This window comes from Pinus tabuliformis, chromosome 2_1, assembly GCF_031772625.1.
Source record: "Pinus tabuliformis cultivar Carrire ecotype Pingquan chromosome 2_1, CPIR1, whole genome shotgun sequence".
In the NCBI taxonomy this organism is placed as follows: domain Eukaryota; kingdom Viridiplantae; phylum Streptophyta; class Pinopsida; order Pinales; family Pinaceae; genus Pinus; species Pinus tabuliformis.
The window spans coordinates 849,519,741-849,591,829 of NC_142299.1; the positions used below are offsets into that span (position 1 = coordinate 849,519,741).

At 40.1% G+C, this 72,089-nt stretch overlaps 2 pseudogenes; both read left to right on the plus strand.

Moving 5' to 3' along the window:
- Positions 1 to 16,636: 16,636 nt before the first annotated feature.
- On the plus strand, positions 16,637 to 17,604 carry LOC149203317 (uncharacterized; annotated as a pseudogene).
- A 4,538-nt stretch (positions 17,605 to 22,142) lies between these two features.
- On the plus strand, positions 22,143 to 26,872 carry LOC149203318 (magnesium-protoporphyrin IX monomethyl ester [oxidative] cyclase, chloroplastic-like; annotated as a pseudogene).
- Positions 26,873 to 72,089: the final 45,217 nt, after the last annotated feature.

Below are 72,089 nucleotides of genomic sequence, written 5' to 3' on the forward strand. Positions count from 1 at the left end.
AATCACCCCTAATTTCCAAGAATGCAGGTGGGTGGTTTGCTTCCAATCACCCCAGACTTCTAGGAATGATACCCCTACCATTCTTGGAATCAAAGGTAGGGTTGAATTCATGGGTTTGGTTTGATTCTCTTGTATAAGAAACAACTCTGTGATTAATTGAGTCTTCATATTGGCAGAGTGACGGAGTTAGACGTTGGCCTCTTGCTCCTGAAGTTATATTTTTCCCTATTGCTCAATCTGCCAACGTACTCTTGTATCGGAGAGGGGATTGATCATGTGCCCAGATTCAAATCCACTGTTAATTTCAATGGAAAAGTATTTGAGATCCCAAACTACTGCAACACATTGAGACATGTTGAACATGCCGTTGTAGAGGTGGAACTTAATACTCTTTCTCAGAGAGTCCCTTCTCGAGCTCTTGCTGCAAGAATCCTAGTATGGATTTTGTTTTGGTGGTGTTTTGAAACTTATTTTCTGGATGATCTATTGCCTTTGATGGTCACTGCATGTGGTTTAAATAAGATGAGATGGGGCATACAAAAATTTGTTTCAAGAGATAGCTTAGATAGGAGGAGCAACATTGCCTATGTCTACTACTATGCAGTCTGGTCTAGGCCATCTGCCCTATTTCACTTGCACTGTGTCTAGGTAAATCCTCTCTGTTGATAGAGATGATCCCTATAGCCCAACGAGTGGGACTAGAAACCTACGTGACAATCTACAAGACACTTTCCTAAATAACAATCGAAATGAGAGAAGAGGAAGATGACCTACCTCGTTCTGATGCTATAACACACTCCTTTGTCAAAGATCTCGAATCGCTTGCTCCTTAGGATCAACTCTATTGCTCACAACATTTGGATACCTACACAAGAGATTAAGGACACAACCAAGCATACAAGTGAAACAAGCATAATCGAAAGTAATCTACTTAACAGATCAAGGAGAATTAAGGTAAATGATGCATTAAGACAAACATTTATGGAAAGTGAACCAACAGTTGTATATATTAATGAAATAAAAAAGGAAACATACAACCAAGCCTTGATGTCAATAAGCTCTCCTTGAGTGAAACTCCAAGTCCAAGCTCAAGCTCTCCAAGCACTCCTTCTCCAAACCAAATGAGTAGCATGTAGGCACTATCTCAACATAAGGGTGCAAATAATCAGAGACCAACCATTTGGGAATGGGAGAGGATGAATATATAGGCAGGGAAAGGGATTTAGGATCTCTCCAAAGAGAGGAGAAGGCCCTCATCTTAAGGAGGTAGCTCATAGGGATAAGATCAAAGGGAAATATTGGGAGTATTCGACCACATCCACACCGAATAACCTCCAGCTCGTCATTCTGGAAGCCTCTAGATCACAAAGCTTCTTGTCCTCTTTGGGAAAGCTTGCATTTTAGAGATCAACATGAGTATCCAAGTAAAAAGCGTGCTAGAAGCACGAGGTTAGTATAGTGCGACCAGGGAAAATTTTAAGAACCCCCCCTAAATTTATAAATATAATAAATGGGCGAATCTCCATGGTATATAGGAAAAATGGAAGGCGATTTTATCAATAATATAATATGTATATATAATTTTTTGGCGAATCTCTCACCAGGCATGGCGAATATTTTACTCAATTATAAAATCTTGTAAGATCTTGGCGAGTCTTTCACTAAATAATAAAACTTTGTAAAGTCCTAGTGAATCTTAGCATAGGCTACATGCTGGTTTAATTCCCCCATTTAAATAGGCTACATTCCAGGTGAATACCATGGGTCAATACCAAGTGCCATTTTGGTGAATACCATGGGTCAATACCATGTGCCATTTTTATTTTTATTAATTCTAATATTAGGGTTAATAATTGTTTTTTGCATGGTATTAATAACAATCTAGTCCATGGTATTTGTCCCATAGTATTTTGGCCATAGGTTTCACCTAAATATAACCCATTTTTTGAGTGTTCGTAAATATAAGGTGACTTATGGAGTAAATATAAAAAAATGTTTTATTTGTTTACCATACCTCTCGTTTATTTATATTTTTATTAATTTACCATACCTCTTTTACAAATATGGTATTTGGCCCATAGGATTCACTTAAATAAAACCTCTTTCTTGAGTCTTCATAAATAGAACGAGGGTTATGGACTAAATATAAAAAGAGGTTTTATTTATTTACGATACGTCTAGTTTATTTATATTTTTATTTATTTACCATACCTTTTGAGTAAGTATAAAAAGACATTTTATTTATTTACCATACCTCCACTTTACTTATATTTTTATTTGTTTACACCCTTACATGTATATAAGGTGACTTATGGAGTAAATATAAAAAATGCTTTATTTATTTACCATACCTCTCATTTATTTATATTTTTATTAATTTACCATACCTCTTTTATAAATATGGTATTTGGCCCATAGGATTCACTTAAATAAAACCTATTCTTGAAAATGGGCGAATGGATTCACTTAAATAAAACGTATTCTTGAAAATGGGCGAATGGAAGGTTGTAAGTCATAATTTCAAGGGCTAAATTTACCTTTCTTACCCTCTCCCTTAAAATAAGGTGAGCTATTTGAGGTGATTTGTAAAAATGTACTATGATACAAAATATTCGCCCACTAAAAATTTAAAACCCCTTAATTTCGCCAAAGGGTGAACATTCGCCCCTAAAATTATCCTTGAGTGCGACTTGTCATTAGGACTAGTTGCTAGTGTCACAGTCGCGCTAGTCCTAAAATTAAGGTTTTAGAGCTTACATCTTTAGGGAAATCTCAAGGCATGTTTCCATCAGTGTTTTAGGGAGGATATGAACTACATATTAGGATGGGTACACTGCATGATTTCCATTTTTCGGGCACTTTGGGGTATGAAACAAGGAGGTGCAGGAGGCGTGATAAAATACGGTGTAATAGATGCCCCCTAAAGCATGAAGGCATAATAGGGAGTGATGGTTGAGATGATTTACAAGCTTTTGCGAGGACGAGAACAAACACTTTTAGGAGACTTGCAAATGAAGGATGCATACACATATACATATTTGATATCAAAACATGAATCCACAATATGGATGCAACCATCTAGATAGAAAGGACTATGTAAAGATCCATGACATGGGCACAACCATTCGAATGAAAAGGATCATATGGAAATATAAGATCCAAGGTATGAACGCAACCACCCGATATAGAGGGATCATCATCATCATAAATATAAAGTCCCATGGTATGGTCACAACCATCGATATAGAAGAAAAATGTATACAATAATGAAAGATACATAACTCCATGCAACCTGAGTCATATTAGACAAAACTCAGGGTCCTAGGCTCCATCCATTACCCGATCAAAGTACGAATTTTAACATGCGAATGGATGTGTCGAAGTTGAACATGATAGAAAACCACTTGATTAATGGCCAATAGTGTGGACCATTAATAGGCCTGAGAGGAACCACCGATAATGATAATGGCTCTCAAGGTAAGACAGTACAATCAGTGAATGTGAAAATGAATCTAAAGTTGAACACTCGTGGAATCATTGGATTGAAGGCCAATGATGAAAACCTGTCATTAGACACGAAGAACTTGCCACTAAGGCATGCAAGCTCTAAGGTACTGAAAGGGAGTCTTTAAGTCACCTTCCTGAATAATGAGTTGAAGTCGACAGGAAGTGACTCGTCGAAGGAGGGCCATAATGATTCCCCCAACAATGACACGAAATGAGGAATAAAGTGGAATAAATGAGTATGATCCAAGACAGTAGCAAAATGTCAGACAATGTATAGGTAATAAACTGTAGGTAGGAATTTTACTAAACATATCAACGACATGACTCCGGAGTTTGGAAACATTTGAATCAACATAAGACCAAGGGTCATGATGACGAAATGGAATAGTCAGATGAGAGGAAAAATGGATCATCCAAACCTGGAAAGACAAGTGACTGAGCAAGGATATCCCAAACCCGATACGAGAAACATATGAGTGTCATGTTCAAGAGGGACATGCTGCCTATACAAAAGATGTTTCACTTTCATTTTCCCCCACTATTTCTACCGAGTACCCCAATTATTTTTTATCACAAGCTTGAAGGGGATAGCAAATGCTTATCATATAAGTTCATTCTTAGAATGAATCCATCCTAGTAAGTTTTACAAGTCCTAGGAAGGAGAAACTTGATCTCGTCATGGTGACAAGTCTTTCACCGTTTAATTTTTTACGAGTCCAATGGAATAATAACTCGGTACCTTTTTCACATTTAGAGAGTTTGAAAAAGAGATGAAAAAGAAAACTCTACCATGTCCCTTTTTGTAATTTGTCTCTTGAACCCAAAAATGTAGAAAACAATATTCAAGAGAACCTCTTGACCATGTCGACCAAGGTGTACCTTTTTCGTAAATAGTCAATCTCAGCCCAAAAAAGGGATAAATGTATACTGAGACAACGTTAATTTATTTAATTTAACGATTTAAAAAAGACAAGTACTCGATGACATTTTCATATTTCGAGAGTCAGAAAAAAGCTTAAATATGACTCCAGGGGGTTCCTTTTTCATTTGTTTTTAACGAGTTTGAAAAAAATATTAAAAAAACTCGTTGAATCAATAAAAAATGATCGTTGTAACCACCAAAAGAACCTGCAACTGCACAAAGATAATCACATATCATTGATATCGAGGAAGATAATAAAATATGGGAAAAAATGTATTTAAAAACTTATAAATAGACCAAAAGTAAAAACATTTTTACCATTTCACTTGGAGTAAATTGGAGAGTGAATTTTACCCTATTTTCTTTGATTCTTCATACAAATAGTACAGGAGATCTAGGGCACCATTTCACGAACCGTCAGCTGCAGGTAAGGGCTCTTCCTTTTCTCTTTATTTTCATTCTAATTTCATGCCATTTCATAGTATTTTTGTAGGTTTAAAGGGAGGATTTCAATTTTTAAAATCGGGGGCGACCAATGCAAGTCTACTCATGGGATCTGCGCTGATTGCCCCTAAGCCCAAAAGGCTCTTGCGCTGCTAGTGAGAAAATAATTAAAATGGACGCGCTGACCATGGGGCAGAAAAAAGAAAGATAAATCCTCTCCCTTGATCATTTTTTTTTAGTTTTCGATCCGTGAAAAGGAATTTAATCAATGTAAATGGCTTGTTTGCAGGTGATCTCAACAACATGGTCATCGAATGGAAGGAAAGGGGCCATGAGGTAGAAAATCACTAGGCTGCACAAAGTGTTGAATGTGTCAATGATTTGAGGGACTGCGGGTTATTGAAATTCTTCTGAACCCCAGGACTTAGAGCTCAAAATGAGCTGCTACATTATCTGATCAGTCTATGGGATGTTGATCGACAGATCTTCATCATTGGAGACCAAGAATTAGAGCTAGAAGTAGCTGATATCTACTTCATTACTGGATTACCTAGAAGAGGGAAAATAGTCAAAATCTTTGGATCCTGTGCTGGAGGTGAGAGCACCAATACCTTAATTAGAAGGCATTTCCTGGGTGTAGAGACAATTGTGAGTGGGAAGGTGAAGATAGTAACCATCAAAAATCTTCCCTTGAGGACAATTCTACACACCATGGATTGCATAGCTGGGGTGCACGCTTTGCACGAGATCTAAAAATCACAATTCCAGTAGGCAGTGGATTACCTTGAACAATGTTCAACTAGTGCGAGGGACTACTGGTCAACATGAAGATGCAACTGACCAAAGGCAAGTTGGGAAACTTGAAGCAGTTCGACTTTGGTTCAATTTTGGTCACTTTCTTTTTGGAGTGTGCGCCCTTATTTCAGTACTAGTGGGTAGAGGTGGAGGATCCTACTCCACAAGATCCAAGGCTACTCAGATGGAGTGAGATCATGCCTCATGGAGGAGGGGGACAACGGATGCATTTCCCTCTACCGTTCTTTGGTTGGCTACGCCAACAACTGATCATTGTGGATGACTATGACTATGCAGGCACAAACTTTGGAGGAGATCCAGATCTTCCTCTACCACCGGGTGAACAATGGATCGATGCAGGTAAAAATTGTTTTTGGAAAATTTTCAAGTTTTATGAAATTTTTTGTTAAAGTGCATCTGAGAGTTTACTTGTGATAAATGTGCAGATGTGGGACCAGAAATGCCTCCTGGCATGTCGCCAATAGCATGACTAGTAGCACACTAGATAGAAGATGCTCCATAAGAGGAAGGAGCAGATCCTATGGTAGAGATGGAACGAAATCTGAAAGTGATTACCGAAGGAATTCCAGAATATGTGAATATAGATGACGTGCCATTGTAATACCAGAGGCACATAGTAGGAGTGTCTGTGAGACTGCGTCGATTGTTATTTTAACAAAGGAATTTCACACTCGATCAAGAGTGTCACCTCTAAACCATAAACTGGAATGGAGTGAAACTAGTGGCTGTCTTAACAGCAGTATGGTAAGCCCAAAGAGCCAAGAATAGCATGAGATACCAATCCTTCTTATGCTTCCCAATGGTTCATTGAAGCATAGTAATCAAGACTTTGTTAATTTCTTCAACTTGGCCATTGGCCCGTGGGTAGTAAGGAGTTGAGCTATCATGGCGAAGACCCAACTAAGCAGTCAGCTTTGCCATCATGTACTGATGAAAATGTGATCCGTGATTAGTGGCAGTGGTTTGAGGGATGTCAAAACAAGCTATGACATGGTTACAGAGGAACTGAGCAGTAGTGATACCGTCAACATTATATGTGGGCATCATCTTGACCCATTTAGTAAAATATTCGACAGCAACGATGATATAGCCATGCCCCCCGGTCGAGAGAGGGTTACATGTCATGAAATATATGCCCCATTTAGCAAATGGGACAATGATAATGACTGGGTGTAAGGGTGCTAGCAGGGCGCGCTATTTACAGTTATAAATCTGATATTTATGACACTTTTGAACTGCCAGAATACAATATTTGAAGATAGAAGGCCAGAAATAAATGGTGCAAAGGATCTTCTAAGCAGTGGCATAACTTGACATGTGACCACCACATGCCCTAGAGTGGTAGTCATTCAAGACTTGTTCAACCTCTTCAAGTGTTAGACATCTGCGAAGAACAAAATCAACACCGACTTGGTACAACATATCACCAATAATCTGATAAGGTTGAGACTAATGTTGGATGTGGCGTCGGATGGATCGAGACAACTCAGATCATAAATTTTTGGTCTAAAGATAAACAATAATATCTCCGTACCATGGGTCGAGAGTGTTGATGAGAAACAAAGTTTCATCAGGAATTGGCTCAGTAAAATCATTGGAGGTGTTTGTAGAAGGAAGGGCATAGATTAATTTGGAAAAAACGAGTGACTGCTTTAATTTGGAAGTGAACTCCAAATTAAACTCTTGCAGGATAACAATCCATTTAGATTATTTTCCCCCAAGTAATCGACGAGTCAGAATATAAGTCATGGGGTTACAATCAGAAATCATTGTGGTCTTTCGTAGAAGAATCTAATTGCAAAATTGTTGAACAACATGGACTGCTACCAAGGAAAGTTTCTCTTCATGAGCATATCGAGGTTCTGTGTCAATAATATTTTGACTCAAATAATAAACCACATGTTCATTGCCATCGTCATCATCCTGGACCAACACCATAGCAATGGTATTGTTAATCGCAGCCAAGTACAAGAACTAATTGTGGTGATAGTGAGGGGGATGCAATAAAGGAGCACTGATGAGTGTTAGCTTTAGAGCATCGAAATATTTTTGGGCAATTTCATCCCAAATGAATGGGATCACCTTTTTGAGAAAGTGAGTAAATCCCTTGGCAAGCTCAACATAATTAGGGACAAAGCGACGAAGAAAATTAGCCTTTCCTTGCAAACTCTGCAATTGGTGCAATGATGAAGGAGGGAGTAAATTTACAATAACCTCAACTTTTAGAGGATATATTCAGATACCTTCCTTGGACTCAAAAAAACCCAAGATCCAACCATATTCTATGTAAAAGACACATTTATGTGGATTGAGATGGATATTATAGTGTCGACAACGTAGAAAGATTGCTCGAAGGTGGCCCGGATGGTCACGACACTTAGCAGAATGAGCTAGCAAGTCATTTAGAGAAGGTTGAACAATGTGTTTAATATCATGAAAGGAATATGACATTGCTCTTTGAAAGGTAGCACCAACATTTTTAAGATCGAAAGGGAGCTTCTTATAAGAAAAATTCCCCCATGGATAAATGAAAGTCGTCTTGTGTTGATCAACGAGTAATATGTTAATCTGGTTGTAACCAGAAAAACCATCCATAAAAGATAAGATCTCACTCCCAACGCACTCATCAATGATCTGATCAATAAAGGGAGTGGGATAGTTATCTTTAGGGCATGCACAATTGATATCGTGGTAATCAACACAAACTTGGATTGTTCCCTACTTTTTAGTAACAGGTACAATATTAGAGACCCAATCTGTGAATGGGATAGGGTAAATAAAAATAGCCTTTAGAAGTTTTTCAACTTCTCCCTTAATAGTAGCGGCCTTCCTGGGATGCATGCAATTAAGTTGTTAATGAACAGGCTTCATGTTAGGATACGTGGGTATTTCATGCACCACAATAGCTGGATTAATACCAAGCATTTCCTCATATGACCAAGCAAAGACATCGTAAAATTATTTGAAAAGGTCAGTGTAAACACTAATCTCATCAGGAGAACAAAAAACCATAATGTGAATGTTATCGACAATTACAGGTTTAATGGAAATGTCGATTGGCATGGTTGCAGTAATATTTCCCATATTACCTTCAGACAAGACTTCACACACCAGAACAGGTGTTTGAAGTGGATGTATCAGGTTGTGAGAAACAAAAGCCTCGACACACGAGGGAATCTCATTTAGACTTGGAAGAAATGAGGAACGATGATGGGCATCATTCCAAGGAGTTTCGTCTGAGACATAACCTCAACAATACTCTCATCTGTAGGAAATATCTTGTTCAAGGGATCTAAAGAATCCTAAGAACCAAGCCAAGGAGACTGCGAATAGGTATCTAGGTGCATGTTGAGAACAACATGATTTTCTGAAGCGTTCGTTGAAGCCGAGACAATTTCTTGATAAGCTTGTTCTAAAGGACTTAACAACATAGCATCACAAAATGAATCAACTTGATCCAGAAAGGGAACAATCCACGGGTTAGGAGAGATAGAGATCATGTTGATCAAAGTGACATGCAGAGGTGGGAGAGAAAAATTTCCCATTAAGGAAGAATATTTGAAAAGAACTGCCCCCACACTCTCATATGGAATATAGGTATTTCCGACATATGGGACGTTGCCATTTGAAGCACTGGAAGAGAAAAATGACAATTGATCGACGATGACAATTTTTCCTTCATGGGGGAAAATAGAGCACCTGGAACAAAGGGAAACCACACAAAACATGGCATGGGTCCAACTTCGCCCAAGTAGAAGGTTGTAATTCAAATTTGCATCTACAACTTCTACTTCTAACTCGACAGTCTTCCCTTCCAAAGTGATGGGAAAACTTGTGAGAATACCATAAGGATGGGAGCCTCTGCCATCAAAGGCCTCCAAGGTGTTTGGGGATTGGTTGAGAGGTGGAGAGCCAATGGCTTTCCAACATGAAATAGACATGATGCAGGTGGAAGCACCTTCATCAATAAAAGTTTGATGGATCATCTTTTCTTTTATAATGACTTGAATCAAAAATTCAATTTGATGAGGAAGACGAGCAACATGGTTTTCAAGATCAAAAGTAATTAAGTTCGAATCAACAAGATCGATGCCTCCTATAGTAGACAATAATGATTTCCACTACGTTGGACAAGTTTGGAGAACTTCCAAAGAAGACATCGCCGAAGGTGCTTGAGCTAAATCTTCGACAATACTGTAATGTTGAGAAACTCTAACGTTCGTATTATAGGATGAATTTCGAAGCACACCTTTGGGAGGTGTTCGGATGATAGATTAATTGCTAGGTCTCTCGATATGGAGAGGACCAGAACTGGGTGGAGTGGAATTAGAAGGTATATTAGTGGCTTCCTTTTCCACCATCTTCTTTTGAGGGGTTTGATAATCTTTAATCAAGTGGCTACAAAGATAGGTAATGAACCCATCATCATGTAAACTTGAGAACCAGGAAAGGCAGAGGATTGTGGTTGGTCTACCAAATGAGTTTGATGAAATGGAAATGGCTCTTTCAATATAGTCAGGGTCCATTTTAATAAACGACTAACTTCTGCACGTCGGGGTCAATACTTAGTGTAATGATCTTCCTCACAAATGAGGCAAGGATATTTTAGCTTTTGTTTGGAGGCATCATTAGCAGATGAATTAGGAGTATTCTGTTTTAGGGTATCATATTTTTCTTTACCTTTACCCTTCTTATTATCTTTCGAGGTTTTATCTACGTGGTAGACTAGATGACATTAAACTCAGAGGTTTTACCAGGATTTGATGGGTATTTCGAAGGATGATTAGAACTAGTATTCGAAACATATTTTTTCTTCGAAGAAGCTTTAGTAGAATTTTGAGATACTGATCCAATTATAGCATCAACAGGTGGTACACCTGGAGACTTCAAAGATGTGGGATCTGAATATGCCCTTGGAGCATCAGGTAAAATTTCATATAATGTGCCAGATTGGGAATAAACCAAATCAAAATACTGGGCATGGGAAATAACTTGATCCTCGGTAACACAACCTCCCATTGCTATATCTTCAGTGATTTTGTTTACAAATGACTTGGTGAACCATTCGGTTAACAACTCATCAGGGATTTCAAATTTGATGAGGTGATGCCGACATCTCCATTCATGGATATGATCAGAGATATGGGTCACAGTATCCTGTTTCAGAGATGTGAGCAAGTGGGTACCAGTTTCAGAGCGAATAGGTAACTGGAAGTGGGTGAGGAAGGCCATGGCCAATGAATTGATGTCTGCATAGGTACCTCGAAGCAACTCGATGTACCACTTTACCACAACACATGTCAAGGTTCGCTAAAAGAGGCAGAGATGAATAGAATTGTCAACATAGGAATTGAAAGAGCACCATAAGTGATATGTCATCACATGGGCCTAAGGGTCCTCTTTAAATTTTCCTTCAAAGTTGGGGCAATCGCTCATAATTTTAGTGGGAACTGGAGGCCAGTAAGGCGAATGAAGAATTGGATCATTAGTAAGCCTCGAGACATTGGGAAATTCCAACGTTGCTAAAAATGGTAATTGCGGGGTAAAAGGCATATAAAGCCTTTGATATGGCCCAGTTTGTGGGCTCCAACCTTGTTGGTAAGGGTTCTTCCCCCAAAGTGGAGGATTTTGACCATAAGGTGAATTTTGTCTAGGGTGGGGTTGATATTGACTTGCCATAGGCTATTGATAACCATAAGGAGGATAAACATTATGTGTTGCATATGGATTGTAAGGTTGCTACTCCTGCTGACCTTGGTAATAAAGCTGCTGGCCCTACTGTTGGAGGGGTTGGCCTCGTGTTTGCAAGGTTTGAACTTGTTGCTGTAAGGATTGACTTTGTTGCTGTAATGGTTGACCTTGCAGATACAAAGGTTGGTTGGGTTGTTGGAAAAACTGCATTTGCTATTGCAAAGGCTGTTGAAACTGCTGTAAAGGTTTCCCTTGCTGCTGCAAAGGTTGTTGTTGTAAAGGTTTCCCTTGCTGTTGTAAAGGTTGCCCTTGCTGTTGCAAAGGTTGTTGCTGTAAAGGTTTCCCTTGCTACTATAAAGGTTGTTGAACAGTTCCTTGAGAGATTCCATGTTGGAACTGATAAGTTCCAATTGGGATTTGACCATTTGCACCAGGAACAAGATTTTGACCAGGTTTCACATGAGGACCAGCTTGTGGAATGTAAGGTGGATTTTGCAGTGCTTGTGAACCATATGGAACATAATACTATTGGAGAGGTGTTTGGGCCATGTAAAGCTATTGATACTAGATATTACCTGCCCCAAGTGGATTAACAAGATTAGGAATACCACTAGGATTATGTTGGCTCACTCCAACCATGTGAGGTTATGATCCACTCACATGGGTTCCACCTGACACAAGAGGAAAGTTGGGATTTCCCCCCCAGGCTATGAATGAGGAGGTGGTACATTCTGTCCACTTGATGGAGGGACTGAGGAACTTACAAACGTATAAATCAACACTATCATTTGCAATATAATTGAAGGTTGAAACGATGGCAATGGTTTTGAGGGAATCATCGGTTAATCAGAACTGAAGTAATGAAAATTTGCACAGGTATCTGAGAGGTCAAGTTAGGAATAAATGGGCCAGAAGTAGGCATAGCATCGATGACCAAATTGGATTTTGGTACAATGAAGAAGCATTATGAGTTCCTGAAACCAATTTAGCCAAGGTTGTATAACCATGTGGAAGCATAGGCCCACTATTTTTAGGAGGCAGTTGAGATGGAACTCTTCCTACATAAGGAAAGCTTTCCAGAGGAAAGTCATATTCAGATTCATTATCAACACTAGGAGTGTGAGTAGTGGAAACTTCCGGAGGACCTCGAGGAGAGGTTGGAATCTCACCTTCTAAAGCCATAGGTGGAAACAATTGGAGAGGAGGAATCCGAGATGGACAAGGAGATAACTCCAAAGGAACACCCGGTTGATCGTATGGACTATAGGATGTTGAGGATATATCACAAATGGATTAAATAACAGATTCAGAGGATATAAAACAAACCTTTGTGGACTCTCAAGGGTTTTAGATTTAGACTCCTAAGATGTCGATGAATCTCGAGGTGGAGGACGAGAAGCAAGGGGTTGGATGCTTGGGACAATTCCAAGTTCAAAGCTTTGAGCTTCAAGTGACTACAAAAGTTCAGGATGAACTCCTTGTGAAGGCCCTTCAATATCAGACGATGAAGGGGAACTATGAGGTGAACCCAATGGTTTAGCCACGATGAATTTCTCTCAAGAGAAGAAGGAGAAGAGATGATTCATTGAGGGATGATTAAAATTAAAATTTACAAGGAATTATTCAATGTGAGGCCAAGAAGAAATTGCATGGGTTCAACATGTTATCGTTGGCAATTAATTTTATGACACGAAACAAAAAATAAATCAAAACAGGTAATGTTGGGCAAGAGGGTTTACCAAGTATCTGTGAACTGTTATATACACCTTAGCTACAACTAAGGACTTGATGTACGATGACCGATATCCCCGAATTCTGTCTTCGGTGTATCACATTTACAAGCCGGCTGACTCGGTTACGTGTGGCTAAAAGATAACAACCTAGTGGGGTATCCCAATATATACTCGACGGTATGGGGAGCACAAGTCCATGTTAGCATTGTCTAATGCATAATCGTTTGATGAGAGCATCCCTATATACTTTCCATATTGAAGTGCCTCCTATATACTTGAAAGTATTGGAGAACCTTCGATATACTTCCTATTAGGACGAGATTTCACCCTCGGGATACAATGAAGGAAGTTAAATTTTATGTTTAGAGATGCCAGAACACGTCTCTAGCTTAGACCTCTAGATATTTGTGTTAGGTTACAAATGCTCCTTAGGTTGATTGAGGTAAATTTTAAGTTTATCTTCAGTTAAGTTTCAGTTTGATGGCTCAATGATGTCACCTAAATTCCTATGATGCAACTAAATGATAAAAAATGAAATCTTTTCATTCGATGAAGGCTAAACTAATGAAGGAAGAGAGACAACCAAATAATGCATCAATCAAGCAAAATGCATCAAAACAAAACTCTTTATCTTTCCTATGCAAAATGTAAAAAGGAGATCTAATCTTTCACTTTCACTAACAAATGCAATGCCAAGATGCAATCCTATGAGAAACAAAAATTACTTTTCTTTCACTAAGATGCACTAATCTTTTTTTCATTTTCTTTCACTTTGATTCAAAAATGCAAACTATTGCAATGAGAAAAGGAAAAAAGCAATCTAAAACAACTAAAATGAAATTATTCACTCATGGTTTCAAATGCAAATCATTTCAAAAATACTAAAATGAAGAAATCTTTCACTTTCCATTTTGAAATAAATAAATCAAAACAAGAATTCACTTTCAGTCCTACCAAAGAAAACAACTGTAATATATGTTTGACAATGGAACAAAATTGATTTTCAAAGCACTAATATGACTCAATACTAATGAAAATAACTTCACAATCATGAACCGAAAGCAACTTGAGAACGATGTCCTGACTACAACAAGACTCCTAAATGGAAGCAATCAAACTCAGAGTGACAGACCAAGTAAAGAGTGAAGGGTGACCTAGAAACCCTAGAAACCCTAGAAATAAATCAAGCTTCAAACACACATTAGCAAAGGCAAGAGACAAATTGCAATCACACAAGGATGACAATCAAGACAAACACATTGTAGTTACACTGGAAAATCACTGACAGAGGTCGAAAACCACTGAAAACAAGAAGAAACCTTAATTTTCTTCTATCCTCTGGGATCAACGCATATGTTAAAGGAAAAATGGTGATGAAAGGCAAAGAAATGTGACTGTAATTGGAAAATCAACGCTGTCAATGCTTCTATCAGAGCAGAAAATGCGTTGGGTGAGAAATGTAAGGAAAAAATAAAAAATCTTCAAGATCAGAGCAGGCTAAACATTCTCAGGAAATAACTAGTGACTGCAAATAGCTATAGTGATGCACACAAGCCAAGAAATCAATGGTTGGTCAAACTCATCAGAGAATTTGATTGAAGGAATGGATGGAAAGGGTTATAACTTCCCCAACGGAGTCACCATTTTGTTGTCTAGGTAAATCCTCTCTGCAGACATAGATGATCCCTCTAGCCCAATGAGTGGGACTAGCCACCTACGTGACAATCTACAAGACACTTTCCTAAATCACAATTGAAATGAGAGAAGAGGAAGACGATCTACCTCGCTTTGATGCTATAACACACTCCTTTGTGGAAGATCTTGAATCGCTTTCTCCTCAGGCTCAACTCTATTGCTCACAATGTTTGGATACCTACACAAGAGATCAAAGACACAACAAAGCATACACATGCAACAAGCATTATCGAAAGTAATCTACTTAACAGATCAAGGAGCATTAAGGTAAATGATGCATTAACACAAACATTTATGGAAAGTGAACTAGAAGTTGTATATATTAATGAAATAAAGGATTAAGCATACAACCAAGCCTTGATGCTAATAATCTCTCATTAAGTGAAAGTCCAAGTCCAAGCTCAAGCTCTCCAAGCACTCCTTCTCCAAACCAAATGAGTAGCATTTAGGCACTATCTCAGCATAAGGGTGTAAATAATCAGAGACCAACCATTTGGGAATGGGAGAGGATGAATATATAGGCATGGAAAGGGATTTAGGATCTCTCCAAAGATAGGAGAAGGTCCTCATCTCAAGGAGGTAGCTCATAGGGATAAGATCAAAGGGAAATGTTCAGAGAATTCAACCACATCCACACTAAACAACCTCCAGCTCGTCATTGTGGAAGCCTCTAGATCATGAAGCTTCTTATCCTCTTTGGGAAAACTTGCCTTTTAGGGATCAACGCGAGTATCCAAGTCAAAGGCGCACTGGTAGTGCAAGGTTAGTATAGTGAAACTTGTCATCAACACTAGTTTCTAGTGTCATAGTCGTGATGGTCTTGAAATTATGGTTTTAGAGCTTACTTCTTTAGGGAAGGCTAAAGGCATGTTTCCATGAGTGTTTCGGGTAGGATCCGAGCTACATATCAGGCTGGGTACACTGCATGATTGCCAAGTTTCAGCAACTTCGAGGTATGACATAGGGAGGTACACGAGGCATGATAAAATACTGTGTAACAGGGCCTGATCATGCGCCTAGATTCAAATCTACTGTTAATTTCAATGGAGAAGCATTTGAGAGCCAAAAATAATGAAACACATTAAGACATGATGAACATGCTGTTGTAGAGGTGGCACTTAATACTCTTTCCCAGAGAGGCCCTTCTCGAGCTCTTGTTGCAAGAATCTTGGTATGGATTTTGTTTTGGTGGTGTTTTGAAACTTATTTTTTGGATGATCTATTGCCTTTGATGGTCACTGCATGTGGTTTAAACAAGATTAGATGGGGCATACAAAAATTTGTTGTAATAGATAGCTCAGATAGCAGGAGCAACACTGCTTGTGTATACCACTATGCAGTCTGGTCTAGGCCATCTGCCTTATTTCACTTACACTGTGGAGTTAGTTGAGTTAAGCTATACGGGTGAACGGTCCAAGAACAAAACAGACTGAGAAGAATGCTGCCATGACTATCTGGTCAAGTTTAAAACAATGTAAGTTCTTCTTAAAATTTTACTATTTTATATATAGTTTCAAAATTAAGGTGCATTTTTCCTATAATAGGTATTATAGTTATGGGCTTGTGTTTTCATGTGAAGTTTGAGAAATGTTCTTCTTCCTTACTACTAAATAGTTTAGTATGCCTGATTTATATATGTTAATTTTATTGGTTTTGTGGGATGGTAATGGCACACCAACTTAGGTTTTACTCACAAACACCAACAAAGGGAGAATGTAATGATGATCAGGATCAAATCACTATTGCCAGATAATTTGCACGACATAGGTCCAAGGAGATAGCGTTGGCCCAACAACTGAAACAACAACACTCATCATCCAAGAGAAAGATGCTCACCCAGAGAGAGAGAGAGAGTAGAAGCCATTTTGTTGAACACCAACATTATGAACCCTGGGCTGGAGGAGCATCACAATGGGTTCCTAATGATTTTCCTGCACAAGGTTGTTCCGACTTTAGTTCTAGTCACAATCATCATTGTTAGCAGTAGTTGCATTGTCCTACTCTGTCATCGTCTCGGTCTAGGATTTTTCCCCCTAATTATGTCTATGTTTCTGCAGAGGAATATATCGGGCTCTCTTTGTGATTCACCTTCATCCTCCTGTCTCTCAATGGACACTATTGTAGCTAATATATTTCTTGTTGGTGACCATATTGGGAGTTCTCTGCAAGAGCCATTTCCATTAACACCATCTAAGGAAGTTATTGTAGCAAACAGAGCTAGTGAAAATTATAGAACTGTACATAGAAGAGCATCTCATCAAGTGCCCACCCCATTTGAAGAACATGAGAGAGATGAAGAGGAATGGATTAAAGGTGATATCCTAAGGGATAGCAACATCCCTACATTAGGCATTTCCAATGTATCAGAGTACAACATTTGATTTTACCAATTTGTCACCCTGGTCTAATTCATTGTAATCTTGGGGTTTCCATAGGCAACAACAACAATAGAGGCAACAACAATGGATGCCACAAACTATTCCTCAACTCTAGTCATCCTTTTTAGCACCTAGATACTATGGGTCCCCTTCATCAATGGTTGGACCTATGAAAATAAGGACATCAATACCAGTTTTCTTAGCCCCTCCTTGTCGAAGGTCTCATTCGAATTTCTTAAGAAATGAAACCAATTTGGTGCCTTCTCCACTCCAAACTACATTGGTAGTTCAAATTCGATCTGTTATCCCAGTTTTCTCTAGTCCACATGTTCAAAGAACTTTACCACAAAACCTAGACACAACTTCCTTATATAATGAAGACTCCACACTTCAATTGCTGAATCAACTTAGGCTTTGAAATTTGTCTAAAACACGTTGATCTATTGATATTCTTCACATTTCACTTTGAAATTTTCCTCTCTTCAGGGCTGCTATTGATATAAGAGGGCAATATATGTTACATATGCTAACTCTACTTTTCCATTTCATGTTTTATGAGGTTATAGTGCTGAATGCTTATGCCATATGCATTTTTGAGGGCATTCAAAGCTCTCAACCTATATGACTAGATGTTATTATCCATATAAATATCATTGTAGTAGATCTATCCTACCTATTTCTCTAATTCCATGAGTGCCTAACAGATTGCCATAAAGTAGTTGTGTATTTTGGAAGTTTTTCCCACTTCTGGTATCAACGGTCTCAGGATATCATCATTTTGGTGGTAAATTGTGAACAAGAGGTAGTATGATTTTGATGCTAGGTGCAATTGAAACAAGGTCAGAGAGACATCACTTGTAAAGGTGGATCCTATGTATTTTTGTTTTAATCTACAATTTTTGATATAGGGTATCAACCACAGATCTATTGTATTGCTTTATGTATTCAAATTTAATCACTTTCTCTGTATTATATGTGAATGGGCTACATTTCATGCTCTCTAAAATTTGGATCAACATTCCAATTTTTTCCCACTTTATTATATATTTCAATTTTCATATTTTTCTTTGCATCGTGTAATTGCCCGCTTTTCTACTCTTGATTTGGCCTTTCTTCTGTATTTCTTGATGTATGGATTGAACTTTCTGATCTGGATTGGAGCTTTCAAAATATTGGGTGCTGGTGGAGAACAATTTGTTTATGTTAATCTGTCATGGACCTCTGGTATGGTGGATGTTGTTGGATAAATGAATGTATATATTCTGATATATTGCACTGGAATATAGGGGATGTTATGTTTGTGCTATGGGTGTGGCAATTGTTATCTTAATGTTCTAGATAGAGAGTAGGGTCTGAAGGAGTTTGTTGAGAGTAGGAAAAATGACCATCTGATTAGTTAGATGACATAATTCACAAAAAAAACCAAGAGATAAATGCATTAAAACCCAACAAAACCTAACATATTTTCACTCGAATATTTATAATGTGTTTATTGATAAAATTGGAAACTTGGAAAATACCAAAGAATTGCTTGAATATAATCCAAGTACTCGAAATATGTAAATGATTGCCACATGCTTAAGCTGACCAAGACATTTCCATCACAAAGCATTCCCCTCTCCATGAAGTTGGCCCAACATGGAACATATATTGCAAAAGCTTATAGGATTGGGTATGTTATGTATGTTGGATGGTTGCTCAAAATACAACTAGGTGTTCGTGAAAGTGGAAGACCAATATTGCTTTGTTGGAAGAGTGTTGGAGCTTGTTCTTTTAATGCATATATTTTGTTGGAAACAATCATATTCATTTTGTCCTAATATTACCACTCTTTTATGAAATTTTGTAGATAGGAGCAACAGTTTTTTTTGCTAAGGTATTTTATTTTTTGTGAAGACAACTACACAAGGAGACCCTGGTAAGTACTTGCATGCTCCAAATCCATATAAGTTATTTTAATGGATGGAAAGATCATTCTATTTGATTAATTATTATTTTCGAAGGTTGAAAAAGTGGCCCTAATTTTTTTTTATAAAGAAAATACTCAATAGGGGGTTTTTTCCACTCAAATAAGGATTTTTTGTTATTGAACCTCATAATACTCTGGTTTTGATCACTGGAATAATACTATTGTGTGCTCATCATTGGTGGAGACACATTCTGGGCAACATACTACCTCTAGGAACAATTCTGCTTGGAACCACAAAGCTGATATCAAAGGTGAACTTATACATGCATTTTCTTGGGAACGTATATCATGCACTAGAGCTAGAGGGCTATTCCAATGAGTTGATATTTTGTATATGCATCCAATAGTGCTATTTATCTTCATCATCATGTTATGTCCTCCTAAATTATTCACTATAAATTCAAGTTTTGAATGTGAAAATGTCTATTTGTCTATTGCATTGGATTTCTGAAGTTGTCATCGGAAATGAAAATTTATTAAATTGGTGAATGTTAAGAATAAATGTAAAAGAATTGAATATATGGAGACTTCCAAAAGGTAGGGAGAATAAAACCCCAAGAAACCCAAAAGATAAAACTAGGAAAGGGTCTAGAGGGCACTAAGGAGGAAGCCCTAGGCCAAAAATGTCATTAACTCTAATCTCTCTTATCGTCCAATGTTGAAAAGAAGTATGTGATGAGATTTCTAATGTCCACTTGCCTAATAAATCTAGTAGATCTGCTCATAATGATTCTTGTGATCAAAATCATTTCGAAGGTAAAAATAATAGGTATTGAACCTAGAATTAGAAATGTGGAAAGATCCATGTCTTAGAGCCTTTGGTCAAAGATGAAGCATCTCATGAAGAAGTAGGGAAATACATATATCGCCTTGTATTGTAAACAAATATTTGAGCCATAAGAAATTCGATATCAATGTTCAAGTGTTGGAGCAAAGAATAAGATTTAGCATGCCAGCTATTTATGATACTTTGTCTAGAAAGCTGTATAGATAATTGAATAGCCGTAAGGATACCTATTTTGGCTTGAGTGGGAGTCTTCCATGCAACAAATCCTATGAAGCATGGTCATAACATGGAAAATCATGGAAGTGCATAGGGGCTAAAAGTGCGAGATAGTGTTCCTTGCATGAATATACTCTGAGAGCATTGTAATGAGTACTCTCTCAAGTAGTTCCATCTTGTTTCACTTAGGAATAGGTTCCAAGCTTCACAATTATAAAAGAGAGAAGGTGTTACTAAGGTATGGAATATGAATATCTAAGCCCAAATATCTTGGAAGTCGATTTGGAAACATTTTTTCTATAGTGTTTATAATCCTTCGTATCCTCAACTCCACCTTGATTTTGTAGTTGGGATTACATTGAAGGATAGACCAGAGGATACTACTCTAGTGTAAGTGTAGGATGTCACCATTTCTACCCCCTCTTCTTTATAGGTGAGAGTAGTTTTAGATGCCTAATTCTCATACATGTTGAAAACCAGAATATTTGATTTTGCAAGGTTTACCTAAAGGACATAGCTATCACAGAATAAGCTAAAAGTGTCTAGATTCTTTTGGAGTCCTATGATTATGTGGGATAAAATGAAAATGTCATCCACACAACAGACTTCCGATGGAAATCTCATAGAGAAGGAAACCACCTGGATCACTTTGAAATGAGATCTTCTAGTTTGTCAATATAAAGTTGAAAGAGTATGGGTGACGATGGACATATTTTCTTTGACTCGTATGGTGTTGTGTATTCCATTTGGTTTTACCATCTTGGTATGGGCCTTGCCATTCATCTTATAGAGAGTCATAAATATGAAATCCTAAGTTCAATGGAAGTACATATTTTCCTTATTCAAGTTTTCATGAAAATATCAAAACTTCAATTTTTGTTTTTGTAATTATCCTTTTACTACTTCAAATGTTGGAGCCATTTGTGGAATTAGTGTCTTCTAGACTGATAAGGTGAATCAGGAAGGTTTTTCTCATTGGAGAGATATTAATTCAAGACGTTAATAAGTATACATTGTTCAGACTAGCGGTATCTTCTAGTAAGATGAAATATATTCTCATAAAAATAAATCAGAGTGAACTCTGGGAAATATTGATAAAGCAATCATAATGGAAAATTCCAGATTTTTTTTGTAATTAGTTGTTATGTTTAATTCTAACAGAACCCAAGGGATTAGCCCAATTGTTTTTTGCCAAGGTTTTTGGTCATTAGCTAGTTCCATGTCGACATACACTTGGTTTGAGTCCCATTGCGTTAGGAGCACTAGTGTATGTGGATGGTTTTACTGGGATTTCCATCCATGAATGCGGGGAAGCATCCCTTCAGTTTCCTTGCAAGGTTTTCCTTGAAAAAAGGATTTAGTCCTAATACTACAAAACTGCAAGAAAAGTATTCAAATTTGATTTCTAGTGAACATAAAAAATATATTAGTCCAAAAAACAAAGTACAAGGCCTTATAATACCAACACTTATTTCCAATCACAAAGAGAGGAAGAAGACATTTAACAGATCCCTCAGTTACTTTAGGAACTCAAAAGATCATTTCTGGAAATGACAGATTAATATTTAGATATCCTCCTCCACATTTTTTATACAAAAACAAGGGTAACATGTAGCCCTAAACAAAATATATCTTCCTTATACAATTTAAGTTTCAAACTTCCATATACAAAAATCAAGAGCTGACTTTAGACACCATAGTATACCTAAAGGTAGTTGTTATGGACCCAACCTGATGGCCACTGATAAACAAGGAAATAGTAAGCAAATAGCCAAGTTGTGTGCTCCCAAAAGAGTTCCAAAGAGTTGCTTAACGATTAAGAGGTGGAGTTAAGAATAACTTTTATCAGGATGTTCACAATCGAATAGGACATGATTCTTTGGAAACGATTTCTTTCATTTGGGGAAGTTAATGGCCCCTTCAACACATTAGAATGTGGATGCAAGGGAGAACTACTTAACATAGCACAAGTGAACCTAATAGGATGGATGGGGATGGGGCTTTGGAGCTTTATCAACTTGTTTTTTGGGTACTTTTCCAGATTGTTTTTTCTTTTGCAACTGATAGGAACTGGTCCACTTGCAGCCTTATTCACTGTATTAGGAGGAATGAAATTTCATTTGGATAACATAAAAGATATTTATAGTTCATGGTGCCTTACATCTTGATTCTTCCATACAATAAGACATCTAAGTTTCTAAAGGGACCAACGGTACAATGTAATGTTTATTCCTAGGAAGTCTACCCAATAGATTAGGAAGGTGGAGAGTTGCAACAAGGATTAGTTGGGGTGTTGTTGAGTGTATTTGAGGTGATAAAGGAGTCAGTGAGTGAAAATGATGGTGTGCCTAATGATGTTGAAGAGTTGTTGCAGTACAAGGAAGAAAAATACCAAGCATTGACTATGTAATACATGGAGCAATTAGATCTTCCCAAAAAGCACATATTTTGTTGAAACAAAATAAAAACTCCATAATTTCAAGAGATAATAAGGATAATTCCACAATTATGACCTCAAAACCAGAACAAAGGATCTAAAACTCTTCAAATACTCAACATAACTACCTCAATATTTGAATAAAAAAGGAGTTAACCACATAAACACTCTAATACCATAATGAGAAATCATAGGTGGTCTACTGACATGAAGAACGCCACAAAGGAATAACTCAAACTAACAAAAACTAAGACACCAATATTTATGTTGTAAAACCTTCAAAGAGGGAAACACCCACGGAGCAACATAAAACTTGTATCATTTCTCAAGAAATGAAATATGGACACACATATATGTTATGTTTTGCATCTATTTATCTAGATTATATTCCAAAACTAGACCAAAGCCTCACATTTATATATACTAGCTTGTGTAGCTAAGGTGGACCCAACCCTTAAGCAAACCTTGGGTCCATTTGTGACTATCTAAAAATATAGTGTTGTGCCCATATGAAGTGGCATGATTCTAAAGAACCTAAAATGAAAGTGACCATTGAGGACCCCAACATAAGAAAAAGACCAAGCATTGAAATTTGACTGCAATAGATGGGGTGGTTGTATCTCCCAAAAATACATAGGTTTTTTTGAAATAGAACAACCAACCCAGTTGTTTAATACCTAATAATATGAGCTCCATAGGTCTGACCTTAAAACCAAAAGAAGGGATTTGAAGCTCTTCAAATACCCAACATAACTAGCTCGATCTTTGAATGAGGATGAGTGAAACTCAAAATCACTTTGATACAATATTATGAAATCACAAGTGGGTTACTCACAAGGATGGATAACACTTAGGAATAACTCATGTTGACCATAAACTAAGACACCAATATTTACATGGTAAAACCCTTAAAATGAGACATCCATGAAGCAATAGAAAATTTGTAGAAGTGAAGGGTTATATCCAGTACAATACTCTACTCTTAATCATGCAATACAAGTGACCATCCATGATCTTTAAATAGATATCATGGACCAATTAGGTGATAAAACATAGATCAATTGTCATAAATAACTAGAACATGAGCACCATCGAAGCATCTATGCATGAGATAGAACAATGACCATTGGATAACCAAAGCACACATGACTATAGTACATTATACCAAGTTTGTCTTAAGCAAGTCCTAAGGTCTAATATCCTAATATCCCCCCTTAAAAACAACTTGGGATATGACAAAGGATTTACAAAATGACATGGGACAAGAGGGAGGCATTATGCCTAAACCCACTTGAGAGAGGGAAGGAGGCATTACACATTTACAACTAATCCCAAATAAAAGAAAAGAACATTCTTTTTCTCCTTAAGGATTTATGAAAAAGAAAAGCACCAATAAAGCTTCAAAAAAAAAATCCAAAATTTGCATAAGCCAAAAACTACTTCCAATCTTTGTGAAAACCTTTTATGGTTAAGGCTTCTGGCCTAGAACAAAAGTTCGGGCACACCTTCAATGCATATTTTTAGAAATGTTGCCGCACAATCCTTTCAAAATTCCCAAAATATTTTTTCCAACAATTATCCCCTTCACATGGATTGAAAATCCACAAAACAAAATTGAATTGTGATGCGTTTTTATGGAGAATCCTCTCTGTAAATTTTTTTGCTTGAAAGAAAAAATAAGTCTAAAACCCTTGAAGAAATGTTATATTTTTTTTAAATAGGTTTTTCAATCTATAGGCTGTTGATTGACTACAATGAGTTCAACTTGGTTGAACCTTGAAATTCCCAACAATTCTTCCAAGGATAAGTCAAACCCTACACAAACTCACTTAATAATAAATAGTTTGAAATTTTGACGAGATTAACCATGTCCTCCACTTGTTTTTCTACCGATCTGAGTAACTTACAAGTAACTAGGAGACTTGATGAGTATTTTTCCAGTGGTTACCTTGAAACTCTAGAAAATTAACCCCCATCCAACGTTTATGAAGATCCAACTCAATCTATATTCCTGATGGACTTCTCTATTGCTTCTAAAACATTTTCTAGCTAAAGGTGCACAAGCAGGTTTGGAAGCCTTGATCATAGTGCGATGGAAGAGGGATAAAAGATGCTAGAAAAATATTAGGGAACCAAATTTGAAAAAATATCTTTACTTCCCTAAAGCCAAGGGCCTTCCTCAATAACTTTTATCATATTTGCAAAAAATACAAATTTTAATGGAAAAAAAAATCTTAAAATGAGGTATTAAGTGAAAGAACTGTTTAACAAACCCATTTATTCTTTCTCTAGTTAGAAGAAAAAGGCTTCATGATTTAGCAAACAAACCTGCAAATAAAAAATTTCTTATTTAGCAAGATAGTCTTCCAAGGCTTTCTCTCCAGATGCTTTGAATGAAGGAGAATCCTAAGTTTCTTAACACATATTTTGAGCCTCTCTAATGGAGTCAACAGTTCTCCACCGTTTACACCCTGAAATGGACCCCATCATAGTAGCATCAGGTTAAGCCTGTCACTTCCCCCCCACTAGTTGTTGTTTATGGGAACCCTGTAATGCTTCCTTTAAAGGATTACAAACACCTACCCACAACCTGCAAACTTATCAAATTGGATGTGTCAAGTTGCAACTAAAAACACAAACAACTGCTTTCAACAATTTGACAATGACTTCTCTCTTGTACACCTTACATGCAGGGGCATAGTCTATCCTCTTGCCAATGATATGTCAAGTTACCATTAATTTAGTAAACTTTATTAAATTCTAATATCTATACATCTTGAAGAATAAGATATAATGTAGAGGTTAATACAAACACTTTTTCTCTCAAGTCAGCATGGTTTGATGGATTTTGTTACATACTTGGTTTGAGATTTTGATGCCTTTGTGCGATATAGATATGGAATTGCAAGAAACAATTGATTTAAAATTTTGGATTTGATGAATATCTATTTGTGTCCTATTATGAGATGACTTGGTGAATGGGCATGCATGAAATTGACCTAACTCGAATGTTCATTTGCAGAAAAGCAACCTAGTTGTGGCTAATATATTTTCCCTCATGTCCAGAGATGAAGCTTGCCATGAAGGGTATGATATCTTACTTTGTAGACATGGTTTATCAAATCAAAGTCATAGTTTTTTTCTGCAAAAATTCCCCCCTTTCACAACTCCCTACGTCTGTTGGATATATTTCCATTTGAAACTTACATTGGATAAATTATTTTTCAGGGATATAGTTTTTTTCCACTGTAATTGCATTTTATGTTGTAATATGTCTATTGAATTTCTCAACTCAATCTTTGACACATTGGGTTACAGGTCTCTGAACAAGGGTTTATCAGATTTCAATCTTGCATTGGAGCTCGATTTCCTAGATAATACACACAATTATACTTTCTTCAAGCCTAGGTTCATATTATATGCCACTTACTTATTTGAGAAGATCGATTACTGGAGATATATTACCATCTATAGGCACCTAAGAGAAAACCCCGAGTATCAAGTGTATCCTATATTCACGTACTTTGAGAACTGGTGCCAGGATGAAAATAGGCATGATGATTTTTTCTTAGCTTTATTGAAATCACAACCACATTTTCTGAATGAATGGAAGGCCAAGCTTTGGTCAAGGTTTTTCTGTCTCTCAGTGAGTTAGTATTGAATTACATCTAATATATCCTAAATATATAGGAAATATGATGTCCGTTATTTTCATTCAATATTTATTGGATGATTTTTTGTTTCTTATTCCATGTGAATAATTTTTTCTGGGTACACTTGCTTTCCTTTTGCAGGTATATATGATAATGTACTTGAATGATTTCCAAAGGACAAAATTTTATGAAGGCATTGGACTGAACACAAAGAGTTCGATATGCATGTTATCACTGAGGTGGGTTAGAAGTTTCATATAGATCACAATACTTAGAAGCCATTTTGTGTGTCTAAAATTGAGTTGTAGTGATGTTTTGTGTGGGAGGGATTTTAGCAATGTATTTTTTTGACTGATGCAGACAAACCAAACTACAACAAGGATTTTTCCTGTTGTCTTGGATGTTGAGAATCTAGAATTCAAAAAGAAACTTGATAGGATGGTAGACATCAACCAACAGATAATAGCAATTGGAGAAATCCAAGCTCCTGGCTTTGTGAAGAATCTCCAAAGAATTCCTCTTATAGTTGTTTTGGTGTCAGAATTAATAACAACTTATTTTATGCCACCTGTGGATTCCGGTTCTTTGGATTACACTGATTTTGAGCCACATGTTGTGTACTAGATGCATTTCATACATGCATAATTGCATGATTGCACTATATCATCGAGAATGGAGCTCTATGACTCTATGCCTTTCTTTGTATTTGTTTGAATATTTAGATGTCCTACCATTTTCTAGAAAAACATTCATATTATGGCATAAGATTTTATTTACATATGCACATTGGTGGGCTCCAGTATTGCAGCAATAATGTTGCAACTCCTGGGACTCCCCATTCTTTTTGGCGCCATTGCTGGGGAAGCGTCAAAGTATTTGTGATTGCTGCTTTTCTTCTATTTTCTACTACAACCTTCTGCTAAGTAGTTTATTGCATTTGCATTCTGCAATTTCATTTCTGCAAAAGTAGATTAGACCTTTCCTGCTTTCATAGATTAGCATTTCAATTCTGCAAGCGTAGATTAGCATTTCAATTCCGCAATTTCAATTCTACAAGCGTAGCCTAGCATTTCATTCCTGCAATTTCATTTAAGCAAAATAGATTAGTCCTTTCCTGCTTTCATTTCAATTCTGCATTTTCATTTCAGCAAGATAGCTTTTAGTTAGTTGCAATTCAATTCATTTTAGTTTTGCAGATACAAGCAGAAAAAGAAAAAAACAAAAGCAAACAAAAATATTTCATTTCATGCCTCTTAGGAACAGATACAATACCGGAAAATTCCTACCCAACACCCCCACCACATCACTGAGTCACCCTTCTCTCTTTGGTGGCAGTGATCCAGAAGAACATATAGGTGAACCTCCTGAGATATATGAAGATCCTATAACAGAAGAAGAGCAAGAAAACATTCCTTTTGAGACCATGGCTGAAAACAGAAACGGTAGAGAAGATGAGGAGAGAATAGAAGGTGTCTTTCCCATCCGAGAGAGAAACGGGGACATGAAGGTGAAAAACATAAGTCCCTCAGCCTTACCTCATTTCCATGGATTGACCACTGAAGACCCTGATACCTTCCTGTTTGAGTTTGTTGTCCTTTGTTGAACTTATGACTATGCAAAAGACGAGCAAAAGTTGAAACTCTTTCCCTCTACCCTCAAGGATGCAGAACTACGCTGGTTCATGGGGTTACCTGGAAACAATATCACAACTTGGGCTCAGATGCAACAAGCCTTCAACAACAAATACCGGGACTATTGTAGGTCAAAGGAAACAAAGGGAGAGATCTTTCGGATGACCATGGGAAGTGATGAGTCTTTAGAAGACTACGAGGAAAGGTTCCAACTTAGCTATAAATGGGCCAGGTGCACACTTGACCCCGAATCTCTGAAGCTGGTTCTGCTCCGAGGAGTCCCTGAAGACCTTCTAGATACCCTCCATCTGCTAGCTGGGGGAGACATCTACCAACTACCTTATGAGGACATAAAGACTATGTTTAGAAACCACTCTAGGGCAGCCCAGAAATGAGGTAAGGGGAATCCACTCTCAGCTAGTACCACCTTCTCCAAGCATGAGTTTGCTAATCAGATGGAAGACCTCAAAAGTGAGATGAGACAGACCATTGCCATGCAACTAGATACTTTCCGAATCCAACAGAAGAAAGAGGAAGCTGAGAGGGCTTTGGCCATTTTTTGTCCCAGATGTACAAGGAAGCATCCTAAGAACGAGTGTCCATTGCACTCAGTGGAGGTATGTTTCATTTGTGAGGAAGACCACCCCACGAACCAGTGCCCAACCTTACCTGGACTTAAAGCCATGTACCAAGGGGCTGAAGGGGCCACTGAGCCACTCTACTTCCTTAACCAAAGGAGGCCGCATGGGTCTAGACCTTACCAGCAGGGGATGCAAGGAACATCCCAAACTTATTACAACCCCAACCAGTCCACTCACGTGCCTTCTTGGGGGGTCCCCTACTCATCCTTCCTGGTCCACACCTCCTCCTTGGTCTTATCCGTCTCAATACCATACTCAACCTGCTGCTCATTCGTTTCACTCTCATGTCCAGCCACAACCTCAGTGGAATGCACCTCAACTGGGGTGGAGGCCCCAATAAAACTCTCCTCCCGCTATTTTGCCTCCACCTCCTACTCAACCACAACCATTACCTCCTGCTCCTTCAAGGCAACCCCAGATGCCTACTCAACCGAACCCGAACCCCAACAATAGACAGGCCCAGTAGGTATACATTGGAGAGACAACATGCCCTACCTATGCTGTGGAGATTCAGGAGATCAACCTACGATCTGGAAAGGTCCTTCCAGATCACTAGCCTCCTCCCCTGGAGGAAGAGGAAGAGAAACAGGAAAATGAACCCAAAGCCATTCCACCCTTTCCTGAGTGAGTAACAGTAGCCACGCAACCAAACCTAGAGGAGACTGAACTTCTGGGAGAAATTAAATAGTTGTGTGTGAAAATTCCACTTCTCCATGCCATAAAAGATGTACCAATCTACAACAAATTGATCAGGGAGAAGTGTTTCAGGCACCTAGGGAAGCGCAAGAGAGATGACCCGACTATCAATGTCATAGGACAACTGTCCGATCTGATGTTGGGACAAGTAATCTGTCCAAAATATTTGGACCCTGGGAGTCCTGTAGTTGATGTCCACATCAATGGCACCATAATCCCCCACACCCTGATTGATCTAGGGGCTGCCATTAATGTGATGACCAGGGACACTATGCTTAAACTTAACCTTCAGAGTTCCTTAAGAAAGACCTCAAAAGTACTGTAGTTGGCAGACCGCTCCACCGTGACTCTCGAAGGGATTGTGGAGGATGTCCTGGTCTCTGTTGATTCCTGGGAGTACCCTATGGACTTCTTGGTCCTTCAACCAAAGGTAAAACTCACTGGATACCCCCTCATTTTGGGAAGGCCTTGGTTAGCTACTATGGATGCTTACATCAGTTGTCGAGCTGGAAGCATGACCATCAAGAATGGGCTTATGTCCAAATAGCTAGTCCTATACCCTCCTACCCAACCTCTGTTAGAACATGACTTACCACTCTGGTTGGAGGAGGGAGATGAGGGTGAAGTCTACTCTGCACCATTATGCACAGTAGAAGCCGCCAGGGGAGGTCCTCTGACCGAGGATGACTTGATCGAGAATTTGATTCAAAATCCACCTCCCAGTGCACTGTCGTTAGAGGAGTTAGTGGAAGGTACCCAAGCCAACGCTTTAGTGGACCTCTATGTGGCCGATCCGACCTCACCCAGAGTTAAAAATGTGGAATTTGGCCCTGAAAGAACCTTAAAGATCAGCTCATCCCTATCTCCCTCCCAGGAGAAGGAGCTGTGTAGCTTATTAAGCCACCATTTGGATGCTTTTGCCTAGAGCTATAAGGAAATGAAAGGAGTCCATCCTTTGGTCTGTACCCATCACATTTACATTAAAGAGGATTTTAAACCAGTTAGGTAGCCTCAGAGGAGAATGAACCCAGCCCTTAAGGACATCATTAAAGAAGAATTGCAAAAGTTGTTGGATGCAGGATTCATCTACCCCATCTCGGACAGTGAATGGGTTTCTCCCCTGGTGCTTGTACCCAAGAAAAATGGGAAGTGGAGAATCTGTGTAGATTATCGAGAACTTAACAAAGCCACCAAGAAGGACCATTTCCCTTTTGCTGTTCATAGATCAAGTGCTAGATGGGCTGGCAGGGAAGAAGTTCTTTTCTTTCCTAGATGGGTTCAGCGGGTATAATCAAATCCAAATCAGCCTGGAAGACTAAGATAAGACCACCTTCACTTGTCCTTGGGGAACCTTTGCCTACCGGGTCCTTCCCTTTGGGCTATGCAATGCTCCTGCCACTTTCCAGAGAGCAGTATTGAGCATATTTGCTGAGCTGGTTCACGATTCGGTGGAAATCTATATGGATGAATTTACTCCTTATGGGTCTAACTTCCAAGAAGCATTTTCTAACATGGGAAAAGTTCTAACCAAGTGCATTGAAATGAACCTGTCCCTCAGTCCTGAAAAATGTGAATTCCTGATGACTGAAGGGACCGTGTTAGGTCATACCATTTCTTAGCAAGGATTACAGGTGGATCCTAACAAAATTTCCATCATCCAAAAGGTTCCACCTCCTCAAAAGGTGAGAGATGTTTGGAGTTTTCTAGGCTTAGCAGGATATTATAGAAGATTCATTAAAGATATCAATAAGCTAGCCTCGCCATTGTTTGGCCTCTTAGGGAAAGATGTTGAGTTTAAATGGACTAACCACTGTCAAGGGGCTTTGGATGAGTTGAAAGATAAGCTGGTGTCCACCCCGATGTTGAGAGGTCCAAACTGGGCCCTACCTTTCCACATCCACACCAATGCCTTGAACAGAGCCATAGGGGCAACCTTAGGACAAGTTGAGGAGAAACTACCATATGCCATATACTTTGTCAGCAAAAACTATCCAAGGCAGAGATGAACTATACTGTAACCGAAAAAGAGTTCCTGGCTATAGTCCATTCCCTAAACAAGTTCAGACACTACATCACTGGTTATCAAACATTCATACACACTGATCATGCTGTGATTAGATATTTAATGAATAAGCCTGATGTAAATGCTCGTATCATTAGATGGTTACTCTTGTTGCAGCAGTTTGATTTGACCATTGTGGACAAGCCAGGTAAGGAAAATGTTGTTGTTGAATTTCTGTCTAGATTGGATTTGCCTGCAGATGAAGAAGGGACAGTGGATGACCAGATGCTAGACGAACACCTGTTTTCTATTTTAGTACTCTCTCCATGGTTTGCTGATATAGCAAATTACTTGGTCTCAGCACAATTCCCTCCCCACCTATCCTCAATAGAGAAGAGAAAAATTGTGAGGAAAAGTGCCCCATTCACTTGGATCGGGGGTAACCTGTTTAAACTTGGCCCAGATCAGATCTTGAGGCATTGTGTTAGGGAGGAGGAAGTTTTTGACATCCTCCTGACCTGTCACGATGGGCCCTGTGGAGGTCACTTTGCAATGAAAAGGACTGCCTTCAAAATTCTACAAGCAGGCTACTATTGGCCCACTCTTCATCAAGATGTCAGAAGATACATCAGCCAATGTGACCGATGTCAAATGATGGGGAAACTGACTCCAAGGGATGAAATGCCCCTCCAACCTCAAGTGACCTTTGAGCCATTGAGAAGTGGGCATGGATTTTGTGGGTCCTATCAACCCTCCTTCAAAGAAAAGGTCTTACATCATTGTGTGCACAGACTACCTGACAAAGTGGGCAGAAACCAAGGAAATCAAGGTAGCGACAGAAAGAAAAGTGGCTGAGTTTTTAAGGGAAAATATCTTCTACAAATTTGGCTACCCAAGAGAACTAGTCACCGATCAAGGAAGTCAGTTCACCTCTAACCTGATTGAAGACCTGCTCGCTCATCACAAGATCAAGCATAGAAATTACACCCCTTATCATCCACAAGCTAATGGGCAGGTGGAAGTTACTAATAGATCGTTGGAAGAGATTTTGTCTAAAGTGGTGAGCAACAGTAGGAAGGATTGGGCAAATGGCTTGGTTGAGGCCACCTGGGCCTACAACACCACTTGGAAAACTACAACAGGTTTCACACCTTATGATCTGGTCTACGGGAAGAAGGCTCTGCTGTCCATAGAATTCGAGTACAACACATTGAGGTTGGCAGCTCAGCTGGACCTAAATCTCATCCATGCACAACGAGAAAGATTACTGCAGCTGAATGGATTAGATGAAAAGAGAATGCAGGCCCTCCTCCACTTAGAAGTAGTTCAACTCTAGAGGAAGATATTGCATGACCGGCACCTTAATGAAAAGCAATTCCAGCCAGGAGATTGGGCGCTGCTGTATGACTCAATATACAAGGATTTCAAAGGGAAACTGAGGACAAGGTGGTTAGAACCATATACAGTGGAGAAATGCAATGACAATAGTTCAGTAATTATCAGGACCATTGATGAAGAAGCCATCCCCATGCTCGTCAATGGGCATCGATTGAAAATCTATAGGAAACCCCTTTCGAGGCAGGAGTTCATTGAAACTTTGGACAAATCAGTGCTGGTAGTGGAGCAGGGCCCTGTCTCTACTCCACCCACACCTTGAACATCAAAAAAAATAGAGAAGTGAAATAAAAATATCCCTGAGTGAAAACTTCTTAGAGGTGCCCGGGGTAGACAGTGAGGGTGAAAACCTCATGGAGGCGCCCCAGCTATCTCTCTCTCTCTCTCAAAAAAAAAAAAAAAAACAGGCCTAATCTCTGTGGAATAATTGCAGGTTGCAAGGAATATATTACAGGTTAGGAAGGTCGCATAAAACAAGGACAAGGGTCCACACCAGGCTATAGGACACCCTCACAGACACTTCCTCCAGGACCACTCACCTCTCCTAGGATTTGATCATATTCGGGGGTAGATTTCACCTTCTACAGGAAGTTCTGCCTATTCTACAGGCAGTTTATGTCTTCTATAGGAAACATCCTGTAGAACTTTCGGGCAAGCCAAAATCTATCTTGGAGGGGAATATAAAGGTTGGAATCTATTTGTTAGGCTTGCAGCCACCCCTGTTTCCACCCATCACCATATGGCACCCTGTTCCATCTCTTTATAGCTCCCTCACCCACCTGGTTATGTGTTCCTGCATAGTCATACAAGAAACCCTATTTTCCTCAGATTGACAGCAAAATTTTTTAGTGACAAGTCAAGTAACAAAGTCTCCCTCACCCTACTTGTCCAAACTCCATCTATACTCTTCATCAATGAATCCCTTGTCCGCAATATAGCCCTGCTCATTTAGCCTGCATCCCAGGAGGAGAAGCAGCTACAGGACATCCTACGGGAATCCTGTAGCAGCTGATCCCTCTGGAAGACATACTTTGGAGGCAGGGACAACCAATATCAACAAAGGGAACATGCAAAAGGCTCCTCTTGGACGTGAAAACATCCCCGGCAGTCGAAACCCAACAGAACCTGTGCATGCAGCATTGATAACCGAAGGATCGGGTTCCAAAACCCGTGCATACAACATCAACAAATGAAGGAATGGGTTCTAACACCTGTGCACGAGGCAATAGCAAGCGAAGCAGTGGTTCCAAGACCCAAAGTCTGCATAACGCGTCCACGGCCACGCGGGTAAGTGTCTAAAATCATTCATCAATTGCATAAACTATATTTCAAAAACTGCATGACTGTGAAAATGGTTCGGATTGAATGGGATTGGTGGCCAGTCAACTGGCCATCCTCAGCCAGTTACATAGCTTCGTGGGATCCGAACAAGCTCAGTTACGTTCAAATTTGCTGCCGAGATGTGTGGTTGACACGTGTGGAGTGTCCAGTTGGGGAAAATCGTCGGGACTGGCAGTGGTGGCAGCGGTTAATGGCAGAGGGGAGGTGATGGCGGTCAGAGACATGCAGAAACATGATGGCCATGACGTTAGCTCAACGGTTCGGTCCGGCCACCTCATTCCCTCACCACGAATTGCACCGCAGTTAAAAGATACTCGGCTGAAGACTCTCACCACCCGCTGTTCATTGCACTTGCAACGTCCTCAGCTGAAGTACGTGTTCTCTGCGTCCAAAATCTATTAACCCGTCATCCTCCATTGAGTTTTTCAGCCTGTTCAAAAAAATCTCCCGCGTATCGGGCTCGTTTAGAGGCACAATGACATCCTATAGAAGCCGGCAAGAGTTCTACAGGAAGAAGCTTTATAGGAAATATGGCACAGCTTTCTGGAGCAGGGAAGCCTGGACTTTTCTTCGTCAAATTTGGAGTTCCAAGAGAGTTAGGCTCGAAAACACTCTTCCATGCATGGTATGTTTCAAAAAGGTGGTGAATTGAACTATTTCAAATTGGGGAGTCCGAGAAAAATCCGCCTGTGAGTTGGAAATAGCAGTTTGCCTGTGTGTTGCACGATATTCCTCAGTCATTTTTACGTCAAAATTCTCCTCCACAGTTCCTGTTAAAAAAAGAAAAAAATTCTCCTGTAGGAAAGATACGCAACTGTGAGGGCTAGCCTGTGTATGAAGAATTTGAATTTGCATGTTTGTATGTATGCTGAGAATAAACATTGAGCTCTGTACTTTGTCTGTGGAAACCCAATTTCTTCCTTCATAAACGGACAACCAAGTTCTGGGTAGCAATAGCCTTAAAGCCAGGGAATTGGTGCTAATTGATAGTTGAAATCCCTTCTCAAAGTTCAGGGGAGAAATCCATAAACAACATTCCCTTGTCTGATTAGAGCATAAAACATGGCACTCTCACCATGCCAGGAGGGTTTATCAGGAAAGAACCTTCGGATCCCTGCAAGTTGCGTGAGCATCCAAAGGTGGTGGACCTCTTCACCCACGCCAACTGGATGTCCTTTTGTGACAAAATTCAGGGTCATGACGATGAGATAACGGAGGAATTCTTAATGTCCCTAAAACCTAAATCAAAGACACAGGCCACAGTGAATTTTAGGGGTTTGACTCTAGAAGTTACCCCTGAGCTCATCAGTCGTGTTACTGGTCTCCCATTAGGGCTCCCTTGGAGCAAAGAAGAAAGTTCATTGGGCCAAGCAGCCAAGAAAGCATTCTTCTTGCCTGAGGAACATCCTGTAGAAGACAAGAACGGGGTCCGGAGAACCAGATTACCTCCTCTTTGGAGTGAAGTCAGTTTCCAAATCATGAAATACATTACCTGTGAAGGGAGGTTTAGCATTGTCTATGGCTATCATTTTAGGTTGCTGAATGAACTAAGACATGGAATGGATTTACCTCTGGAAGAGAAGTTGAGCATCCCCTATTTTCTTCTACAGTCATTAAGTGAATGTGGCACAAAATTGAAGGAAGGGACACCGGATCAGTTAGCCCATCATGGGCTCATCAAAATTTTAGTGGAAGATTCCCTCCACACCTACACTGTCCCCCTCTCTTGGGAAATTTTCCGAAACATGACCAAAGATGACGATATTAGAATTCTAGCCAAGGAGATCACCTCATCCAGCAGTGAAGAAGGGGAACACACTGAAGCAGGAGAGAAAACCAGTGGTAAAGAAACACAGGAAAAACAAGCACAAGAAGGACAAAAAGAGAAAGAGGGAAAGGGCCAAATTGCTGAGCCTAAAACAGAGCAAGGAACAACAGCACAAACACCAAGGGAAAAGAGACTGCAAAGGAGAGAAGAGAAGGCAGAAACATCCCAAGTAAAGGCTGGCATAGCCACAACAGTCACACCAAAACAAAAGGCAAAGACAGATCCTGAAATGGCCACAATACAGGCAGAAACAGTTGACACAGAGGCTTCTACAGGAAGCATGGAAACAGAACAGCAAAGAGGGAAATCACCGGAAATATTGGCAAGAGAGGCAGCAACTGTGCTGGCCACCTTAAAAAAACCTCCAAAACAAAAAGGGAAGCGAAAGAGGCAAACCTCCATCTACTTTAGAGCAAGACGGAGCACACGGATCAAAGTAGGCAAACCCCAGCTGCAGTCAAAGGAGCCAATTATCATTGAGGACACAACCTCTAAACCAAAGGAAGGGTCTCCTTCAAAGATTTCCATCGCCTTTGAGCGAGGAAGCCCAAAAACTTCCACCTGGAGAGAAAGACTGGAGACAATGGACTCAAAGACAGTTCTACAGGAAGCTAAGAAATCTCTACAAGAAATTCGGGCTAAGCTATAAGAGACTGAGAAAATGGAGGAAAAGGCAACCAAACAACCACAGGAAGAAGAAAGGACAGAGGAAATATTGGAACCAAGCCCTCAGCCCAGTTTGGGCACATACTATAACCTGTTAGAAGCTGGGAAAATAATTCCCTAGAAATCTGCGGTGCCACTATTCTTTGCACTGGAGGAAGAAAGAATTAGGAATCATACTTGGATGAGGATTGCCAAGTCCAAGGGTGTGGCAGACATAGGCCCCGTAGAAGAACAACTCAGGGAGTCAAGGAAAGAATTGGCCATGGTGAAGCATGTGGAAAGAATTTAGAGGGCCAAACTATAGGAAGAGAACGAGCTGCTGAAACAGCAGCTACAGCTACACGGAATCCATAAGGAAGACAGGCCCTCCATTCTAGGAGAAAAACAACAACGGGAAAAGTCTCCAACAGACAAAGAAACCTTGGAAGAACAGCAAAGAAAGGATGGGCTGCAGGCTGGGATCGAGGCACTAACAAAACAACTACAGGAGAAGGAGTTGCAGGCAGCAGAAGAGATACAGTCTCTAAGGCAACAGGTATATGAGAAGGAAGCTCAACTGGCCTACATGGCCAGCTGGGCAATAGAGGCCATACAGTGTAGGCATCCTGCCAAGTCATACGCTTTGTACCTTAAAGATCAATGGTTGCAGTTCCAGATTAACAACTTGGCCCAAAGGGGCACTACTCCATTTCAAAACTATCATCAATTTATGGCTTTATGTGACAGTGGCTCATTAGAAGACAAGGCTAAATTATCAGAGTTTTATTTTCACAACTTGGCCCTTCCAAATATGAATTTGTGGGATCCCAACACTATGGTAGGAGATGTGCAACTTATGGCCATGGCCTCTTGGTTGAATCATGAGGAAAAAAGGGTAGTAGAGGTCCGAGACATTATGAACAGGGAACTCAGTGAACCATTAATGATCAGTGCCGGACGATCCCTCAGCATTGATAAGCGCCCACCAGCACTTGGCCAACAACCCTTAGGAGTTACCAGATTATATTGAACGAAAAGCTCAAGCTATTGCCCACTTTGAGGACATGGAGAGACTGTTGGGGGATAACTGCCTTCATGCTTGCACAAGGAGGTGGAACACACTACCCCACAGTTTGAAGATAAGAGAATACCACTCTCCAACCAGGATGAGGGAGGCCTTGGCAATGGTACCCCTCTATAAACAGTCAATGCAAAATCTGCAGGGCAATTGGATCGGCCTAAAGTTCAGTCCTCCCTTGCTTTTGGGACTGCTAGAAGGAGTTAAGGAAGAAGAGGAAAACAGGCAGTGGGAGAAAGTGGAAAGAAAAGCAGGGTTTCATGACCGGGAAGAAGACATCACCTCAGAAGCCTGGGACGTGAGAGGGTAGTCAAAGCTATCAAGGATGATGAGCTAGATTAGTTGCTCAGAGGATGAGCAACCCATTTAGCAGGGGGGTGATGATGAGCCCCAAAAATGGGTATCTTATTGGGCTCATTTTGCCTATTGTTCTTCATCAATCCACCATTTTTCATAGTTTATGCATGTTTTTTGAGTATATTTATGTTAGTTGAGCAAATGAGAATAGTCACTTAACCAAGAAGGCTAACACGTGGTTATTGTAGATTTTTGGACAAATTTTGGACCAAGGCCAAGCATTTATGAGCCAGATGACAGCCAAGCATGAAAGAACAAGGGTGAGGATTCATAGAAAGGGTGTCTCCTACACTAAATGGCCCCTTCCTCGAATTCTCCACCCTCAGCTCGGAGTTCAGCAGGCCACTGAAAAAGGATTCCCAAGTGCAACCGAGCAGTTTTGTGTAAAGTGACTGATCACTGGCAGTTCGAGCAGCCGAGCCCCTCGAGTTAAGGAGGGATGTTGGAGACCCTCATAGTGCATAAATATGAAGGCTTCCAGCCTTCGTAGGTTACTTTTTGAGCAGTTTTTTTTTGCACTATAGTGCTGTTAGTTTTTCAGCTCATTTTGTAGCTTATGCTGTACAACTTTCTTTGTGACATGGTTATTTTTGAATAATGGAAATCAGTTTCATTTGGCATCAGTTCTGAGCTTTTTCTTAGGAGCTTGTAGCTCTTGGGGTTGGGACCAACCCAAGTGCCAAGGCCTCCTTCGTGTACTATTATATGTTTTTAATGTCTTTGCAAAATAATTTCTGTTAAGTAGATTACAGTCTTGCTTGGTTACCTAGGTCATTGTTGATGATTAAAAAGGATTTTCATGTTCAGATTGATTTGATAGGTTAATAATAGAGAAGATCTTCAGAAAAAGGCCATCAAGCACCCCTGATCTCACCTCTCCCTCTGTGGGACCATGAGCTGAGACTAAGGTGTCCTTGCCGCCACCAAAAACACTGTATTTGCTTCATCATGCAATTGTTAGTGTTAAATTCTCATCTGCAGAAGTTGATACCAGTTGTGGTTACATGCTCAGGTTCATGATTTCTTAGTTTTCATAGCTATTTCACATGATTTCATTGCAAATAAACTTCTGTTCATTTTCTTTGCTGATATTCAGGTAAGATTAGGTTAAAGTAGCCAGGTCTTTGGTTTTACGAGTCTTTGATTGAATAGTTTGGGAAATAACTTGCAGAGCACCTGTGATACCTTTTTGCCTACCCCTACTCTATCAATACCATGTGCTCTGTCATCCAACTTTGATTCTTGCCTCACATTTTCCACGTTCCCTCACTTTGACCTAACTTCCATATTTTTGTGCAACATTGCTCTACCCCTCCTTGAACAAATCCAACCATCCTTATCACTCACCCGCTTCATTTGCCAAGTCCTAGACCTCCTCACACCCTTATCTCACCTCCATACCCACTTCTTCACCTTTTTTCCACCATCAGCCCTGTCACACGGAATCAGTCAAGAGTGCGGACACAACCGACCTTCCTAGAAGTCTAAGACATTCTAATGACAAACAAAACAAACTGGAGCTATCCTTCTCTAAACATGCATTATGATATGAGAAATCAAGTGTTTCGTTCTTACCTTTGTCCAAACGCTGTTGTAGAAGTCCAAGCTTTGTTGATCTGGATGAGCTCCTCCTTTTCTTCAAAACCTGTAATCACCAACAGTCAAACAATTAAATAGCACCTGATTATAACATAAAACAAAGCATATTCAACATATAGACCAAGGAGTACATGAAATAACCCATAAACAACAAGTTATTGAGAAGAATGGACCAATTTGCATTAAAGGTAATCAAAAGGAACCATTACAACCTGAGCCTTGGTGTTGTGCAAGCTCCTTCCAGGGTCCACAAGAGTCTTCCTCTACTTTGACAAAGCTCACCCACTTCCAAATAGAACAAGCAAAGATGGCAATCTCTCCTCACAAGCTTCTAAATGGGAGTCCTAATTCCTGCAGCATTTACCCTTAGAAAATGTATAGCTTCAACCTCTCCTCCTTCTGGCCCAATGCCTGTATTTATAGTACTCAAGAGGAGGTTAATCAGGTCCACCATCAATGGGATAGTCCCCTCTTTGGATGGGATAGCTCCCTTATTGATGGGATAAGTTCCTCTTTGATAGGAGTGCATGAACCATCTGGAGGCGCCCAATACACGTCGAACAACCTTCTAGAATGCTCTAGAAATGACCACAAGTAACTTTTTAAAGATGAAACTTGCGCATTCTAACTTTTACAGGGGGACGCACCTGTCCCTTTACATACAGAGCGTCTTTGGACGCAGCTTTTGTGAACATTGGGAGCGTCCCCGCAGGTAAGTTTGAGAGAACCTGCGTCCCCAGAGATAAATACATTTATACAAGACTTTCTCTCTTTTTGGAGTTTGACATGGAGAGCAGAGGCATAAGACTTGCCTAAGAGGGTAGCATGACTGTTGATTGAGCCATACTAACTGTAAATAGTCATGGTGACATTTTTTAGTGTAACAGATTGCCCCCTAAAGTGCGAAGCCTGGAATAGATTAGGGTTTGTAATATCTAGGAAGGGTGAAGCGCTTTATCATTTCAAGGATTATCCCGTGGAGAGCCTGGTCAGAACCTGCAATTTTCAACACAAAATACTTGTTTAAGATTATACCATTACTGAGGTAGGCATTCCCATACTCAGATCAAAACTTTAACTAACAGACTAACTACTCTGATACAGGAATGATCTTGCAGTACATCACAATCATAGACTTTTGTAGACACAGTATGGACGCAGCCATTTGTTTATGATTAGTCTACTTAGATAATGAATACAAAACTCCTCGCAGCCTGGATGGTGGAAACTAGATCCAGGGTCTTCATCTCTACTTCCCGAATTGGTACGATTCTAGCCATGCGAATAAATGAGTTGATGTCGAACATGGTAGAAACCACTTGATTACCAGTCAATGATGTAAACTGTTAACAAGCGTGAGAGAGACCACCAGTAATGTCAATGGTTCTCAAAGTACCCAGTACAATCCATGAGATGTGAATGAATGAGTTGATGTCGAACATTTCACGGAATCCTTCGATCGAAAGTCAATGATGTAAACTGACGTCAAAGGCAAGAAACCTGCCATTGATGCATGCAGACTTCAAGGTACTGACGATTTCTAAGTCATCTCTCTAGATAATGTGCTGATGTCGATAGAAAGCGACCCGTTGCAGGCAAGCCCGCAACACGAAATCATTGTTCAAGTTGAAGAAATGTTGCTGTAAGGACTGACTCAGGGATGGTCAAATGGATGACAAGTATTTTGCAGATGAAAGTTTTGCTTGCAGACCTCTTGAACACATAACAACACGACAGATGGCTTGGTGACGAATAACTCAAAGTTAATCCCCGAAACCCGGTTAAAGACTTTCAAAGGTGGTTTGATCAACTGTGAGGTAAAAGATTTCCCAACCCAGGTGAATGAAAAATGTCGTGTTCAAGAGTGGTAATAAAGTTTCTTTTGAGACAAAAGGTAACAAATAGGCTCATTCTTCTCTCTTTTCCCCCACCATTTCTGGCAAGTACCTCTTTTTTTTAACAAGCTTGAGGAGGATAACATGTGCTTGATTATAAGCTCATCCTTCGGATGAGTCCAACCTAGTTTTGATTCGAACCCTAGGAAGGAGTGGTTTGTTCCTGTTTGTAATTGAACAGGTCCTTTACTGTGAAATTTTTAACGAGCCCAGTATAGGAGAAACTCGGTGTTTTTCAATTTTAGAGAGTCTGAAAAACTTAAGAAGACTCCAAGTTGAACTTTTTCGTAGATTTGTGTCCCTCAAGCCCGAAAAAGTATAAAATAATACCTGGGGGAACCGCTTGATCTTGCGACCAAGGAGTACTTTCATAATTAGTGCCACTGACCTGAAAAGTAAAAAGCGATCAAGGACACGTCGTTTTACTTCCGTATCGAGTTTGAAACGACAAAAACCCGGCAATCTTTTCCTGATTTTACAGTCAGAAAAGAGCTATAAGGGGACCGTCTTTTAATTCCGTTTTAACGAGTGTAAAAGAAACGCTCGGCAATCTTTTCATATTTTAGGAGTCAGAAAAGGGCTTAAAAGATGACTCTGATATTTTGGTTCGTGAAAAATGACAATTTTCCCTCTAAGTCCCTTTGTCCTGCACAAAAGCGACACATTACTCATACCTGTTTAAGATAGGCAAAAATACATCGAAAAATATCTTTCCATGGTGAAAAATGAACAAATTCATCCAAAAAACCTATAAAAAGACTTTTTACCATGTCATTTTTACCGTTTGACTGTTGAGGTTGAAAAAGGAGCTTTTGACAAGAAACTTCCCGTGGTCGCTGCGGAAAATCCGACCGTCAGAATCGAACACCGTCTCTTCCAGGTATTTTACAACATCTTACTCTTCATTTCTATCCGATTAAAATTGTTTTTTAGGTTTTAGTTTTGTTTTTTGGGAGGGTTTAGGTTTCAAAATGCGCTCCTCGGTGGACGCAGGTGCCCTTCGGGTGACCTGCGTCCCCCGACTTTTTCCTATACAGGAAAATGGTCGGGGGACGCAGCCCACCTTCAGGCCAGCTGCGTCCCGACGCCCTGTGTTCCAAACGCGGGGTGCGTCCTCCGTGGAACGCGGAAATTGAAACCCCAATCCTCACAAATGACCATTCAAATTTCCCCAAATTAATTCTAATCATCATTTCTTGGTGTGTAGGGCACTCACCATGTTGGATTGGAGAGAAAGAGAGCACGAAGAGGTTGATGAAGCTGCAATAGAACACCAACCTTCCCTGGATGCCCTAAAAGCATGCGGGTTATACAAATACTGGGCCATACCGGGCATGAGGGCTCAGGTAAGATTCTTAGAATGGCTGGTTGAGAGATGGAACGTTCAAGAGCAATGCTTTTACATAGGAGGGCACCAGCTCGAGATAGAGCCCTCGGATGTATACTTTCTCACTGGCTTGCCAAACAGAGGCGAGCAACTCAATCTAGCCGGGACTAGGCCGGGTGGCCAATCCCTTGTTAGTCTCCGGGAAGATTGGTGCACACCATTTGAAAGGCGTGGAGATCAAACACATCTCTCTACGTGAACTCAAAGTTATTGCTTTCACGGTTACCAGAATTTGCGGCGCGGCCGCTTTGCACATTGCTTCTGGGTCTCAAATGCGGATGGCAATTGACTGTTACCAAGGCACCATTTTCAACTGGTGTGATGCTGTGTCGGCTAATATGAAGAGCCAACTGACTAAGGCAAAGAACGGACGACTGAAAACTTTTGGATATGGGCCTTTAGTCGTGAGTTTTGCCTTAGAGAGAGTTCCGATGCTGATCCCTCAGCAACTCACTGTTGATATCTTGGGTCCTTGGGAGCCAAAGCTGGTACGATGGGTTGCGGTGATGGCCCGGCATCCTGACGAGGGCGCGGCAGTTGTTCGATTTTCTGATAGTTACTTTCACTGGTTGGAGGACCAGGTTTTCTCGATCCAGGACTTTTCGTACGCCGGAGTAGATTTTCGACATGATCCGGACATGGTTCTTCCACAGGGAGAACAATGGGATGACAGAGGTACTTTATTTTTCACGAGTTTTCAAATTATGTATTTTTTTTTTTTTTTTTTTTATATATATCGTCTCAAAACTGACAGTAAAATTTTCAAAATGCAGATGTTGGTCCACAGCGTCCAGCCAACCTCCGGCCTTTTGAGAGGAGACATCCAGTTGCACCGGTACCAGCCCTACAGGACACGGCGGCTGCAGAGGTACTAGCTGAGTTGGAGCATGATCTACAGCGTCTGACGGCGGATATACCTGAGACTACTATGGATGACATTCCTATCAGACTTCAGCGCTATGTAGTCGCGGTCCCTGGACCGTTTAGGAGATTTTTGCGCAAGGTAGCCCATGCAGTGGTGTCGTACAGGGAGCACCACCAGTGATTGGCTAGTCACTTTGTAGACACATGTGACATTTTTGACTTTTTGTACTCTATCATTTTTGCCGATCATAAGGTGTTTTTCAACCTATGATCGAAGACGATGTATATTTTTTGACACACTCCTATCTATATATATATCACTATTATCGGCTTGTCTTGTTTAACATGTATGATGAAATGTTTTTAAATTTACTTGCATGATTATCGTAAATGTCTGTCCAACACTCGAGAAGCAATTGCATCTGCTAATGTATTTAAGGACCTTGGAATATGCTGATATTCAATGTAATCAAATTCACGTTCCAAGAGACGCACTCTCAAAAACAACCTTAATAACACAGGATTTCTAATGGCATAAACTCTATTAAGCTGTAATACAACAAGTTCAGAATCTAACCTCACTATCAAACGTCGAATTCCAAATGAAATAGATTCGGATAATAATTCAACCACTGCACTGTATTCTGCAATGTTATTCGTTGTTTGACCGAGGCTTACCCCATGCATAGAAACTAACTCGTCAGAGGGTGAATAGATAACCCAAGCTGCGGAAGAGATATTCCGTGTACTACGACAAGCACCATCAGCAAATCCAATGTATGTTTGGAGAGGCGTCGACATCTGTAATATCAAGAGTAAAACCAAGATAAGCCAGAATAACGACGAAAAACACACTCACTAAGCTAAGCACACTGACTAACTAACAATCATACTAGCTAGAAAGAAAACCTAACCTAACTAAAAATTCTCCATACCCACCTTTTAAGCATAATACCTCTTTAGGTAAAGTCCATTTCTGGGTTTACCCAAAGAGTCCCCATCAAAATCTACCAGCTCATAAGCCCCTTTTGCTAGCTTTCGCTTTACAATATAGGGTCCATGCCACATAGGAACGAATTTTCCAGCACCTAGCTTATCGTTAGCTTGATCATATAAAAGCACTAGGTCTCCCTCCGGAAAACTTCGAGGGGTCACATTTCTATCATACTGAGCTTTCATTCGCTTCGCGTGAGTCTCGATTGCCAATGTAGCGTCACGTCGAGTCTTATCTAATTTAGCTAAGTACAATAAATGTTTCTCCTCTTCGGAAGTAGCTGGGAGTAATTCGACAGCCATTTGAAGTGATGGGATTTCACATTCAATGGGTAACACTGCTTCCAAGCCATAAACTAGCTGGAAAGGAGTGAACCCTGTTGAGGTTTTCACTGAGGTTCGGTATGCCCATAGCGCCGAAAATAACATGTTGTGCCAATTCGACCGATGAATACCAATGGTTCGTCGGATCATGATAACCAGAACTTTGTTGATAGACTCAACCAAACCGTTGGCTTGCGGATAATAAGGAGTAGAGCTGTCGTGGCGCAAACCAAGCTGGCTTGTAAGTTCAGTCATCATGGTGTTTCGAAAATGGCTCCCATGGTCAGTAATGATTGCTTGTGGGACACCAAACCTAGTTATTATATGATTGAATATGAAAACTGCAGCTGTTTTGCCGCTTGCGTCGAATGTAGGCATCGCCTCGGCCCATTTAGTGAAATAATCAACTGCGAGGATGATATACGCATGCCCCCCGGCCGAGTGAGGGTTACAAGTAATAAAGTCGATACCCCATTTGGCGAATGGACCAACGGCAATTATAGGGTGGAGAGGAGCAGGCGGTGCGCACATCTTTCGATCAAACACTTGGCAGTTGTGGCACTTCCGGACTGCAATGATACAATCTTTAAACATGGATGGCCAGAAGTAACCAGTGCGCAACACCTTCTGAGCTGTGGCATACCCAGACATATGACCGCCACATGCTCCAGAGTGACAATCATTCAAAACTCTCTCAGCCTCTTCGTGAGTTAGACAACGTCGAAAAACTAAGTCTGCCCCCCGGCGATAAAGTGTATCTCCAATAATTTTGTATGGCTGGGATTGAAACCGAATTTTTCGACGTTCCGCCTTTGAAGCTTCAGGACGAAAGGTTTGGGTTTGGAGATAGATGATTATATCCCCGTACCACGGATCTACAGTACTGATAAGAAACAAAGATTCGTCCGCAATGGACTCTTCTGCCACAGTCTCTGTATCAGTACGCGGGAAATCACACATCAATTCCGCAAAAACTAAGGATTTCTTAGACTTGGACTTCTCGAACTCCAAGTCGAACTCTTGCAGGATAACGATCCATTTAGAGTACTTGCCCCCTAGCAGTTGTTTTGTCAAAATATAAATCATAGGGTTGCAATCCGAAATAACTGTAGTTTTACGGAGAAGAATGTAGTGACGGAAACGCTGGACAGCTTGAACGGCTGCCAGGGCCAATTTCTCCACATGCGAATATTTTAGCTCAGTGGGATTTAAGGTCCTACTGAGATAATATATCACATGTTCCGCTCCGAATTCATCTTCTTGAACTAACACCATTCCAATGGTGGAATGTGAAGCTGCGAGGTATAAGAAGTAGTCCTGGTTGTAGTTGGGAGGATGCAACAACGGTGCATGGGTCAACGCGTGTTTAAGTGCATCAAAAGATTGTTGGGCAATCTCGTCCCAAAAGAATTGAACGTTCTGTTTCAACAACCGTGTAAAAACTTTAGTGACCTCGGCGTAGTTTGGGATGAATCGGCGTAAAAAGTTCGCTTTCCCTTGCAAACTTTGGAGTTGGCGCAAACTCGAAGGAGGAGGCAATTTGATGATAGCCTCGACTTTCGAGGGATCGACGCGAATGCCGGCTTTTGAAACAACAAATCCCAGCAATCGACCTGTTTCTATACAGAAAACACACTTGTGGGGATTCAACCGAATTCGATAATGCCTACACCTCATAAAGATTGCTCGTAGGTGGACAAGGTGATCAGCTCGACGTAAAGAATGAGCAGGCAAATCATCGAGATACGGTTGCACAATGTGCTTGATGTCGTGAAATGCGTAAGACATCGCCCGTTGAAAAGTGGCCCCGGCATTCTTAAGCCCAAAAGGTAATTTGCAATAAGCAAATGTTCCCCATGGACAAATGAATGCCGTTTTTGGTTGATCGGCAGGTAGAATATTGATTTGATTATAGCCCGAAAAACCATCCATAAAGGAAAACATTTCACTTCCGGCACAATCATCAATAATTTGATCGATATAAGGCGTAGGATAGTTGTCTTTTGGGCAAGCTCGATTGATATCCCTATAGTCGATACAGATTCTTATTGTTCCTTGTTTCTTGTTGACGGGAACAATATTCGATACCCAATCCGTTAACGGGATCGGATAAATGAAACCTGCTTTCAACAGCTTTTCGACTTCTGCTTTAATCGCAGCCGCTTTTCGAGGGTGAATCTGACGCAACCGTTGCCGGACGGGTTTAGCATCCGGGTAGGTCTTTATTTCATGAACAACAATGGCATTTTCCTCGTAAGACCAGGCAAACACATCGCGGAATTCTTGGAATAGGGCCTTGTAAGTTTGGATTTCTTCTTCTGTACATGCGGCACCTATATGAATGTTCTCCTCAATTCCGGGCTTCACTGAAATATCAACGGGAATAGTACGAGAAATATTCCCTAAATTCAACTCTGAATCAGAATGTTTCGTTGGATCCTGAGCGTCTTTGACATATTCAGCGGTAAAGATAGATGAAAAATCATTTTCAAATGCATCATCCTTAGGTAAAAACGAAGATCTGTGATGGAGATCCTCCCATGGTAGATCGTCTACACTTAGGATTTCGCGAAGTTGTTCGTCAGATGACACGACTTCGGGAAACGCTATCCGTTCTAAGGGTGAGGTGAAAAGTGACTCTTCACTGACCACATTCATTTGGTCGACCTCGGTTGAATGAAAGTCGGTAAAAGACATGAGAGCTTCATAAGCAATTTCATATGGACTCAAGGGCATAGCATTACCGAATGAGTCTATCTCAGAGTCAGATGGGACAAACCAAGGATCATCATAAATAATGTTTTCTGATGTAATCATATGAATTGTTGCAAACGAAGGTTCTACGCTGAGTGGAGGGAGAGGAAAAGTTCCCAGTAAACCGGAATCCTTAACTAAACCTACACCAACGTCCCTATAAGGGATTGTCGTCTTACCGACATGCTGGATACTCTCTGAAGAGGCTGGGTCGGATGAAAAGTATGTCAGCTGATCAATAGTTACGATCTTACCGTTATGTGGAAACTTAATTACTCTGAAGACCGATGAAACGACCGCTGTCATAGCATATGACCAACTTCGACCCAAAAGAAGGTTGTAGTCTAGAGGGGCATCAACCACTTCCACATCCAGACTAACGGTTTTACCTTCTACCCCTATAGGCAATTCTTGTAGAATACCAAACGGAAGGAACCCACGGCCATCAAAGGCCTTAAGGATGGTGGGGGATTGGTTCAACGAAGGAGAACCAAGGGATCTCCAACATTGAATCGACATAATACACGTAGAAGCTCCCTCATCAATCACAGTCCTATGAATAGGCCTGTTTTTGACTATTACTGGAATTTGGAAAGCCATTTGATGGGGGAGACGCGGTGTACTATTTTCTAGATCGAAGATCATTAGATTCAGATCCTGAACATCAACAGCTCCTATAGCCGACAAAAGCAATTTTCGTTGTGCTGGACATGATTGCAGCACTTCTAACGCCGACATTGCTGAGGGTGAAACAGCTAAGTCCTCAACAATGTTGTAATTCTGGGCCGCTCTCGCATGTGGATTGAAAGCAGACCTTCGAAGTACACCCTTGGCGGGCGGTTTAATTACTAAGTCTGGGTTAGGTTTCTCGATCTGTAGTGGATCGGAACCAGGAGCTGAGGTTGATGGATTAGAATGAGAAGATTCTGCTTCCTTACCATCAACAGGATTCTTACTACCATAATCTTGCGATCGAGTCGCAATCCTCACATGAGACATCATCAAAATGGGTTCTTCACTGGCATTCGAGGAAGAACCTATCATCTTATTCTCCTGCTCCGGAAATGGATTTTTTAACACAGCAGGAGTGGGAGAACCTTTGACTATTTTCACTACCTCGGCCCGATGAGGGCAATCGCTCGTAAAATGATCCTCTTCACAAATAAGACAAGGATATCGAGGTTTGTGCTTTTCGTCATTAGTTTCCGACTTTTCTGTTTTCTCCTTCGGAGCCTTGTCTGCTTTAGCCTTCTTCTTTCCTTTCTTCTTTCCACCGTTTTTTGATTTGGCCGTAGATGACTCTACAGCGTGAATATCGGCGGTAAGTTCAGGAGAAGACTCTCCTGTCGGAGAATCAGGCAAAGTGATAATTGGAGTAGTTGAAGCCTTGGAAGACTTCTTCTTGCTCTTTGTATTCACGATACCAATCATACCATCAGCGGCATGAGATCCCGAGGGAGCAGCAGCGATTTGATTCGACTTTGGAAGATCCGGAATCTTCTCGTGTAATGTACCTGACTGAGTGTAAACTAAGTCAAGGTATTGCGCCTGAGCAATGACTTGCTCCTCAGTAACTACTCCGGCCTTAGCTACATCTTCAGTAATCCTTGGTAATAATGATTTAACAAACCATTCAGCTAAGATTTGGTCCGGGATAAAAACTTTCACTAGCCTTCTTCGACGTCTCCACTCATGAATGTGATCAGAAATATACGTGGAGGTTGATTGTTTTAGTGAAGTTAATAACTCCGTACCGTTATCGTATCTGACCGGTAACTGAAATTGAGTTAAGAACGAGGTAGCTAACTGGCTAAAGTTGTAAAAAGAGGCCCGTGGTAACTCAATGTACCACTTGGCCGCGAGACCAATGAGTGTACGCTGGAAAAGACGTAGGCGGATCGAATCATCCGAGATAGAATTTGAAGCACACCAGAGGTGGTAAGTCATCACGTGATTGGACGGATCCTCTCCAGACTTACCTTCGAACTTGGGTATATCGCTGGGCAACTTATTTGGCATTGGCGGCCAGAACGGAAGATATTGAATTGGATCGTTCGTTAGGCGCGTCAAGTCTGGTAAATCCAAAGTTGCGATAAACGGTAACTGCCGGTTAGGATCTCTAAAACTCTGGGTCACAATACCAGCCCCAGGAGGAGGATATCCAGGATAACTAGGAACAGGAGTCGCATTTGGGATATTATATCCTCCTGGAAAACCAGGATTAACCAGACCGTACTGGGGTTGTTGAGGTTGTTGATAAGTGTACCCAGGATACGGTTGATACTGGTAAACCGGTTGTTGGACAGCTTGCCCAGGTTGGTACTGTCCCTGGTACGGAGGTTGAACAAATTGAGGTTGAGTAGTGACAACCGTACTTATACCAGGCTGACCTACAGGCATCTGGACCGTGGTTTGAATCGTAGATCCAGACAACGGTAAAGATGTCTGAGGTGTGGTAACAGGGACAGTAGAAACTGGAGCCGTCGATACTCCAGAAGTAAGTATGGTAGATGTAGCGGTAGTTGCAGCAGCCGTTTGAGATGGAGTACTAGGTGCAATTGGCGGCTGAGTAACTACCGAAGTTACAGAGGTTTGAACACTTGGCTGGACAGGTTGCGGTTGTTGGGGTGGACCAGAAACTACAGGTTGTCCAGCTTGAGGTACCGACTGCATACTTGGCTGCAACATCTGTTGACCCTGTGAAGGATCCCACACTAACATTCCAGGGTATTGACCCATAACAGGTTGAGGATACTGAGATCCATAGCCGGATTGAGGATAGGATTGATAATTGTAAGGTGTAGTTCCCATACCTTGACCATATGATTGACCTTGAGGTGGTTGATAACCTTGACCTGAGTATTGACCTTGAGGTTGATAACCTTGAGGTAAATACGGGTACTGGGGTTGACCTTGACCTTGAGGTTGGTACCCTTGAGGTTGATACCCTTGGGGTTGATACCCTTGGGGTTGCCATCCTTGAGGTTGATATTGATACTGAGGTTGACCTTGGGGTACATATTGAGGCTGGGGTTGACCTTGAGGTATGTATTGCCCCATAGGAGCGTACTGACCTTGAGGTTGCCCCCCAGACACGAATGAAGTACCTTGAGGTTGCCCCCCAGGCATTAACGAAGGCTGCCCCCCAGGCGGTAATTGGCCACCTTGAGGTTGGGAAACGGGAACTGAACCTGACATCATGTAAATGTCTCCTACACCCAATGGTACATTACCACTGTTTCCAACTAATAACCCATGATCAACGGGTTGAGGAGATGCTCCCGCAAAGGTACCAGAAAGAGATTGATACCCAGTAGGAACAGAAGGACCGCCATGTAAAAAAGATTCAGGACTTTGTGTAAACACGGACGACTGACCAGACATATTTACAGGAGTATGAAAACCTCCAGGTGGAAAAGGAGTACGAGGTGTAGAAAAACCTAGCCCAAAGTTGTCTAGATAATTTGTTAACGAAAGGTACCAAGTAGTACTTCTAGGAGGACTGTAAAAGATAGATTCACGCTCCCTTAGATCAAGGGTAATTTGATCTTCAGGATCAGAGACGCCTATTTCTTCCTCTGGAACAAGTTCTTCAATAGCAATCAAACCAACAGGAATATTTTCGGTGATAATTCTTTCTATTCTCGGTGAATCAGGAACACTAGGAGTCGGAGTAACAGGTTCGGATATTTCTGGTTCTTCGCCTGTATCACTAGCAGACGAAAAACTACCAACAAGCTCAGAAACTGTAACAGCTTCGGGATTATAACCTGTCTTTAAACTTTGGTAATCTGGATGGACCACCAAGGAAGATTCTCCTTCTTCAGGTGAACCTACTCTACTGCCACTAGGAGGAGTTACAAGGACCTTCAAACCTTCTAAATGACTGGACTCGTCTTGAGGAGGTTCACCCCTAAGTCTACGGGATCTTCTCAACAATTCGGCCACAGAAACAACTTCAGGAGATTGGCCCCGCAGTCTACGGGACTGTCTCGGTAATTCCGCCACAGCTAAAAACTTTTAACTACTACACACGAAAACAAAATAAAATTTCAAATCAAACCACCTAAAGTCTCTAAAGAACCAAACAAATTTGAATCACACGCCTAAAGAATCTAGGGCGTCAAACCAAACACAAACAGTAGTCTTCCGGACCAAAAGCGCTAGTTGGTGATGAAGCCCAACCTCGCTGGATTCAGTACAGAAATGGCGGGTGGAACAGTTACCCCGGCAACCTGCTTAATGAATAGACTGGACCAAGTTCCTCCACTTTAACCGTCTCGAGTGAAGTGAACCCCCCAGAAAATCCAAGTGAGTATAACCGACGTCTACTCCAGGTACAGTGGGACCTTCCCTCCACCGTCACCTCGGTAGAATCCTAAAGATAATGGCCACTAAGGTTACCAACCGCAACAAATGCACCTGGGGGAACAGTCTAAACTCCGACAGCACGCAAGGGCAGAGTAGCAAGCTCAATCCCCTTACCGGCTCCTTGACAATAATCCAAGGTTTACCGACAAGTGACCCCTGGCTCCTCGACAATGGTTAATCCGAGGTTTACCGTTTGTAATACGTGCGTGTCTGGCGTCGTTCCCAACGAGGGGGGAATGATCCCCTCACTGGTTCGGACACGAGCTCGTGCTTCTCCTTTAAGAGGAGCTTTCCCAGAGTACAAGTGAGACAATTGGATTTATTCTATCACAAGATAAGCTACTTGTTTGGTTTTGTTGTCTTGGAGAGTTAATTACTCACCTACTCCAAGACACTAGCCTGATCTAAATTGGTGCTTCAGAGCCCTAGTAAATAAAAGTTACTATTTCAATTTTACTTTAAGCATTACTTTTATGGTTGTTCTTTAAAGTCACAAGGTAGTGGAAGTGAAACCAATGGTGTGTAGACTCGACTCCAACCACTACAAAGATGCACCTAAGATGATTTACACTACTTTCCTTTTTCAATGAAATTCTTAACTAAGAGAGTTGAGAGAATGCAAATTTTTAGAGAAAACAACTTCCTTAGAAAAGACAATCAAAGAAACAATTCTCTTTTTCTTTTCAAGCACACAAACATGACCACTCTTTACTTGCACGAAAAACTCTTTTTCTTTCAAAACTTTCAAAGCTACTTGAAACAAGACTTTTAAAGAAGATGTTTTTGTATTTTTCTTTTAATAAAGCAAATAAATCTAATTTAACAAAAATCAATCTTAACAACTATTAGAATCTACGAAAATTCACTCACAAGCAAACTAAAAGGTAAATTTACTCTAAGCAAGCTTAACGAGGCCAAAACTTACAAGGATGTTTCTAGGTTGTTTTACTTGACCAAAATCAAATCAAGGACCAGCTATTGCAGAATCAAGAGCTGATCAAAACAAAACTCAAATGTTTTTGTTCTTTTTGTAAAATGGAATTCAAGACTTAATCAACAAGCACTTTGAAATTTGACCAAAGAGACAACTCAACAGGTTGGTTGCTCACACGGGTAGACTTATGACAGATCCGACTCTTAAGAAGGTTGACCAAACCAGAGAGATCTAAGGCTTGACAACTTCCACCATTAAAGTCACTACAGGATCTACTCAAAAATCAAACCCTAGGCTTAAATTTCAATGAAATCCACTAAAACACTTAATGCTATAAAAACAAGTTCAGGTGAAGATTCTTGGCAAGGGACTAATGAATCTGGGCAGAAAAAACTAAGAAACAACAAAATCTAAGAGTAAAAAAGCAAAAAATAGAGTTTTCTCAAATTTTAGCAGGGGGACGCAGGCAACCCGTTAGCACAGGTGCGGGCCCGCTCTGTGCACACAGCAAAAGTGCGTCCAGGGACGCACTGTGCAGCACTCAGAGGGTGCGTCCTACTGAAAATATCAAGAAAATGCAAAATAAAACTAATCCTAAGCTAACCCACCCAGAGACAGAATCACAGAGCCAAAACCAGAAAAATAAACCAATTTTCTCAAAGCAAAGTTCACACAAAAGAAAAGACTCTTCTCATCAATGGTTTCCCCAGCGGAGTCGCCAATTTGTCACACGGAATCAGTCAAGAGTGCGGACACAACCGACCTTCCTAGAAGTCTAAGACATTCTAATGACAAACAAAACAAACTGGAGCTATCCTTCTCTAAACATGCATTATGATATGAGAAATCAAGTGTTTCGTTCTTACCTTTGTCCAAACGCTGTTGTAGAAGTCCAAGCTTTGTTGATCTGGATGAGCTCCTCCTTTTCTTCAAAACCTGAAATCACCAACAGTCAAACAATTAAATTGCACCTGATTATAACATAAAACAAAGCATATTCAACATATAGACCAAGGAGTACATGAAATAACCCATAAACAACAAGTTATTGAGAAGAATGGACCAATTTGCATTAAAGGTAATCAAAAGGAACCATTACAACCTGAGCCTTGGTGTTGTGCAAGCTCCTTCCAGGGTCCACAAGAGTCTTCCTCTACTTTGACAAAGCTCACCCACTTCCAAATAGAACAAGCAAAGATGGCAATCTCTCCTCACAAGCTTCTAAATGGGAGTCCTAATTCCTGCAGCATTTACCCTTAGAAAATGTATAGCTTCAACCTCTCCTCCTTCTGGCCCAATGCCTGTATTTATAGTACTCAAGAGGAGGTTAATCAGGTCCACCATCAATGGGATAGTCCCCTCTTTGGATGGGATAGCTCCCTTATTGATGGGATAAGTTCCTCTTTGATAGGAGTGCATGAACCATCTGGAGGTGCCCAATACACGTCGAACAACCTTCTAGAATGCTCTAGAAATGACCACAAGTAACTTTTTAAAGATGAAACTTGCGCATTCTAACTTTTACAGGGGGACGCACCTGTCCCTTTACATACAGAGCGTCTTTGGACGCAGCTTTTGTGAACATTGGGAGCGTCCCCGCAGGTAAGTTTGAGAGAACCTGCGTCCCCAAAGATAAATACATTTATACAAGACTTTCTCTCTTTTTGGAGTTTGACATGGAGAGCAGAGGCATAAGACTTGCCTAAGAGGGTAGCATGACTGTTGAATGAGCCATACTAACTGTAAATAGTCATGGTGACATTTTTTAGTGTAACAAGCCCTTCAAAACTCCCTTTTGGAACATCCTGTAGAAAAATCCTGTAGAAGCCACAGAACATCCTGTAGAACCCCTGCAGACTTCCTTTAGAAGCTCACGAAAGTGGTTTCTTGAGATCCGAGCACTGTGAAACTCTCTGGAAGGGTGTTAGGGACCCCTTAGGCCCTATTCTAACCTTCCCAACCTCTTGCAAGCACCTACTCCATTTCCTTTTGCCAGTCAACCTCTGCACAGTAAAAAACAGTTAAAGCACATGCAAGATAATTCTGACAAATTACTCAAAAATGCAAAAAGATGTTTTCTTCATATTTCTCTTCAGAAGTAGCTTAGTCACATGCATTTTACCTTTCTAGAAGTCAATGGCATCCATTTCTGTAGCTTTCATCCTTTTACTTGCACCAGTAGGGTTAGTCGGTACAACTAGGGTTTGCTAGGGTTTGCGTTCCTTTCTAGCTTTCAACTTCTTTCTGCAAGTAGATTAGCCTCTGGTTGAGTTAGTTTTCATCCATCACAGTTAAAAGCTTCTTCTGAGAGCTCATAGAAGTTGGCTTAAGCTCCTAGCGGACTTGTTCCAGCTAATCAAGTGACAGCCTGCGGCAAGAGCTAGTACTTATGCATATAGCACTGTTGCTTCCAAGTTTGTTACGAACTACCAGGTTGATAAAAGTAAAGAAGGGAGTCCCAGGAGTTGCAGCATTATTGCTACAATACTGGAGCCCACCATGCAATGGCGCCAAAAAGAATGGTGGGCTCTAGTATTGCGGCAATAATGCTGCAACTCCTGGGACTCCCTTCTTTACTTTTATCAACCTGGTGGTTCGTAACAAACTTGGAAGCGACGGTGCTATATGCACAAGTACTAGCTCTTGCCGCAGCCTGTCACTTAATTAGCTGGCACAAGTCTGCTAGGAGCTTAATCCAACTTCTATGAGCTCTCAGAAGAAGCTTTTAACTATGATGGATGAAAACTAACTCAACCAGAGGCTAATCTACTTGCAGAAAGAAGTTGAAAGCTAGAAAGGAACGCAAAACCTAGCAAACCCTAGTTGTACCGACTAACCCTACTGGTGCAAGTAAAAGGATGAAAGCTACATAAATGGATGCCATTGACTTCTAGAAAGGTAAAATGCATGTGACTAAGCTACTTCTAAAGAGAAATATGAAGAAAACATCTTTTTGCATTTTTGAGTAATTTGTCAGAATTATCTTGCATGTGCTTTAACTATTTTTTATTGTGCAGAGGTTGACTGGCGAAAGGAAATGGAGTAGGCACTTGTAGGAGGTTGGGAAGGTTAGAAGAGGGCCTAAGGGGTCCCTAGCACCCTTCCAGAGAGTTTCATAGTGCTCGGATCTCAAGAAACTGCTTTCGTGAGCTTCTATAGGAAGTCTGCAGGGGTTCTACAGGATGTTCTGTGGCTTCTACAGGATGTTTCTACAGGATGTTCCGAAAGGGAGTTTTGAAGGGCTGATGGTGGAAAAAAGGTGAAGAAGTGGGTATGGAGGTGAGATAAGGGTGTGAGGAGGTCTAGGACTTGGCGAACAAAGTGGGTGAGTGATAAGGATGGCTGGATTTGTTCAAGGAGGGGTAGAGCAATGTTGCACAAAAATATGGAAGTTAGGTCAAAGTGAGGGAATGTGGCAAATGCGAGGAAAGAATCAGAGTTGGAGGATGGAGTAGGTGGTATTGATGGAGTAGGGGTAGGCAAAAAGGTATCACAGGTGCTCTGCAAGTTATTTCCCAAACTATTCAATCAAAGACTCGAAAAACCAAAGACCTAGCTACTTTAACCTAATCTGACCTGAATATCAGCAAAGAAAATGAACAGAAGTTTATTTGCAATGAAATCATGTGAAATAGCTATGAAAACTAAGCAATCATGAACCTAAGCATGTAACCAAAACTGGTATCAACTTCCGCAAATGAGAATTTAACACTAAGAATTGCATGATGAAGCAAAGACAGTGTTTTTGGTGGCGGCAGGGACACCTTGGTCTCAGCTCATGGTCCCACAGAGGGAGAGGTGAGATCAGGGGTGCTTGATGGCATTTTTCTAAATATCTTCTCTATTATTAACCTATCAAATCAATCTGAACATGAAAAGCCTTTTTAATCATCAATAATGACCTAGGTAACCAAGTAAGACTGTAATCTACTTAACATAAATTATTTTGCAAAGACATTAAAAACATATAACAGTACACAAAGGAGGCCTTGGCACTTGGGTTGGGCCCAACCCCAAGAGCTACAGGCTCCTAAGAAAAAGCTCAGAACTGATGCCAAATGAAACTGCTTTCCATTATTCAAAAATTACCATGTCATAAAGAAAGTTGTATAGCTGAAGCTACAAAATGAGTTGAAAAACTAACAGCACTATAGTGAAAAATACAACTGCTCAAAAAGTAACCTACGAAGGCTGGAAGCCTTCCTATTTATGCACTACGAGGGTATCCAACAATCCTCCTTAACTCGAGGGGCTCGGCTGCTCGAACTGCTAGTGATCAGTCACTTTACACAAAATTGCTCGGCTGCCCTTGGGAATCCTTTTTCGGTGGCCTGCTGAACTCCAAGATGAGGGTGGAGAATTCAAGGAAGGGGCCATTTAGTGTAGGAGACACCCTTCCTACGAATCCTCACCCTTGTTCCTTCATGCCTGGCTGTCATCTGGCTCATAAATGCTTGGCCTTGGTCTAAAATTTGTCCAAAAATATGCAATAACCACGTGTTAGCCTTCTTGGTCAAGTGACTATTCTCATTCGCTCAACTAACATAAATATACTCAAAAAACATGCATAAACTATGAAAAATGGTGGATTGATGAAGAACAATAGGGAAAATGAGCCCAATAAGTTACCCATTTTTGGGGCTCATCACACATGCTATATGCAACATTGGAGTTATGTAATATAAAGTTCTCAACAATAGAAAGTCCCTATGTCTTTTTAGTAAAAGAAATATTTAGACTCAATAGGTGTTTTTATGCGATGATTTGTGAAAAAATTAGTCTCTCATAGCTTGACAAAAGTGGTAGAGAAACAATTAATCTCTCCTACCTCGACAGAAGTGGTGATGAAGATCAACACATACAAGAAACTTTTGGTGGAATATTATCAAAACTGAGAGAGGGATATGCAAGAGTGTACAGTAAGAACCTTGACAAACACACCATTGAAGCTTGCAACATTGTTTATAGGAAGAAAAAATTATGTTTCTTTTTTCCGAACATTTAAGTTAGTATATTACAGTTTAATGAATATATTTTCCTATTATCATATGTGGTTTTATATTTTATCAAAAAATTCTCCAAGTCTTTACAATGTTTTATAACTTAGTAAAAGAATCACCAAGAATTTACAATATTTTATTATTCAGTGAAATATTTGCCAAGATCTTACAAGATTTTACAGTTCGGTGAAAGATTCACCATGATTTTACAAGATAATATATTATGGTGAGAGATTCACCAAAAAAATTATATATACATATTATATTATTGATAAAATAACCTTCCATTTTTCCTATGTATCATGGGGATTCATCCATTTATTATACATATAAATTTAGGAGGTTTCTTAAAATTTTCCCTGATGTCAAGCAAGCCTAAGTCAAAGATCTACATTGAGCCTGAGCCACAACCTGTACCAGTTAGAGCTAGAGTTGTGAGACTTCAATTTTTTGCTGATTGAGTTGATTAAGTTGTTTGTGAACGAGCAGTTTCATATTTGGAATTGTTCGAGGAACTACATTGATTGTTCCAGAGTTAGTGGTCACCTTAAAACCACATTTTTGGTTGTTTGAGAACTACTATGAAGGTTCTAGATTTGGTGTTCGTTGAGACCTTGAGTTCTCCCATATTGGTTTGTGTTCATCCATAAAAACCATTTATGAGAGACATTCATCTCTTGGATGAGATGCATTTTTTCATTTTGAGCTCTCATTCTTGGACTTTGATACATCCCTTCGGATTAATGGGGGAATGCTAGACAACTAATCCTCAGGATTAGCTTTGTGTTAGGATGATTGGTTATTGGAGTCCTAGAAGACCCAGAAACTAATTCAACGGTTTCTTGTATGTATTCATATGTGCATAATGTACGTCATTCTTTGAGATCAATTAATATCCAGTGGTATTTGGTTTCCAATCTGGTGTGTTTAACAATATGGATCAGAAGAAGTTCCATAATCAAATGAGTGATCAACCCAATTGATCAAAGAGAAGGTTTGATCTGCACAAGTCGAATATATAGCTTTGTAATCAGGTTCAATAGGGCTAAGCTACATTCAGTCGCCAAAAATATGGATGCTATTTTCATCTGGTATAATCCATGAATCAATATGAAAAGTAGAAGATGATATCATATTGATATAAGAAACCGAATATGATCTGTCGAAAAGGGGAGGAGGAGGAAGTGAAAAGGTTATCATGAGCAAGGAATCCTTCAACAATCCAACCCTAACATGATTATAAGAATGTGGAGTTTCCCCTACAAGAGGGACACTTCCAACAACTTGAGAATCACAAGTGAAAAGGTGAGTTGGTCAATGGCCACAATTACACCTTTATGAGGAAAGGAAATCATATGGAAATAAGTTGAAACAACTGTGACCAGGGCATAAACCCACGTATGACCCAATAAAAGAGTTTAATGAAGAGGTCTGTCAATGAATTCCACTTCTATGGATACAGTTTTTCCCCTAATTTTACTTGTAAAGAATTCAGAATACCACAAGGCTTATATCTTCTCTCGTCAAAAGATTTCAATGTGGTAGGTGACAAACTTAGTTGAGATGAACCAATCGCTTTCCAACAGGACATAGACATGATGTTGGTCGAGGCTCCCTCATCCACAATAGAGAGATGAATGTTCTTACCATAGACGATGACCTGAATGATACATGCCAATTGAGCTGGAAGGAAATGGGTATAGTTTTCATGACTAAAAACAATTAGGTTGGAATCCAAAGGATCCACACATCCGATTTCTAAAATTAAAGCCTTTTCTAGGTAGGGAAATTTTGCAACACCTTGAGAGTCAACATAGTTGATGGAGACTGAGCCAATTCCTCAACTATATTATAATTTTGAGTAGCCCTGACATGAGGGTTGAAAGTAGACTTATGAACAATGCCCTACAGAGGCTTAACAGTTAACTCCGTAGGAATTATGGGTGGAGGAGGATCAGATGGAGGTGATGCCGAACTAGCAAGTTGATTAGTAGCTTGACCATTAAGAGGATTCACATTACCATAGTCCTTGTTTCAAGTAGCCACCATAACATCATATTTATACTTCCTGGAGGAGAGAATTAAAACCATGCTAGAGGAAGATGGGTCCCAAGCAACCATATGGTTCTCCTAATTGGGAAATGGGTCACTCAACAAAATGAGAGAAGTGGAATATTTTAGAAACTGATTCACTTTTGCGCGATGAGTACAATCATGAGTAAAGTGTTCCATGTTGAAAATTAAGCATGGGTAGCGAGGATTTTGTTTCTTATCGGAGGAATGATTCGTTCATTTATCCTGTAGTGAAGAATATTTCTTATTTTTACCTTTTCGTTTCTTCTTGATTCCTGGTTTTTGTTGAGATTTTCCTTTATCACATGAAACAACATTTATGTCGGAAGAAGAAGGCACAGGAGGAATAGATGAAGAGTTTTGGGAAAAAGAAGTGAGAGCAGTACCATATGGTTTATTCACTGTTTGCAAATCAATAGAACCAATGATGCCATCGACAACATGATATTATTTACCAGGATTGGAAGGAACAACGTTGGAAGGTCTCAGAGCATCTGGTATCTTTTCATAGAGTGTGCCAGATTGGGTATAGATGAGGTCCAAATATTTAGCATAAGAAATTAGTTTCTCTTCAGTCATGACTCTACCTTTAGCTACATCCTCTATGATAGATGGCAATATGGATTTAATAAACCATTCTGCTAGCAATTGATCTAGAACATAGGTCTTAACCAACCGGCGACGACGCTGCCACTCATGAATGTGATCTGAAATGTGAGTGGATTTAGTTTGTTTGAAGTTGGTCAGAAGTTTCGTTCCAGTTTCATATCGGATGGGTAACTGGAAATGCATAAGGAAGGTGGTAGCCAAGGAACTGAAATCATGAAACAAATCTCTAGGTAACTCAATGTACCATTTAACTACGGTACATGTAAGAGTACGTTGGAAAAGACATAATCATATGGAATCATCATTAAGGGAGTTCGAAGAACACCACAAATGATATGTCATGACATGGGTTGACAGGTCTTCTCCAACATTCTCATTGAATTTTGGGATATCAGATGGAAATTTTGTGGGAATTATCGGCCACCAAGGCGAATGAGCGATGGGATCATTGGTAAGCTGAGTCAAATCTTGTAATTCAAGAGTTGCCACAAAAGGTAATTTCCGGTTAAAATACGATGGAGGATAGCCTGAATAACAAGGAAGAGTATGAGAAAAAGGTATTTGCATTCTTGGATAAGGAGGGCTCTTATAGAGAGGAACCTAGACACCAGATAAGGAGGATTCTGGTAACCAACATATGTGTAACCTTGTTGATTAGTTCTAGGATAACCCTACAAAGGCTAGAATGGTTGAGTTTGGATGCACTTTATGAAGACTCTGATAAGGTCTATCGTGTTGCGTTGTGGGATTTTGCATCATCCTGACATAAGGTGGGTTCGATTGGGGCTGTGCCATACTATACACATTCTGTCCTATCAGAATTTGAGGAGTGCCTTGCCCAGTTGGTTGAGACTGTAAGGTATCTTGTAAAGGCTAGCTAAGTGGAACCTAAGGGGTACCATATAGCAATGTAATTGGTTGAGATGCAATGAAATCCTGTGAAGGTTGTCTTACATGTATTTGAACTTGTTAAGGTATGGGTAGATGGGTAGAAATTTGAGATGAAGATGACACAGGTTGTGGATTCAACAATTGGTCCCAAAATGAACTAGGTTGGATGGGAAAAGTAGGTTGCCAAACACTGGCAACCATCCCAGGATAAGGAGGATTATAATAAGGTTGGTTAACAATTTGAGGTATACCAACAATAGGTTGCCCCCTTGCAATATGAGGAGGGGATGATGGAGGCAACTACAATCTAGATGGAGGGCACCCAACATAAGGAGAGTTAGGTTGTTGAATATAACCTTGCCCCTTAACATAAGGGCTAGCCTGCTATTCAATCATAGGTGTAGGTGGAGGAGAAGGAGCAGTATGTGTAGCGTTCATAAGAGAAGTACCAGATGGAATTCTCGAAATGGATGACATGGGAGAGGTCCAAAGAATGGAGGCCATACTATAGAAGGTATAAGATAAATACTAATAACCAGGTGGGACGGACGGGCCACCATAAAGATGTGCCTTTGGTGATGTTATAAACATGGATGAGGAAGCAAAATTTGATGTCTCAACCATAGTGGTGGACATAGGTTGGGAGGTCAAATCAGATCTAGTCATGGTTAACAATCCCAATGAAAAGGAGGAAGAGGATATGTCTGATAAAAATGGAGTCCACTCCAATGAACAGGAGTAGATAGACAAGGCTCTTCTTACAGGATCTCTTCAATACTCACAAGTCTGTATGGAAGAGGTTCACCGTCGGGTCCAAGATATATAGTTGGAGGTTCTGTCTGAGACAAAGGAAGAGAAGGGGAAGGACCTAAAGTAACATGTGAAGATGGATGAGGCTCCTTAGGTTCAACAACCTTAGGAAGTAAAGTATTTGACTCAGGAAAGTTAGGTTCAATAAGCTCAAGAAGCAAGGTTTCGGGAGCTTCTATTTCGATTGTTTCAGATTTACCATTAAGAGTATAGGTGATCTCAGGCCCAATACTCAAAGGGAAAGATGATTTTGGTTGATCAAATTCAAGGGGAGGACCAGAAGTAGTTCCCGAATTCCCCAATTAAGTAGTTGACGTCTTCTTATGCTTCTAACGACGATCAAGAGTAGCCTCTAGTGGAAGTGGAGGATTATTTTTCATTCTATGTGAACGACGACATGGGGGTTTTTTTTCTTCCACGTTGGATAATTTTTTTTATAAATTAACACAAAAATAAATAAAAAAGAGGGTGAACTAGGCATAAAGGATTGCCAAGCAACCGTGAACTGCAATATACACCTTAGCGAACCAAGGACTTAACGTATGTGCAGGAAATATCCCTAAATGTTGCATTCGATGTATCACGATATACAAGGTGGCCGACTTGGTTACCTATGGTGAGAATAGAAACCTATAAGGGACTTCCAAAATATACTTGAAAGTACGTGGAAGTGCAGTCCGTAGTAGTGCTATCTAATTTGTAACCGTTCGATGAGAGCGTTCCCATATAATTTACATGCATGGAGTGTCGTCCAATATACCCAAAGGTATGTGGATAAAGATATACAATCATGTACGTGGAACATGATTTCACCCCCAGGATAAAATTCTAGAAAACAACAAAAACTCCTACATTTAACGATGTCGAAACACGTCTCTAGCCTAGACCTCTAAATGTTTGCATTAATGTTACAAATGCTCCTTAGGTTGTTTCAATAAATTTTATTGTTTATCTTCAATCAAGTTTCACTTTTAGGGCCAACCGCGGATGTCACCTGAATATCCTAAAATGAAAATTAGCATGAGGAAATGGAATCTTTCTCATCCAATGAAAATCCATCTAAGGAAGGGAAGAGACAAAGAGTATGCATAAAAAAATATGCAAAATGCAATTCCCTTTTCAATGCAACTATTCTAATTTATATACACACACAAAACTCTAAATTCCAATGCAAAGAATTTTATTTTCAAGTCACTTAATTTTCGAAAATGAAGAAAAATAAGATGCAAAGTCTAATCCTTGGTTCAAACAAGATTTTTAGAATGATGACTAGAACACCAATTCATCTAAGCACTCAATGATCAAGCAAAATCAGTTTGCAAACAACCTAATGATAAGAACAAAGTAAAATATTCAATCAAATCCTTACCAAAGGTATTAAAGAAAAATAAAACCAAATGGATGCTTCATAGGGACCACAAGACACTTAGAGACTCAAGGAAGAGCAATTGGAATAAAGACTGGATCTAAGAGAAAATAAAGGGAAAGACAAACTTGTGCATGAACAGGGGCCAACGTAGGTGTGATGGAGGCACCAACATTATGCAAAAAAGGTGCAAAGAAGTCTTATCTAGGGTGCAACACTATGTCAGAGGACTAGAGGGTGCGTTGGTCTAGGGATGCAAAGTTCTGACACAAGGATTGCAATTGAGAGTTAATGAAAGGAATTCCTAGGTCTGTTCTTGACTGAATAAGACAGTAAAGGTCTAGAAAAGAGATAAGACAAACACAATGGACAAAGAAACCACTAAGGGAGTACACCAATCCCTCGTATGGTCACCAATTTTTTTATGCAGAATCTATGATTGTGGACAAAATTATCTTCCCTAGGCTTGGTGGACTAACCTAGAACAACAGAAATACAAAGGCACTAATGTTTTCCTTAAAGTAAATAGATAACGGGATGAAGCCTACCTGAAATATGTTGTATGATTCACTCCGTATTTGGCTTGAATGCTCCAATCCTAGCTATGATCACTATTATTAGAACCTGCACAGTCAGATAACACAAGCCAATTATCCAAGAAATCTATGCAGAATCATCTAATCACTTTGTTCAATAGATCAACATGGCATTGAAATATATGAAACCATAATAAGATATATAGGAAAATAAAGAAATCTTTGCAATAATAAAAATGGAGTAAGTTACAACCAGAAATAGGAGTTGATCCTGTAAAATAGCTCCTCCAAGTCGACTTGTCCTTTCCTTGTCACAAAGTGCACCTCCAATCAACCTAACTCATGGAAATATATCTCTTGCATTAACAAAATAAAGGTAGAATCACTCTCCAAATTCCAACCCCTTGCCTATGGATGACAATAAATATATAGGTGAAGGAAGTAGTTCATGAATTCTTATCCTTTTACTAATATGGGTTTGAGATCCACTCTTGATGGGAGGATGAGCTCAAGGAATAAGGGATGAGAAATCTAAGGTAGGATAAGATAGGATTCAAGACTTTTAGATGAGGTAAATGGTTACAATAAATCCTGGAAGTTTATGGAAGAAGAGGCTTCGGGATTCTCTCTTTTTCCCGAATTTCTAGAATTGAAACAGGTGCATAGTGGAGCAACCTGATAGTCAATGTTGTCTAGTAGGATACTAGGGAGCGTTGGTCCTTAAAATGACTAAAACAAGGTGTTTTCAGGAAGAAACTCTGGGATTAGAATGAGTCATGCTTAGGGCTTCATGCAAGGATGATGAAAAGGAGTTCAAAAAATGTTGATTGACCTAGTTGAAGGCCTATTAACCAGATGTGACAAATTAGCCTATAATAGTAGCGAACACATTAAATCAGCTGAAGCCAAAGTATGATCACTGAATACTCTTGTGCTATTGCTAATTATTGTTTGAAGTATGTGGGAGACAATGAGATTAGGTTGTTGGGATACTCTAATTGGGCTGAAAGTGTTGTTAGTATGAAATTTCTTAGAAGGCGTACCGAAAAAACTTCACTCAAGTTACTAGTGATAAGTGACCCTAACAACAATTTGTGGTTTATTACGCTTCATATCTGCAATAATAAAACAAGAAAAACTTGCAACAAAAAGATATATACGATCCAAAACAACAAACAACAATATATATCCAATGTAATAACCCAATATGGAAAGAATTTTAAATGAATAATAATCTTTATTGATAACACCTGGTGAAGGAGATCTACAAAAAGGGTCTACAAATCCCCCTCCATGGGACAGGTCCTTTGATGTCCTTGATGCTTCAGTAATCGATTCTCTCTCTCAATATGTGAAAAACCCAAAACAATGTGTAGAACTCAAGTGGGAGCTCAAATGCAAGAAGACGATAGTGGTGACAATGATAATGATCATGGTGAAGAATGAATGGAAAACCCTCTTATTTATAATAAAGTATTGGGTTGATCTCGAAAATGGAGAATAATAAAATAATATTGACCAAATCAAGATCTAACCATTAGGAATACTTTATTATATTTTTTGGAGAGGGAAAAGATATTCAAAATGGTCAAATATCTTTATTTAGAAATAATTAACAAATAAAATGATTTATTAATTATTTCGCGAGGATTAAGAATGGTGTGAAATTGAAATAATTATTAAATAGTGATTTAACAATTATTCCAATAATATAATTAAGGAATAATAAATAAATAGTGATTTATTTAATTATTCCTAGGTGATTTAGTCAAACGTGACAATTTCCTAGAGAAAATTAAATAAATAATGATTTATTCAATTATTCTCATAAGGTTTTTTTTTTTTTTTTTTTTCTAATTTTAGTTAGAAATAATTTAATAAAAATGGTTTACTAAATTATTTCCCATGGTGAAAGTGATTTTACTATGGTAAAATTAATCCTACAATGTGTATTTCGATCCGCTTAGTTAGAAATGACTAGGTGATCATTTTTTGGTGATAACATATTTCCCCCTAACATATGAGTGTTAGGAGAAAATTGTATGACCGAAATACATTGTAGGTCACACTTCCGTGAACACCAAATGGGAATCAGAGAGAGAGAGAGAGAGAGAGAGAGAGAGAGAGAGAGAGAGAGAGAGAGCTGAAGTAATGCAAGCAAGGACACAAATGAAGTATAAAAAACTGATAGAAGTCTCCTTTTATGTTGGAGTACATGATCTCAAAAGAGGTGGGGGAGGCATACCCATACTCGTTGAGATAACTAAGTACAAATAATAATGGTAAGCCCAACAATTTGGGACTAATCTACTAAGTACATGATACCCCGGCATCAATGGGCTAGAAAATAATACAATGAATCCCATATACATAATACACCTGGTTAAACAGAGATCAAGACTGTATACAATAATGTTTGAGTACATGAGATATAATGCCCTTCAAGCTAACATGGTGAGGGGGGATCACAACCAAATAATTCCTTCTAAACAAGAAAAGGGCTATGAATATCTAAATGGATCATCTGAAGGAGACATGCATGTTGTGGGCGCTGCAAGTGGCTGAAACTGAACTCATCACATATGCAAAACTGCATTTGAGGTTGGATCAACATTTGCGGACATCTGAGCATGTGGGGGGCTACCTGAAGGGACACCCCCTCATGAGGTATATAACATCTCACACATACCCAAGAATCACTGGGACAATCGTCTGGATCACAAAACCTTCAAGTGTATGATTCTCAATTGTGCGATAATGCACTGGCCTTGATCACGTGAGAAATAACCAAGTCAAAGGGAAATAATGATCCCCTTTTATTGATATGAGGAAACGAACAAAGATGAAGGTTAGGACCAAGGTACACTACCCCCTATACCACACTTTTGGAATAAATGTGCTGAAGTCAACAGAAGAGGGCCTGCAAGAGTTAAGGCAATGTGGAATCCTTAACAAAGGCATGAGGTGGCATAGTAGAGTGATTGATGGACTAACACCAGGGATGATGATTGAAGGAGATATGATGATTGTTGTGATGATGACTTCCCTTGTCAAAGCATAATATGCATTTTTGACCTGGTAGCGACTAACTCAATTCTAGAGGGGATGGTTAATTACTTAGATGGGGGATTTTCAAAGAAGAAGTAGTATAGCTGGAGGCCAAATATGAGCATGATGTGATGGATGCAACACAAATATGTATGGAACACTATAACTAGACTCAAGGGGACTCGAAATAGACTCCATAGATGCAAGGGTGACTCATCTCGGATGCTCTGAACAAGGGTGACTCTATGATGTTGCCACATGGGGGAGGCCCGAAGGGGACCATAAAAACATGACTAAATGATGGTTACTCATGATGAAAATTGACATGTGAGTCAAACAATTCATGGGTAAAGTGGTACCAGAGTATAGATTGCTCAAATGGAGAAATTTGATTTGAATCGATGACAAAGTGAGGCCTCATCGAAAAAATGGTTTCCTGGTGAAGTGTCAAATTACCAAAAACAAAGGAATGCCCATTATAGAACTCGGTGAAAGCTTTCCAACGGTGCCGATGGTTACTCAAATGGAGGTATAGCTTGGTCGCAATGGGCGATAGAAAAACTAGGTTTTTTCCTATAAAAGGGCTTCTTTCCCCCAAATCTAATTCATTTTCATAGTGAGATGTTGGAAAATTTGGTGAGGAGGAGAAGGTAGTAAATATTATGGAGATATTAGTAGACAAACTGACTGTCGGAATCAGTATCTACAAGTTGGAGGTAGGTGGCCTAACCTTACTCATAATTTTTGGTGGATTAGATTATTAGATTAGGGCTTTAGCATACTAGGGGAAACCCCTGCCCTTCTTCACGGTCAGAGCGCACTTTTTGGGCCATTATTTTCATTCTAGAACGCATAAACTGGGCCAAGAAGTGCATCCAGTGTAGTTTTGAGGGAAAATAATGCGTTCTAGACTGAGAGGAAAAGTAGGATGCAGGGTCTTTGTTGAGATGAAGCTTTGAACCCATGATGTGTGCATTTGACTCTGAGCTGACAAAACATAATGATATGCTGCAGGTATGGCATAACTAAAGGTTTCATGGAAAGAAAGATATTTGGAAACTCTTCATGCTGAGATTCAAGGGAATCAAGCAGTCAAAGGGGTTTTGGCATGGTATGAGGTGTGAAGTTCATGGAGAACCCATTTATGAGGGTTGGGGAGCCTTTGCTGTTGAGGATTGTGAGCTACTGGGACCCAGATCAAGAGGCCTTTTTAGTATAGGGGTATAGGATTGAGATCATGATCCATGACATATTTATGATAGGATTTCCTCCCCGGGGGTGGTGGGGGAGAAACATCTAGTGCTGCTGCATGGGAGGAATATACGAGAGTTTGTTGATCATCACTATGTATCAGGTGTTCGTGAAAAGGGAAAGACCATTTAGATTAGTGATTTAGAGAGGCTTGAGACATGAGATACAACCACAACAGTGTTGCAGACCTTGGGTAGTCGTGCCTTCCATCACATCACTTGGGGACAGATGATGCTGGTGGATAGTGTGTTGGCGGGGACCTACTATGGGTGGTCCCAGATGATGTTGTTTTCGTTGAAACGACAATGGACACTATGCAGGCGAAGGACCAATAATAATTGTTTTTTTGGGATATTTTTATGCTCATTCTTCTTTGAGAATATTCTGACCATCTAACCACATGTATAGATCTGTGATGGGGGCCCACAAGAGCCCATAATGCATCGCTGGGGGAAGCTACTGCAAAAAGGTGGAGAAGGGGGAGTTGGACGGGTGTTCCAACATAATTTTTTTGCACATTGGAACTAGATGCCACTGTACATAGATGACTATTCATATAGTGGAAGGAACTACCAAGGACATCCTGACTTACCACTTTTGTTGGGATGAGCATGGGGTCCATATGGTAAGTGAAAGTTTCTATATATTTGATGCATTTATAGTTTAAGAAATATATGTATGTGGTACTAATTTCTAAAATTTGTGGTACGTAGATATAGCACCGGTGAGGCTGGAAGTATACACAGGATGAACTGCAATGTCTGGGGTTGCTGATCATAGTGGTTCTACATCATAACATAGATTAGGTAGTGATGCTCTACAACAGGATACCCAATGTAGGTTTGACACACCACTGACCAGGATGACAGAGCGCGGTGGCATGAATTAGAATATTGATATAAAAATGAGTGCATTGATCTTCCCTCAAAGTGGCGAGGTATCACGAGGCACATTGCTATGGCCAATCAGGTAGTTCAAGACCTACGGGATAGTGGGATGGATCCATTGGCTCAGGAACCTCCAGACGATAGTGATTAGGCATAGGGACATCTGGGTCCCCATTTTTTTTTTGTTATAACATGTGAATGAGCATGTCATATTTATTTAGAGTAGTGGAATAAAAACACTATATGTTGGATATAATGATACATAATATGGTTATGCATATTTTTGTGACGATTGTGGTTGACCATTTTTTTATGCTACGGATGTCTTCTTGTATATGCATGTGATAAATTCCAATCTAGAATATGATTTTCAATGGTATCTACGTAGTGATTTTGGGTTCCAGGAACATGACTAAACGTAATGGATTCAAATTCATGTGCATGACCCTATAAGCGAAAGTTCCCCATGGGCTAGTGAAGGCAGTTTTAAGCTGATCAACATAAAGGATATGAATCTGGTTATATCTAGAGAATCCATCCATAAAGGAAAGAACCTCATGCCCCACATGCTCATTAATTTGTCTATCAATGGCGCGGGAAAGTTTTCTTTGGGACAAGATTAGTTTAGATCACAAAAGTTCATGCAGACACAAATGGTGCCCTGTTTCTTGAGAACAAGAATAGGATTGGATACCCATGTGGTGTATTCAATAGGATAGATGAAACCATCCTAATTGAGCTTATCAATTTTAGCTTTGATAGCTTCACGTTTAGAGGGATGGATAGGCCTTTGCTTTTGGAAAACAGGGATGGCATCGAGCCAAGTGTCGATGTGATGTTCAACAACGGTGGGATCAATTTTGGGCATTTCAGAATAAGGCCAGGTGAAAAATCATGTAATTATTTGAATAACTTAGTGTATCCATCAATTTCTTCCGGGGTGCATTGTACCCCCAAGATGATATTTTCTTCGATCCCTGGTTTATTCGAAATGCGAATTTTGATGGTAGGGGAAATGTTAGCCATATTTCCTTCTTTAAAAGCATCTGGTGTGGGAATAGGATTTTTAAACCAACCGAATTCACCATGAATGAAGTATTTTGACTCCACAACATATTGGTCACGGGTTTGTTATGGAAGAAAGTACGCATGATGGTGCATATCATCCCAAGGATAATCAGGGGTAGTCATGGCTTCTATAGTGTCTTCATCATAATAGAAGATGGGGGGGGCTAGAGGAAGAGAGACCACAAGATGAAGAGGAGTTACTTGGGGCATCTTCATGAGAGACAAGGTTCACATACGCACCATCAAGGCTGGGAGGCATGTGAATAATAGATGCGAGATCTACTGAGGTTGAGACCGGATTGTTCGTTGAAGCAGGTTCAACAGAATCACAATAGGAGACATATAGAGAGTCACAATATATTGATCCCATGGATGAAGATAGGTGACAAATAGGAGTGGTACTATCTATCATCTCGACATCAGGCAGAGGGATCACAATGGGTTCTTGAGAGAACATCTGTGCTAGCATAGGAGTGGGACTAGTACCTGTAGGTAGAGGAGAGGTGGAATCACTATGAGTGGCCTCTAATTTGTGAAGCACTTGAAGTGTATCATGAAAGTCTTCGAGATGGGGAAAATGATGAGAATAATGGCTATAATTATCACACAAAGAATAGGGGTGATTCATGTATAATGATCTGTTCTTCTTAGCTGACTCGGGTAAGGTGACATGGACCTCAAGAATGTTATAATTAGGGAAGGTGTCAGAGACCACATTCTTGATATGAGGGAGTTTAGGACAATTATTGGTGGCATGAACAAAAACATCACACAAAGCACATGGAGGAGTAGGCTTTGACGGCTTAGGAGGAGCTGGAGTTGGTTGGGGTGCCTTGCTTTTAGTTCCATTTTTATGGGCTTTCCCCCCTCACCAGATGCTTTCACAACATGAGTAGGTTCCTGTTGAGGTTGTTGTGGAAATGAAGAAAAGGAAGGGGTAGGAATAATAGGTTGAACCAAAGTCAAAGTAGCGTAAGGTTTGAGCTGATCAGGGGGGGGGGTGTTTGGGGGGGAATCAATGTACTAGACTGGGACCCCCAACGTAATGTTATGTAAACTCAATGTAGCCATGAAAGGTGTATAATAAACTCTCAGAGGTGGAAATAAGAATGTATACAACCAGAAGGGTAATGACCCAAGGGAACGAATCTAATATGGTTAAGACCCAGGGGAAAGGTTCCAGGATGAAAAGGACTAAGAGAGATACCGACAAAAGGAAGAGGACCTTGAGGAGTAATACCAAAAGGCTAGGTTGACTTAGGAACAATAGGTTGTAGAGGTTTTGGCTGTTGTCAAGGCATACCATACCGCTTGTGGGCGGCCCATGATGCTTGGATCATGCAAACACTAGACAAGCAAGGCTCAGAAGAAGTAGGTGGTGGACAATAATAAGAACCAAGCAAGGTGGAATCTTTGTAGACTCCAAGAGAGACATTGGTGAGGGATGAGATATTTGTATTGCCAGTCATCGATGATATATTGGATTGAGGTGAAGTCTAAGATTTCGGATCATAGTACGTCAGTTGAGCAATAGTGATGATATTTCCATTATGAGGGAAGCACATAT